This window comes from Camellia sinensis, chromosome 6 (genome assembly GCF_055761805.1).
Source record: "Camellia sinensis isolate YWXY chromosome 6, ASM5576180v1, whole genome shotgun sequence".
Classification (NCBI taxonomy): domain Eukaryota; kingdom Viridiplantae; phylum Streptophyta; class Magnoliopsida; order Ericales; family Theaceae; genus Camellia; species Camellia sinensis.
The window spans coordinates 116,105,870-116,177,958 of NC_138966.1; the positions used below are offsets into that span (position 1 = coordinate 116,105,870).

Sequence of the window (72,089 nt, forward strand, 5' to 3'; positions counted from 1 at the left end):
AAAATTTTTAACTCAGGCTAAAATAGTAAAAAAAGTCAAAAAGTCAACCCACTTCTCAAACGGAGACAAGCCTCGTTTGGGAACAGGCTAATTTAGTAACTTTTTGGCTATTTGGCTAAAAAGGTAGGTAAAAAAAACTTGTATGTTTGGGATGACTTTTTGGCTAATTACGAAAAGATGTGCAAAAAGTAGAGAGAAAAGAGAATCTTTGACTTTTTGGTATGAGTTGTTGGCTTTTTGGCTAATTTAGTAACTTTTTGGCTAATTGGCTAAAATAGCCTCTTGCCAAACGAGGCCTTATTGTAAATTAAAAAGTAAGATCTAAGGTCATGTTTGATTCACAACACTAATAGTGAAGTATTAATAATCCTATCAAATTAGTGTGGTATTCACTATCCAATTGGATTAATATCCATTGGATTAATAATCCCACCCCTACCCCATTACTAATAATCCTACAAATTTGTTGGATTAATTATCCATTGGATTATTAATCCTAAATAAAAATGTTAAAACAAACATGGGATAATTGGGCTCACGGATTAATAATCCCAATCCAATGCTCCAATCCACCAAATCAAACATGCCCTAAAAGTACTAATTCGCAAGTTCATAGATAATTAATTTATTTAAACTATATCTCCTCATAAATATACATGGGTAGAAACTAAATCAAATAATTTAACACCATAAAATAAAAATAAAAATAAAAATAAAAATAATGTATAAACAAACGGGACCAAACATGGTAATTAATTTTTGAAGAAATTAAAATTCAGTGATAACAGTAAAAAAAAAATACAGAATCATGAAAAAATATAACATTTTAATTATTAAAATGTATAAATTTTATCATTGATTTGTATTGTTTATTAACAGGTGATGAGTGTAGTCCCCAAAGTCTGGAAGAGACTCATGGTCACATTCCTCTGCACCTTCGTCACTTACTTCCTCTACAACGCGGTCGCAGTACTACTCATCATTCTCTGGGCATTCACAGTCGGAGACACCGATGCCGCTGCAGCAGTATTGATCATCATTTTCATCTTATACGCAATTGGGTTCATCTACTTAACCATTATTTGGCAACTTGCTAGCGTCGTCTCGGTCCTAGAAGACTCATACGGGTTCAAAGCCATGATCAAGAGCAAGAACCTAATCAAAGGGAAGATGTGGATCGCCATTGTTATCTTCTTCAAGCTCAACTTCGCTATGGTGGCGATACAGATACTGTTTGAGATACTAGTCGTGCATGGTGGCGAGTCAGTGAGCGTAGCGGGTAGAGTCGGGTTTGGGATACTGTGTCTGTTGTTGCTGTTGAAATTGTTTTTGTTTGGATTGGTCATTCAGACTGTGATCTACTTCGTTTGCAAGTCTTATCACCATGAGAATATCGACAAGTCGACGTTGTCGGATCATCTTGAGGTATATTTGGGAGAGTATGTTCCTTTGAAAGCAAAGGATGTTCAGCTTGAGCAAGTTCATGTTTGATTGAGGTTATGGGTGGTGTTTTGTTGTAATGGTTGGTCTTGATCATTATAAATTAACGATCACAGTTGTTATGCCAGACTATATATATATACTTAACTTCCAAGAACTATATATAGTTTTTTATTTTTATTTTTAAATTGGAGTAATATTTGGGTTTTTTTTTTTTAATAATTTTTTTATTCTGTTGGTATCTGGGTATGGTTCGGGCCCAAATTGGACGTTCATGGGTTGTTCACCCCATTAGTTTGAATGAATAGTTTTTTTGATCAGCTAAAGGAAAATTTTATTGATGGAAGAGAATATAAATAATCTAGAAATACGTTAGTAAAGAGAGAGGGGAGGAGGGAGGAGGAAGTGCAAAGAGCATTACAGAACCCTATCAAATGCTGACCGATGAGGGAACCCTATCATATGTTAGCACAAGCCTCGGACATTGGTGAGGAACCAACAATACAAACAAAGACTAAAACAAAGAACACAAAAGGAGCCAAACAGATAAATCCCCTGAAGCCGAATGTAGCCCTTGTTGTCAAACCTAAGAAAATAGACCATTTTACTGCCAAATCCATAATCATAGTGAACCTCAAGCAGATAGCCTAATCTGATGGAGATTGGAGACAATATCATGAATTGAATAATCTACTTCCATGTTCCATTTGGCCCAAAATGCAATATGCACTTTCACCTTTTCACATAAATCTTCAAAATTAGGTTGGCCCCCCTTGGAAAGACACTCATTTCTCAGTTTTCAAACAGACCATAGCATGATTGAGGGAACTATCTTCCACATTTTGAATACCCAAGTCTTCAACTTGCCACCTGACCACCAATGAAGCAGGCCCTCTACTGATCCAGGAATTGTCCAGAATTGATCCCACCAATTAACCATTTGTGACCAAAGCTTCTAGACCAATGGACAAAACAATAGCACATGATCTAGAGATTCCACCACAGATTTGCAAAAAACACACAGATTGTTGGTTCTAGCATCTAACCCTAATCCTTTGTAGGAAGGTTGAAGTTTAAACTCTACTTTTCCAAGCCAACCAACAAAAAAATTGCACTTTTGGGGGAGCTAAACTATCCCATAACCCTTTAGGTACCTTCAGACATGGCCTTTTTGCTGCAACCCACCACTTTTGCACAGAAGACACAGAGAACTGCCCTAAACTATTAGCTAGCCAAGAGCAAGAATCTTCAAGATCATAACTAATTGTAGGAGATGCCACCAACATATCATTCAATCTCAGTAGCTCCTCTTCTTCCCAAGCTAAAAGTTGTCTTTTAAAATTAAGCCGCCACAGCTATGAGCTACTTTTCTTGGCACTAATCTGCTGCAAAGACTCCTCTTTCTCAATGGCTAAGCTGTATAATATGGGGAATTCTTCCCTCAAACATCTGTTGTTGAACCAAGCATCAAACCAGAATTGAATTCTTTTCCCATTTCCAACATTTATTTTAAAATGGCCACCATAGAACTCACCCAAGTTCTAGTTTACTAAAGTAAGTTGCAAAATATCCTGCCATACCATGGAGACCCCACCTAAATGATTCACAGATGGAATCCAACCCCCACCAGCCTTACCATGCCTTGAGTACACCACAGATTTCCACAGTGCTTTATCTTTACTGCCATACCTCCACCACCATTTTAATAACAAGCAATCATTCACTTCATTTAAATCTCTCACCCCCAAACCTCCTTGACTTTTGCTTTTGGTGACCTCCCTCTATTTGACCAAGTGCACTTTCCTTTTATTTTCAGACCCTCCCCACAAAAATGATGATTGAAGCTTAACAATAGCCCCTTAACAACACCCTTAGGCATTTTAAAGATAGAAAGGAAATAGATTAGCAGATTAGAGAGAGCTAATTTAATCAAAGTCAGTCTCCTAGCATAAGACAACAACTTCCTCTTCCAACAAGACAGCTTCTTCTTTACCTTATCCACAACTGGAAACCATGTGCTTTTCCTTCTAGGATTGGCCTCTAAAGGCAGTCCTAAGAAATTAAATGGCAATTTCTTGGTCAGACAGTTCAAGATTTTAGTAAAATCCTTAGTTTGATCATCTTGGAAACCTACCTCACAAACAATACTTTTATGATAGTTAATTTTAACGCAGACATCACCTCAAAGCACCATAACACTCTTAATGTTCAGAATTTCCTTCTTATCACCTTCACAAAATATGTTAGTGTCAACTGCAAATTGGAGATGTGAGTTCTTAACTCATTAGGGCCAACTGTAGCACCTGTAAACAGACCCTTATCTTTAGCCTTATCCAGTCAAAGATTAAGACCTTCTGTTGCAATAATGAACAAAATCGGAGAGAGAGAATCCCTTTGCCTTAACCCCTTTTGTCATTAGAACTCTTCAGTGGGTGAACCATGAACCAGTACAAACACCATTGTTGTAGAAAGGCAAGTCTTCATCCACCTAATCCATTTTTCACCAAATCCAGAATTTCTCATCATTGACAGCAAGAATTCCCAATTTATGGAGTTGTAGGCTTTCTCAAAATCCAATTTCAGGATAACTCCTTTCTTCTTTAATCTTTTTCACCCATCTACAACTTCATTTGCTATTAGCACCCCATCTAGGATATGCCTGCCACTCACAAAGGCTGACTGTACCTCATTGATCACTGATAGAAGAACCTGCTTTAGTATTCTGGATAGCACCTTGGCCAGGATTTTATAGACAGAACTAACCAGGTTAATTGGTCTATAGTCCCCCAACCCTGCAGGATTATCCTTCTTAGGTATAAGAACAATGAAAGAATTGTTAACCCCTCTTAAAAGCTTGCCATTTGAGTGAAATTCATGCATCAATTGAACTATCTCCCCTTTCATTATTCTCCAACATTTTTTAATGTAAGCTAGGTTAAAGCCATTTGGTCCAGAGGCCTTATTCCCATCACAGTCTTAAATTACTGCCCAAATCTCATCGTCAGAAAACACTGCTTTCAAGTTCACTGTTGCCTCAGAGCAAATGGTAGAAAAAAGGACCTAAAATCTTTGGCCTAGAACTCCAATTTTTTGAAAATTGCTTTCTGAAATGCATGACTACTTCTTGCTTCACCTGATCTGGTTCCTTAAAGCTCACACCCTCCACTAGGACTGAATCTAGCAAGTTCTTTCTCAACCTTTTCGTTGCCATAATATGAAAGACCCTAGTATTTTTGTCACAATTTCGAGCCCACACCAGTTTGGATTTTTTATGTCACAACCTCTCTTTATTTCTGCTGAGCTTCCACACTGTAACATGCCCGGGGGGTGCCCATGTGTGTTAAACAGTTCGGACCCTTAATCTCTTTGATCTAGTCTCACGAGTGCAATGTGAAACATAGATGAGAGTCTAGATTTGACAACTTTATAGAAAATCTATTTTATTACAAAATTATTGCCACAAATAGACTGCGTCATCAGATCTCAGAGTCGCCACCTAATATTTTGAGAAATTAGGAAACTCATGACTTGTGCCAAGGCCATTGTTCATCATAACCAAAATTGTTTCGGTTTGGAACCTTAGGTATGAAAAGGGAAGGTCATTAATTGAGCACTCTCGCTCACTCGATCAAAAGATCGGCCTTTACTAACCACGATATGAATTTTATTTTCTTTATATTTTCATGTTCTAATTATTTAAAAAATCCTAAATTTTACTATGTGAAGTATACAAGTATAGACTATGTCACCTACTTTGGAACAACTTGATTTCATGTAGTTTTGAAGGAGTTTTGAAGATGTACAACCCAAATAAATTAAGTTTATAAACATGAAAATCAACATCAATCCAAATTAAGCGGCACAACCTCCATCCACTGACATTCATATAGTTATATCACATAAGCAAATAGCCTCTTGGTAGAATGCTAAACATAGTAAGAAAAATACACACAAATGGGATGCTAAAGTATAAAAACTTACATGTTTGACATCTGCGAACAAGTTACAAAACAAAGCTAGTAAAACATGCATGAGCTTATATACAAAATCCTAATTAGCTTGCTTGGTTAGGCTTTTCAAAAAACACTTTTCAGAAAATTGTACTTTCTTGTTTTTCGTGTTTTTTTTTATTGAATTTTTTTAATATTTTAAGCAATTTTTTTTTTTTACTTTTTAGACATAGCTAACATAAATATACCTAAAAAGTAAAAAACTTGTGAAAAAAACCTTTTAAAAATTCGCTAAATACCAAAATACAAAAAAAAAAAAATCAAAAATTCAGTACATTTTTTGTACTTTTATGTATTTTTTAATTTTTTAAAATATTTTTTCACAATTTTTTTACTTTTTAGATACATCTAAGTAAGGTGCATCTAAAAAAGTAAAAAAAAAATGTTTAAAATTTTAAAAATATTCACTAAAAACAAAAAAACACGAAAATAAAAAAACTCAGTTTTCAAAAAACTTTAACCTAAAAAACTCAAACCAAACACACTGAATGCAATTCACTTATGAGATGCAACTAAAGATTCAGCTTCTAAGATATGACATGTGAATCATCTCAAGAATATTAGGTAGCGCACATAATCATATAGGAATTGATTAAATCCACAAATACAAACTTAGCCGAATCAAAATGCATGAAACATAGATGCAAAGCATGGACATAATGAATATATATATATATATATATATATAAAGAAGACAAGTACAAGAACGAGATAGAAAGAAGTGGGGCAGAGAATTATTACAACACTTGAAAGAATAATTACAAACCAAATTAGAGAGGGATGAGGAGAATATTACAACAAAATAAAAAACCTCACAAAACATTGAAAATAAAATAAATAAAAGAAAAAGTTTCACGTGCCTTGGAAACCACCTTAAGTTGGTTAACATCGGAATACAATGCCGTCTTGTCTAAAAGAAGCTAACCGGCCAGCCAAATAGGCCGTTTGGCCAACTAGGCCTAGCAAAACTTATCTTATTGCAAAACCAAGAAAAAGAACAAATAAGAAATATGTAGGTGGCTCAACTAACCACTACCAGTTAGATTAAAACAAATATAAAATAGAAAGTGTAAAATTACAACACAACTAACATGACCCTAAAACAAGAAAACAAATATAAGATAGAACATGCAAAATTACAACAAAACTAATATGAACCTAAAATAAGGAAACAAATATAAGATAGAACATGCAAGATTACAACAAAATTAATATGAAACTAAAATAAGAAAACAAATATAAGATAGAACATACAAGATTATAACAAAACTAACATGAACCTAAAATAAGAAAACAAATATAAGATAGAATATACAAGATTACAACAAAAGTAATATGAAACTAAAATAAGAAAACAAATATAAGATAGACCATAATATGAAACTAACATAAGAAAATAAATATAAGATAAAACATGCAAGAAAAATGAAAGAATTGAAAATTCATCATGCAAAGAAAGATTGAATTTCTTGATTTTCAAACTTCCTCTTGATCACCCTCAAGGTTGTGAAGTATGATCTTAATCCTCAATTCAATAGCTTGGAATTTGAGCTTAAAATGGCAGTTTTGAACAAGTGTATGATCACTTTTTTCTTGGTAAGAATACTCTCTCTTTGAATAAAGCGTTGAGTGGTTTTGACAAGGAAAGATAAGATGTAAGAGGTATGTAACTTCACTAGTTTGGCAAGATAACTCTCTTGTTTTTAAGACTTTCTTTTCTTTCAAATTCTAACACAATTTTAGCATTCTCTCCCTACACTTCTCTTCTTCAAAATTCTTCTCCAAATTCAAGACTAGAGCTCTCATTATATAGCCAATGCAAGTGGGCAATGGTGGAGGACAAAATGGAGGATAAAGTGGAGCATTTTTGGAAAGATAATGGAGGTGAATGATGAATGGTGATGGTGGTGTGTGATTTATAAAAATAGATGATGAGTTGAGATAGTGGGATATGATTATGAAAGATGGTGAGTGGAGATGGTGGGATGTGGTTATGAAAGTAGGTGGTGAGTGGGAATGGTGGGGTGTAATTATGAAAGTGGATAGTGAGTGGGGATAGTGTGGTGTGATTATGAAAGTAGATGGTGAGTGGGGATAGTGTGGTGTGATTATGAAAGTAGATGGTGAGTGGGGATGGTGGGATGTAATTATGAAAGTGGATGATGAGTGTAAATTGGTGGGGTGTGATTATGAAAGTGGATAGTGAGTGGAGATGGTGGGGTATGATTATGAAAGTGGATGATGAGAGAGGATTGATTTGTAGGAAATTTGGTAGTGGAGATTGGTGAATTTTGGATAAAAAATAATTTGGCCAAAAGTGTGTGAATGTTGGGATTAAAGCTCAAATTTCATCTCTCTTATTGAGAATTCTGTGAGAAACACATTCTGATTGTCATCATCGGGTAATCAAAAGAAAGTGCTCGAGTCTTAGGGCCGGTCAAAATGAGATGTCTACACACACTCGGCTTCTAACCTCTTTTCTTCTTTTTATTTCTAGATCATCCAGGGGCCCAGACACCGCCTTCAGATCTCACTCATATAGCTTCTCTTCTGCTGACGTTAGGTTATTGTCAATATTGCCAAATACCTCCTTGTTCCACTTCCTTAGATGATTCCTTAAATTGTATAATTTTCTTATAAGCCTATACCTTGCCCACCCTGGCACTTGTGTGTCTTCCCAAATCTTTGTGACTTCAGACATGAAGTTAGGATGTGATGTCCAAGAATTTATAAACTTGAATGGTTTAGGTCCCCAATCCCTATCATTTTCCTTCAGTAAAATTGGACAGTGATCTGAAATTGTTTTAGGTAAGCCCCATTGTTTAAAAGAAAACTTTTCCAACCATTGTGAGTCCAACAGAAATCTATCTATCCTACTTCACCTATCCCCCTCCAATGCATTACACCAAGTGTACTTTCTACCTAACATAGGCACATTAGTCAACTCCAATTGTTCAACAAGCTCATTAAAATCCTTCATCCCCCTCTCTCTTCTTGAACACCCTTTCCTCTCACACAAATGCCTGATTTCATTAAAATCCCCTCTCACGCACCATGGATTTGGATAATGGGGATATAAATTAACCAGAGAATCTCAGAGTTGTTTCTTTCCCAGAACCTCATTTGGAGCATAGATATTAACAATAATACACCAAAAAGAATTAAAGGAGGTACCTGATAGTAATATAAAAATTTTGCTGTAGCAACAATCTTTTAGCACAAAGATTTGTGGCCTCCAATACACAAAAGACCACCTACACTTTCTCTGAGTCCACCATCATAAATTCTATCTCTTCATAAGGTCAAATGGATTTCACAAATTATTCGTCTATTGAGCTTCTTTTTGTTTCTTGTAGCAGTAGAATATCAACATTCCTTTCCCTCACCAAATTTTTTATTTTCCCTCATTTTTTTTGGCCTTCTTAGCCCTCTAACATTCCATGATAAAATCTTCATAACAGACTCATAGTTTACACCAAAAACCCTATTGGCAATCAGTTAAGCTCTGGCTGCCCCTTCTTCGCCTGCAATTCTTGTCAAAACATTCTCTTCTAGCTCAACTTTCTTGCTTACTACCTCCTATTCTTTTCCTTGGTAGTTCAGTCCTAATAGTTTGCCAACTTTCACTGTTGATTATGCTTCCTTAAGTAAATTTCTGCTTCTGTTTATTATATTGCTTTGGGATACTAACAAGGAAGTAGCTACTGCCGCTGCTGTCACTCTAAAAATGGCTCCTCTTTGGAAGCCAAGTCTGCCAACCATGCTTTTTTGTTTGATATGGCCTCCAACTAAATTGATGGCCCTCCTTTGACCATTAGCTTTTTTCTAATAGTTGCAGTCTTTTTTTACTGCTGCTTCCTTACCCTTAATGCCTTTACTAGCCCTCTTATCCTCATTCTATTGGGTTGTTTAGGCTAGAGTTGGCCTGAGTTGGGTTTGGGCCACACAATCACTCAAATTCGAAACCACCCCCATGTTTAGTCTACTGGGCTCATGCCCAACTTGCACACCTTCAAGTAATACTTCCAGATTTATATTGGGTCTTTCACCCTCTGACCCACTTAAACCTCTTAAGAACCTTGTAGTGCATATAGCCCCATCCACCTTTTGAATTTCACTCATCATTACATTTTTTTAGCAGACTTCCTGTTGCAGATCCTCCTCATTGGAACATGCACCTGCATTACCTTTCCCCATGCTACCCCTTCTGTTATTTTCGGCTATTGCATGCTTGCCATTATTTCTCCTATCCATCTCATCTAATTTGTCTGTCACTGTTTCCAATACCCTACTCTATTAAGTCGTGTCCGATGAGAGGTGAATTTATTATGGATGGCGTTCGTATCCAAGGTATTAATTTTGAGGTACGTAAATATGTACCTCGTTTGAATTGTCAAACTAAGTACACATTTCTATCATCGCAACAACATTTTACTAATAAGGGTAATCTAAATACGAGAAGCCTGTGAAAACATAATCATTAATTATTGCACTTGCTTTTTAATTTATACATGAAACTATATATTTTGAACAGGGGGTGTGTAGACACCGCATTTTTTATCGACCTTAAGACTCAGACATCATCGATTGAGCGCTCGGTAATCACGCATGTTTGTGCTCGTTTCGAGTTCCCGGAGTTTTTGGCTGAATGTCTTGCCTCCGGGCCTCTGAACTTTTTGGTGTTTTGGCTCGGTTTGTGGACCAAGCCTTTTTTACCTTGTCTGGAGGAGAGAGAGAGGTCCGTAGACCGCTTTTTGTGGTTGTAGACCACTATTCCCTCTGGTAGGCCAGTTTTCGATTTCCGGAGCCTTCGGCCGCGCGCCTTGTCTTGCGTCCTTTTTTGGTTTGGTTTTGAACCGAACCTTGTTTTACCTTCCCTGGAAGGAGAAGGAGGTCTGTAGACCACCTCTTTGTGGTCGTAGATCACTTTTCGCTCTTGGAGACTAGTTTCCGATTTTCGGAGTCTTCAGCCGCGCGCCTTGTCTCGGGACCGCTTAACGTTCTCCGCTTGGCTTGATTTTTGAACCATGCCTTGTTGACCTTGCCTAGAGGGACACTGTGGTCTCATAGACCACTTCTTATAGTCGTAGACTACTTTTCCCTCGTAGACTGCTTTTGGTGCCTGTAGACTAGTTTTCGAGGCTTCCGGTTGCGCGCCTCGACCCCCGGACTCTTGTCTTGCATCCTTTTTGGTTTGTTTTTGGCACAAACCTTGTTTTCCTTGTTTGGAGGGTGGAATAAGGGTGGGAGATCAGTTTCTCTCCTCGTAAACCACTTTTCTTCCCCGCCAGCCAGTTTTCTGGTCAGCCAACTGATTTTCTTGGTCTTTGGACCACCAATAGTGGTCGGCCACCACACCACCACTTTTCTTTAAGTGTGCAGACCACTCCTCCCCTATGGCCGACCACTTTTTATCTTGGGAGACCACTTGTGGTGGTCGACCGACCACTACAAGTAGCTGGCCGACCACTTCAAGTGGTCGGCAGCTTTCTATCACTTTTTTGGAGATCTTTTCTTGCCAGCTGTGACAGTTGGAAGGCACAGAAGTCATCCTCCATACACGTGTATGGAGGGATGGCTTAGAGCCTTTAGTGTGTTCAACAAGCTTCTTGCTTGATTTTCTATAAGAGGGAGGCCCTCCCTTTGTCACGGCCCAAACCCGCCCCTATGGGTTTAGCATCGCAACCGACTAGTAATCCGTGATTACCGAAGGCCTGCTTAACAGTAATGACAGTAATACAGAGTAAAAGGGCTGGCGGAAGCCAAAATAGGAAATAAAAGATGTCCAATGAGCTGTCACAGTCTGAATGTAAAAAGACTTTTTATAAACATGCCACATTGATAACCCAAACATAGGTACATACGACATATACACAAACATCCATGTCAGGGACCAAATCCCTAACTATAACGCTACAGTCAAGACTTAAACATTTATTACAGAACAGAAACAAAAGGGTAAAACTAAGACACCCCAAAATAGCCTTAGCATGGACAGACTCGGAACCTCGAGGTGAGGTACGGTGGTTGACTTGACAAAACGGGAGCTTAACTTGACGCTCCTAGCATCGATTCGGTGCTTGGACACCTACATATAAATATAAACAGTGAGCTAAAGCCCAGTGAATAACAAATGCGTAAAGGGATAAGAATGAATGTCCTTTCAGTAATTAAAACAGTCAATTGCATCAGCAAATAAGTCATTTAGAACCATAGTAGTCATATGTGGTACATCCCATAGTAAAATAGTACAGTAGGTCTTAACGGGCCGAACAGTCAGTTGATGGCCATCATAACAGTAAACAGTAGTAGTTCCAAGCGTGGGAACCGACAGAGATCTCTGTGACAGTAGCAGTAATAGTACAGTAACAGTAAATTGCTATGGATGCCACGAATACAGTTTACAAATAGGACAAATATTCATTCATTAAATAATAACGTTTCAGTAAGCAGAACAGTTGATCATTCAGAAAATAATCATAATTGAACGTATCTTTACAACATTGTTACTCACAGAGCACTGGGCTATGAACAAGCTAACGAGCGTTCTCGGATGCTAACCCTACAGTTGCAGAACAAACACACACTTAGGATTAATAACTTAGCCCCTATTTATACTCGGTGTGGTTCTATAACATTATCCTCATTAAGATGCCTTAATTATGGCCTAGGAATGCCTAGGATGAAATGAGGATGCAAAGATGTACTTTAAAACACTTTTTAAAATTTGCTGAAAACAGGGGTCTCGCTCGAGCGAGCTTATCAAAACAGAGGGGTCGCTCGAGCGCAAACTCCTTCGCTCAACCAGTCTGTAAAAATGCAAAAGTACTGATTGTTGAAAATCTCCGCTCGATGCTCGCTCGAGCGTGAGATACATCCTTCGCTCGAGCGTAGGTCTCGTCGCTCGAGCGTGCGTCTGTGTGCACCAAAAACCTGAGAGTTTGCAATTCACGCTCGAGCCAATATTCCGTTGCTTGAGCGGACTTTTGAATACACAGGTGCTCGCTCGAGCGAGGAAGCCAAATTTTGAATTTTCCAGATTTGCTTTCAAAGCTCAAACCAAGCATTCAACACATCAAAACTCAACCTTTGGGGTCAATTTTCTGGAAAACACTTGAAAACCAACAATATAACATGTCTTTGAAGATCAATTTGTAAAATCAAGCCCAAAAGTAAGTCAATTTGAACACAAATTGAAATGTAAATATGAAGAACAATGCAAAATCATACATGCATGAGTTCCCATGAACTCTAATGCCCCAAAACATGATCAAATGCAAGTTTTAGCTCAAGAACATGGTGAATTCATGGACTATAACAAAAACATGAACATTCATGTGGAAATTCTCATGAAAACAACCTTAAAATTCAAGAATATGTACATGCATGCAACTATAGCTACTCAAACAACACTTTGAGCCAATTCTAGACTCTAATCACCAATTTTACCATGGACCATGCAAGTAACAACTTAAATACATAAACCAAAGGATGAACATCCTACCTAGGTCTTGAATCTCAAGTGTGCTAGCTCAATTTTGCAAATTCCCTTCAATTCCTCAAATTTCAAGCAAAACTTGTTGAATTCAACCTTGTTCTCCTACTCTTCCTCTCTCATATGGTTTGGTCTAAGAAAATGACTGAATAATGGTGCATCAAATGATATGAATCACACTTCAAACAATGCCTCTAAAGTGGCCCACTAAATGGCAATATTGAAAATAAAACCAACTAATGTAATTTAACATTATTTAATCTAATTTAATCATTCCAAATCAATTTTTAATTAAACCTACCATCAAATCACATAAATCCTAATTAGCATAGAATACTAATCAATTTCTGATTTGGTCGTCGATAAGGCCTTCAATTCGCAATTCGAAATTAAAAACACGAACAGATCAATCCTAATTAGCATAGAATACTAATCAATTTCTGATTTGGTCGCCGATAAGGCCTTCAATTCGCAATTCGAAATTAAAAACACGAACAGATCAATCTACGACAAACAGATAGAAATGTAATTAAGGTAATACACTTATGCAATCAATTCAGAATTTTGCCATAATCAATTACTTGTCATGCTAAAACGTAGATTAGCACTAATTAGAGGTGAGGGTTGTCACACCCTCCCTTCTCTGGGTTCAAAAAAAAGAGTTGAGAGATATACATACATCTTTGTATCTATCTTGCATCTTCTCTTTATTTTTGTGCTTGAAAGTGTAGTTTTTCTATACTATTGCACACAAACACACACTCAAACACCATCCTTTTGTTGTTGTGGCCCTTTGAGGTTGGTTTTGGAGTTCTTGGGCTGGTTTGAGCTCAGAAAAGCTGCTGGAGTTGTAGTTTTGAAGTAGTTCTACAAGGGTGAGTCAACTAGCCCTTTAACCCTTTGTTTTGATTAAGCTTTTGGACCTATTTTCATGCTTATTTTGGCTTGACTTTCTACTACAAAAAGTTTTGATTTTGCATGCTTGTAATGTTTGTTTAAGGCCTTGTTGGTGTTGGGGGTGGTCTACTCCCTCTTGTGCCTTGTTTGGCCTTATTTTTGTGCTATCCTTTCAAGCTATTGGGACCACCTCCTTTTGGCCTTCTCACCACTGAAACTTAGAGGAATTTTAGTGGTGGAAATGGTGTTTTGAGGTCCCAAATAGGAGAGGGTCATCCCCTCTCCTTGTGTCTTGTATGCTTGCCTTATTTGCCTCATGTTTGAGCATGTTTGTTAAGCTTATGTTGGCTTCATCTTAGCATGTATTTGGGGTTAGTTTGACATGGCATACCACTGTTTTGACTTGGTTTTGTCATCCCATGTATGCTTTATACACTTGTAGTGTAAATTTTGCAAACTAGTCTTGCATGCCTCATGAAGTAGCATGTCTTTCTAGCATGTTTTGAGTCCATATCAGTAGGTTTTTGGTGTTTTTTTTAACATGTCTTAGATCTTTTTTGGGTTGGTTTGATGGCCCCATGCATGCTCCATGCACTTGTAGTGCAATTCCATTCAATAGTCTAATGTGTATCATGCTTTTGATCATCATTCTAGCATGATTTTGGCTCAACTCTAAGAAGATTTTGTCCGTATTTTAGCATGTTTAAGCTCTGATTTGTGATGTTTTGGCCATGCATGCATTGCTTTGTATAGCCATGGTTCAATCTTGTTCACTAGCTTTGTGTATTGAGTTCATTAGCATACATTGCTTGGACTATTTTCATGATTTGACATCATTTCATATGTGATTTTAGAGCATATTTCATTTCCATGCACTCACATCTTTCACTCTTTTAATGCATTGGAGAGTTTGTGCTTTATGCCTTAAGGACGAGCCATTGTGTATGCCTTCATGCCTAAGCTTGCAAGCTATCATTTCAGTGTGTTTTTGGGGTTATTTTGCCATGATATAACTTTGATTTTTGTTGGCAAAGCCATCCCATGCTTGGTCTTGGTAGGTGTAGTATAACCCTCCCTTTTGGCCTTGCATATTCCATGCTTCATGCTCACCATGCTAGCTTATTTTGGTTTCCTTCCATGCATGTTTTAGACTCATTTTGGCATGTTCTAGGACTGTTTTAGGTTTCCTTAGCCATATGCTTCATGTTTTGCATAGCTATAGTATAAATGCCTATGCTAGTTTCAAGCTTTGAGCTTCATAGCATGCTTCATTTGTGACATGTGCATGATTTGGCATCACTTAACATGTTATTTCAGAGCATATAGCACTGCCATGCTCCTACTTCTTTCACCCTTTGAGTGCCTCTAAGGGTTGTGCATTGTTGCCTTATTTATGGCCTAGTGTGTATGCATGCATGCCTAGGCAATTGAGCTCTCATCATAGCATGTTTTGGTCTTTGTTTTGACCTATTTGAGCTCTGTCCATAGTTGGTTCATGCATTTGTGCCATGTATTGCATGTCCCTTGTATAGTCCTCTTTGCTAGCTTTAATGCTTAAAGACCCTAGCATGCCATGCTTGTATTGTTTGAATGATTTGGCATCATTTCATACCTAATTTTAGAGCATGTAGTGTTGTTACACTTCCACATCTGTCACTCTTTTCTCATGTTTGAGAGTTGTGATCTTATGTCTAGTTGAAGAGCCATAGCATGTGCATACATTTACCTTGCATTTCATGCCATCTTTTTAGCATTATGGCCACTGTTTTGGCATGACTGAGGTCCGTCCATATTCGGTTTAAGTCCATTGAGCATGTTGTTTGAATCATGTTACATTGCATTGTGTATGTTGTGTTGTCATTGCATTGTGTATGCTATGTTGTTATTTGCATTGTGTATGCCATGTTACATTGCATTGTGTATGCATGTCATTAGCATTGGTAAGATAGCATGTTTTTTGCATGCTTCTTGTTCGCTTTGTGTTTAACATGCTTGTTGTTGCATTGCATGTGTTTGGATTAGGTGTTAGTCCAAACACGAGAAACGAAGGACGTTTCATACTTGAAGTGATGAAACGTTCCTCAATTCTCGGCCGTCGACGCTCTTGATCACGCATGATAGAGTTCAAGGCATTTATGTGCTATGTGTGCATTCATTTCACATTGATTCGTGCAATCTTTGCTTCTCAGCCATCATGCATTGAGATGCGTGATTGGTGGTCCGAGGATCAAGAACTACACCCCCTTGAGGTCATGAAATGATAGGGAGGGTGGTTGTGCACACATATATTGCTGTAGAGAAGTGGTTTGGAAATACTCCTCTGATTCTGGGGGACGCTGATGATCCTCTTCTAGTCACCTGAGAAGAAATGAATACTCCGGTGGAGGGTGCCAGAATTAGCACTCCGACGGGCAAGTTAGTCTTTACACTCAAATTGATCTGTATTCTAGTTTAAACACATTAGTTCTCACATACCTCTTTAAGACTGAAGATCTTGTATTTATAGTATTCTCTTGGGGCCTGGCCCACTCTTAGTCCTTCCCATGTACTTTTACACGGCCCTTGTTTTACTGGCAGGAATGCCGGCTCTTTTATTCGGCCCCTCAATTGGACAGGGTCAATGCCAAATATAAGTTATGTTCTGGACCAGATTGGTCCACTCTTGTTGATCCAAAATTATTCGGCTCCCACAATTGCCCTACAAACACCCCACTAGCACCAGTTAGTCGGCATATTTGGCTTCTAGTCTGGAGGTTAGAAATCCGGCGGTTATTCCTTTTCCCGATGCGTATCAGAACGCACACATGTTTCTTGGTCATTATAGCGCTTGCCCGCATTTTCGCACGCTGCCTTCATTTAATGCGATTTGAAATTGTCTCTTCGAATGTATGCTCTGAATACTCGAAGATATCTGGCTCGCCTTCCAGTGGGACTCCTGCATTCTACGGCTTCTGCAACCCCTTGTTTCTCGATCTTTCATTCGCCTCCTGTAAGTTTTCTTCTCCTACATTTTTGATCCCCCCTCTTTATCTGCTTTTGGTTTTCCGTAATCCTTGGGTTAGCAAGAATGGCGAAACATTTGAAGGAGCTCCTTTCTGCGGATCGAATCTCCGGCTTTCGATGCCACTTCTCCATCCCTGACGACGTCCATCTGTCACTTTTGGCAGACAACACTACTGATATGGTGAGGGAAGACGAGAACACAATCGTATTTCCTCTCCTATCAATTGCTGAGGGCAGCGTCTGTTGTCCTCTTCACCCACTTTTGAGGGCCGTTCTTCGGTACTGGGGTCTCATTCCTTCCCAGCCCAATGTGAACTTCTTCCGCATCATAATAGGCACTGTAGAGATAAATCAACGTCTTAGAGTTAATTTAGGTACTCCCGCCATTCGGCACTGTTATGTCCTAGCCAAGTCTACTGGCCGTCTGGGACGCTACTTCCTTAGAGCCAAGGATACTGACCACCACTCAGTGAGCGTGTCGATGATGTGATAGTCGTTGTCCGTGGTAATTGGGAATTCGACGAAGGGGAAGATTGCCTAGATCCTGTGCCCAGGTAAAAAGGAGAACCAGGTGGCCGACCAAATCACTGTTTCTTTTACTTACATATGCATGTATTCAGTACTTTAGCTCACCTAATCATTCTATTTACACAGGCAGCGACTTGAAGAGAGTGTTGATTTCAGACGACGAAGTTATGCTCGCAGAAATTAAAACCGCGCTACAGTTCGTCGGCCGTCCAAACCTTCAAAAACAAGGGAGGGCTGCCCACGTTCTCCTGCGGTACGAGCCAACTTACACGACGTTCTTGGTGGCAGATAATATTCCCATCGCGCGAGGTGATAACTAACTGACGGCCCTCATCTTCCCCCGCTTCAAAAACTTAAGGCAGATTGGCCTCAAATCGTCTGATTCTAAGCACGTAGAAGGACAAGTAGCCGAACCGATCGCCGAGCACCTGGAAGAGTTGGCCGCGAAAGTTGACGAAGCCATCAATTCGGCCTTTGAGCAAGCTGGATTGAACTATTCTGACCCTCCGTCTACATCTGGCTGAGGGGACGCCGAAGATATCTTTACGAACTTGGGAGACCTTTCCGGTCATTTCTCTGAGGATATGGCCGGGGATAATCTTACGTAGATGGCACCAAAAAGGAATGCCGAACGTATGGCCGCCCGACAAAAGGCCGTAGCCATCCGTTCCGGACTTGTCCTGACTGAATCTGTTGCTCTCGTTGTCGTACAAGAAACGGCTCACGTTGTCGTGGCCGAGATGGAAAAGGAGGTCGAGCGCCCGATTACGGAAGTTCGGCTGATTTCAGAGGATCGGGGCAAAAAACAAGGTGCTGAAGGTGAGGACGGCTCCGAAGGGGGCCCCTTTGAAAAACGACCACACTTGGAGGAGTCGGCTGTGGTTGTTCCTTTCGTTATTGAGCCAAAGATAAAAAATATGCCGATCTCCTCCGAAGCGTCGGCTTTGAAAGATGCAACTGTGACACTAAGCCTGGCTGCCTCGGTCTCCTTGTCGGCTAACAAGGTGACCTTTCGTGTCGAGTCGGATTTGGCGACAATAGCATTAGCCGCCCAGTTGGTTTTTCTGGTACGTGACTAACTCTTTGGTTTGGTTTGCATTTGATGTTTCTTGGCACATGACGATCCTTTGTTTTGCAGACGGTTGGAAGGATCGCAGAATTGGGCCGCCGCCAGCATGACGCTGTTGAAAGGATTGGCCGTTTGCAATCTGAAGTCAAGGGTCAAGGGAATAGGACGGAGTTCGAGGTAATGAGAGCCGCGATGGAAAGCACGCGGGCCGAGGCTGAGAAAGAAAAGGCCAACACTACTGATCAACTCAGGTCTGACACCGAGGAGAGGGCAAACGCAAGCGAGGAATCGCTCAAGTTAGCTAAGGAGGCGCTTGCCAAGCTGGAGGCCGAGTTTGGAGAGTTGAAGAAGGCTAAGAAGAAAGCCGACTCTGAGTCTTCGGCAGCGTTCGAGGCTGGGAAGAGCTCCGCCTTTAAGAACTATGTAGAAGAAGTCCCCAAATTCGAGAATCGAGGGTTCAAGCACGGCTGGCTCATAGCCCTTGCTGCCGCTGGAGTTACATCGGCCACGCCAATTCCATACGAGCAAGTGGACGTTGAGCCGCTTGAGTCTGACTCTGAGACTTGATTTAGGAGACATTCTAGTTTTGTTAGATTTTTCTCGATTTCAATGTCTGTTTTTGTTTAGTAGATTTTCATCTGTGTTGGATTTCCATATGTAAAATGTCCACTGTTAGCACCCAATTTATGAATGAAAATTTCATATGCTTTCAAGATATTTCTCGTATTGTTTGTTGTATGAGTAGACAATTAGGAGAATCAGTGGTTAGGACAAAATTCCAAGACTACGTGAGATGGCAGACTTACAAGCTGACTGAGTTTAGCGATCTGATTAAAATAATGAATTCCTAAATCTTACTGAATCGACTCGTGGAACGGCTGGGGCACTTAAGACGACTACATTGATGAATCTGCCCTTGTCCCAGTGAGTTCACGATCGTAGAACGCCAAATAACACGTCTCATAAGAATCTTGTGTTGATAGATCGATTCAGGGAACGGCTGGGGCACTTAAGCCTAGTAGATTGATGAATCTGCCCTTGCCCCAATGGGTTCGCGATCGTAGAACGCCAGATAACATGTCCCATAAGAATCTTGTGTTGATAGATCGATTCGGGGAACGGCTGGGGCACTTAAGCCGAGTAGATTGATGAATCTGCCCTTGCTCCAGCGGGTTCGTGATCGTAGAACGCCAGATAACACGTCCCATAAGAACCTTGTGTTGAGGCATCGACTCGTGGAACGGCTAGGTCACTTAAGCCAACTAGATTGATGAATCTGCCCTTGCCCCAATGGGTTCACGATCATAGAACGCCGAATAACAAGTCCCATAAGAATCTTGTGTTGAGGCATCAATTCGGGGAACAGCTGGGGCATTTAAGCTGACTAGATTGATGAATCTGTCATTGCCCCAGCGGGTTCACGATCGTAGAACGCCGAATAACAAGTCCCATAAGAATCTTGTGTTGAGGCATCGATTCGGGGAACGGCTGGGGCACTTAAGTCGACTAGATTGATGAATCTGCCTTTGCCCCAGCGGGTTCGCCATCATAGAACGCCGAATAGATGCGATTGGGGCATATGATTCGTTCGGCATCGGGTAGTTGATGCTTCAACATTAAGGGGATTGCCTCGGAGGTGCTGCCCCTGTAGGGAATAAATGGGCGTGTACTTCGTGAACGAGGGTCTTATTTATGTGCTCAGTCAGCATTTCAGTTCAGCTCTTTGAGGAAGATTGAACAAGCGCAAATGTCAAATAAACTTTTCTTCAACAATAGAGGCGAAGCGAAGACTCTAGCTGAGCTGGAAGGAGCCATGAGTCGAAGTGGTGAACCTTCACGCACGGGCAGCAAGACTTCGAGGGATCGGGAGAGGCACCAATCTCCTCGTCGTCAGAGTAGGTCGCCTAGGAGGGACAAACAGCCACAGCGTAAGTCTCCTCAGCTCGGTTCTGGCAGGCAACCTGACGCGACTACTCGCCCATTGAGTTTTGCAGACTTCGTGGGTAATAGACCAATGACAGAGGTGGACTCGATCATTCGAGATCCGAATGTGGCAGTCGAGTTTGCTCGACAGATTTTCTCGCCCGAAGTTCAGCAGTCGATGGTAGGTCGATAGGATTTCGAAGTGTTTTGTGAAGGCGTTCACGGGGCGGTGAGGGGACTGTACATGGCTTATGAGATTAGCATGCGTCTCTGCGCCGCTCTCTACGACATAGAACAGAGAGATGAATGCATTCGGAAGTTAGAAGTTCGCGTCGAGAAAGCCAAGCGCGAGCTAAGGAAAATCAAGTCTGCCGGACCCCAATCAACCAGCCACCCCAATTCGGTTGTTGAAGAGAGGGTTACTCAGAGGCTGATTAGCGATGCGATCGCCAATTGTAATACGACTAGCATGTTCGCGATCGAGACTGCGAGGGGTACGGCCTATGAAAAAGGCTTCCATGACGGCCGAAAGGTCGGAATTCAGAAGACCAAGGAGAAACTCGCCGAAGAAGTTTGCCGATGTGAAAATAGTGGATTTAGGCACGGTTGGATCAAGGCGCTTCGGCAAGTTGAGAGTCTCTAGTCGGGAGGGTTGGATTTGGCGTTTCTGTTGTATCAACAGAATGATTTTTCCTTCTTCGTATTCGAAATTGAGAAAAGCGATGACGAAGAAGCTGCCGAACCCAAGAAATCCTTGTAATGCTTGCGTAGATTGAAAGTGAAATTATGTATTTATTCGCTGAATTTAATAAAATGCTTAGTTCTCAATCTGTAGCACACTTGTTATTTATATTAGTACTCATTTTATTCCGAACATTCTTGTTTGAGTACTTGCTTCGTTGAAAGTTTTATTCGGCACACGCGTATTTTCTGCGGAGGCCTTTTCGGCTTGAAGGCGTCATGCGCTGATGGGGCTCCGAATCCGGAGGCTTTTTCGGCCCAAAGGCGTCATGCGCCGATGGGGCTCCGAATCCGGTGACTAATTGGCCAATCGTGATATCCACGAAGGGCGCTCCGAATTCGGAGGTTTTTTCGGCCTAAAGACGTCATGCGCCGATGAGGCTCCGAAATCGGAGACTTTAATTGGCCAATCGTGATATCCACGAAGGGCGCTCCGAATTCGGAGGCTTTTTTTGGCCAATCGTGATATCTACGAAGGGCCCTTCGAATCCGGAGGCTTTTTCGGCCCAAAGACGTCATGCGCCTATGAGGCTCCGAATCCGGAGACTTTATTTGGCCAATCGTGATATGCACGAAGGGCGCTCCAAATCCGGAGGCTTTTTCGACCCAAAGACGTCATATGCCGATGGGGCTCCGAATCTGGAGGCTTTTTTTTTGCCAATCGTGATATCCACGAAGGGCGCTCCGAATCCGGAGGCTTTTTCGGCCACAGATGTCATGCGCCAATGGGGCTCCGAATTCGGAGACTTTATTTGGCCAATCGTGATATCCACGAAGGGCACTCCGAATCCGGAGGCTTTTGCGGAATGCCTTTGAACAGTATTCTGTGGTGAATGAATAGGAATCTTCCTGTTACAGAAAAAGAGATGTACATAGCATCATGTCCCACAAGTCGGGCTAATGATAAAATTTGCGTAAATGCGTGGAATTCCAAGGTCGTGGCAGACTCCTTCCTGACATGTCTTTGAGCCGATATGCCCCTACTCCTGCGATCGAATCAATCTGATAGGGGCCATCCTAGTTAGGACCCAATTTTCTATCAGCCGATTTCTTAGCAGCTGGCAGTACCTTCTTCAGGACCAACTCTCTTCGTGTGTAGCGGCGCAACCGAACACGTTGATTATATGACTTAGCCAGTTGCTACTGATATCGCGCCATGGATGGGAGGGCACGGTCTCTTCGTTTTTCAATTAGGACCAAATCCAAGGCCAGCATCATGTCGTTTTGGCCTATATCGAAAATTGTCGATTTTAAGGTTGGGAGGCCGATCTCCAGGGGTATGATGGCCTGGGTTCCAAAGCATAGAGCAAATGGAGTTTTCCCAGTAGACCGCCTCGGCGTAGTTCGATGAGCCCACAACACACTCGGCAGTTCTTCGGTCCATTTGCCTTTAGCTTTCTCCAGCCTCTTCTTGATGCCATCCAAGATAGATTTGTTAGAGGCTTCGGCCTGACCATTGCTTTGTGGATAAGCCAGCGTAGAGAAATAAGGCCGTGTACCATACTTGCTGCACAGCTCTCGGTAGACACCACAATCGAATTAGGTGCCGTTAATTGAGATAAGTGCTCTTGGAATACCGAACCGTGTTTCTCCAAATGAATCGCTTCACATCGGTATCTCGGACGTGGGTTAATGCCTCTGCTTCTACCCATTTTGTAAAATAATCTATCGCAACAATCAAAAATCGCTTGTTACCCGGGGCACAAGGTAGTGGTCCGACGATGTCAAGTCCCCATTGGGTGAACGACCATGGATTGGTTATGGATCTCAGCTCTTTAGCAGACAGGTGGGTCAAAGGAGAGAACTTCTGGCAGTGTTCACACTTTTTCACGTAGCATTTGGCATCTGCTCTCATTGTCGGCCAGTAATACCCCTGTGTCACAGCTCGATGGGCCAAGGACCGCCCGCCAGAATGGACGCCACAGTTGCCTTCGTGTATTTCATTCAGAAGCTCCTCGACTTTGTCCGGGTGCACGCATTCAAGATATGGACTAGAGAGAGATTTTTTATAAAGCCTTCCTTACGGGTCCAAGTAGTATCGCAGGGTTTTGTTTCGCAGCTTGTGCGCTTCTTTCTTGTCCTCTGGGAGCTGTTCGGAAGACAGAAATGCGGCAATGGGATCCATCCAACTTGGTCCAAATTCTATAACATTGACCTGGACTTCCTCCGAAGGGCCAATGCTCAGCTCTGGGATGAATCCTACTTCGATGGTTCGTTTAATCTCTGAGTTGATGGCAGAGGCTAGGCAAGCAAGGGCATCTGCGTGCGTGTTCTGATCATATGTTATCTGGTTCAATTCATGATGGTCAAATTTTTCCAGCAAAGAGTTGGCCATTTTCATGTAAGCCGCCATACGGTCATTTCTTGCCACGTACTCCCCCTTTAGCTGATTGATCACTAGTTTTGAGTCACAAAATACAAGTAAACGCCGAGCACCTAGAAGATGTGCATTCCGCAAACTGGCTAGAAGAGCTTCATATTCGGCTTCGTTGTTTGACGCTTCAAAGCCGAGCTTGACGGCCTGCTCAATTATTGCGCCGTTGGGGGCCATGATCACAACTCCTGCTCCACTGCCCCGCTAATTGGATGATCCATCACAGTACAACTGCCAAATGTCTCCGACATAAATTCTCCAGTTCGGCTCTGGTCGACTCTCATCAGACTTGAAATCGACAAGACCCCCAGTGAATTCGGCAACAAAGTCGGCAAGCACCTGTCCTTTGATTGAGGTTCTGGATAGAAACTGAATGTCGTACTGGCCGAGTTCAAGAGCCCACTTTGAAACACATCCTGATCCTTCTGCACTTCGTAGTACTGATTAGAGGGGATAATCTGTTAGCACTCCAATGCTATGGCCCTGGAAGTAATGCATTAGTTTTCTTGCTGCCATGACTAGAGCTAGGATGAGTTTTTCCAGAGGAAGGTAGCGTGTTTCGGCGTCAACCATTGCTTTACTTACGTAATACACTGGCTGCTGCTCCCCCAGCTCTTCCTTTATTAGTACGGCACTGACGGCCCTATCGAAGACTGCCAGAAACAAAATGAGCGGGTCACCAGCAGCAGGTGTTGTCAAGAGTGGTATTGAGTGGAGGTAGGTCTTGAGCCTGTTGAAAGTGGCTTCGCATTCATCAAACCATTCAAAAGCCTTGCCCTGCCGTAGTGTATGAAAGAATTGTCGGCAGCGATTTGTGGACCGACTAATGAACTTGTTGAGTGCGGTGGCCATCCCCATCAACTTTTGAACCTCTTTTACCGAACGGGGGGAGCCGAGTTCCAAGATTGCCGTGATTTGCCTCGGGTTGGCCTCGATTCCTCGGTGGTTGACAATGTTGCTCAAGAACTTGCCAAAGCCGATCCCAAATGCACATTTGGAAGCATTCAGCTTCATTTTGTATTTGCGTAAAATGCCGAATGTCTTCTCTAGATCTGCTATATGATTCTGTTCTTCCTTGGACTTGACCACCATGTCGTCAATGTATACTTCCATAGTGTGACCGAGTTGCTCTTTGAACATGGCGGTGACCAATCTTTAGTAGGTTGCCCCTGCATTCTTTAGCCCAAAGGGCATAACCTTGTAGCAGCAGGTTCCTCTTCGGGTGAGGAATGCAGTTTTGTCCTGGTCTTCTGGATGCATGGCGATCTGATGGTAGCCTCTGTAAGCATTGAGGAAGCTCATGCGCTGATGGCGTGCCGTCGCATTTACAAGTTGGTCGATTCTGGGTAGGGAAAAACAATCTTTGGGACAGGCTTTGTTTCGATTCGTGAAATTCACACACACACGCCAAGTCCCGCTTTTCTTTTTCACCACCACTGTATTGGAGAGCCACGTAGGGTAGTTCACTTCTCTGATTGCCCCAGCGGCAAGTAGCCTGTCAACCTCCTCAACAACGGCGGCAGTGTGCTCTGCAGCTAACCACCAACTTGTCTGAACGGACGGCTTGCAATTTGGATCGACATTCAACTGATGCTGTGAAACTGATGGATCTATACCTGGCATCTTGTACGGAGTCCATGCAAAGACATCAAGGTTGCTAAGCAGGAAAGAGATCAGCTACTGTCTGTCGGCCTGATTCAGGGAGGCGTCGACTATGAAGAACTTGTCTGGGCTTCCATCAATTTCAACTCGGTCTAAGCCTTCCGTGGCCTTTTCATTTGGGAGCCGCCCAACATCGTTGAGGCTCTCTTGATTCGGCACCTCAATGGAATTCACCTACAGTTCCTTTGGCGCTTTTGCAGCAAGGAGGTAACATGCTTGTGTCGATTGCTGGGAGCTGCGGATTTGCTCAATACCGTGTTCTGTCGGGAAGCGTAGCAACTGATGGCAGGTGCTTGGCACGGCCTGCATAGTATGCAACCAAGATCGCCCCATGATGAGATTATACGGTGACAGCAGCTTGACGACCAAGAATTCTACATCCACTGTTCGGGAGCCTGCTCGAACGGGTAGTCTGATTTTCCCCAACAGGTACTCTGGATTGGCATTGAAGCCGAATAGTGGATAAGGGGCCGGAGAGAGATCCAATTCGGGGAAGCCGAGTTTGTGAAATGTCTTATAGTTCATAATCTCCGATGTGCTCCCCGGATCAATGAGTATGCGCTCAACTGTGAACCGGTTTACACGTAACTCGATTACTAAGGGATCAATGTGGGGCAGTGTTACTCCGGCCAAATCTGAATCATCAAAAGTAATGCCCTCGGCTTCATGGGGCCGTTTAGTTGGAGTGAGTTGGTCTTGAGGCTCAGACTTCGACTGGATCGCATGCACCGCTGATGACATTGGCAGGCTGTATATCACGTGGATTACGCCGAGGGGAGGTGAGTCCTGTCTCAAGGCTATTGCTTTGGTTGGGTTGCCTTTTCAGACATACTGTTACAGCCGACTATCTTGAATTAATTCCTTCAGGAGGTCTTTCAGTGCATAACAACTATCGGTATCATGGCCATGATCCTTGTGATACTCACACCGTTTATCCTGTCTTCTCGTGTCGGGAGGTCCTATCATTTTTTACGGCCATTTGAAGAACGAAAGGTGTTGGATTTTGGACATAACCGCACTGATCAGCTCAGTCAACTCTGTATATTTTTTATCGGTGCGCCTCGTGCGCCTGCTGTTAACTTGTAGCTGTTCATTTTCTCGGTGGGAGCATTGATCGTTTGAGCGGCGAGAGTCTCGTCTCTTATCTCGTTTCGCTCGATGTTGTGGTTCAGGGCTTTGAGGTGCTACAGATTTTAACGGTCGAGCAATTTCAGCAGGAGTCGTTTTGTTGGTCGCATTGCTGGCTTTAACTCTCACTTTACAGTATTCTTCAACTTTCTTCATCAACGACCAAACTATTTTGGGGGGCCGTCTGGTCAAGGAACTACAGAGGGCACTATCGGGATGCAACCCCATCTTAAAGGTGGTGATGGCCATGGAATCATTGCAAGCATCGTCCACCAGATTGAAACATTCCCAATACCGCGCTGAGTTGGCACGAAGGGTTTCCCCCGGTTGAATCTATATTGCCCAGAGGGAATCGGCTTGCTTTGGCTGGACCTCATTAGTGATAAACCTTGCCCTAAAGGATTTTTGGAGTTGGTGGAAGCTTTTAATCGAAGTCGACTCCAGTTTGTAATACCACCTAATTGCTAGTGGTCCCAAGCTGCTCGGAAATATTCTGCACATCAAAGCCTCGTCATCCGCATGCAAGGTCATGGCTTGCTTGTAATGGCGGATGTGATCGGTGGGGTCTAATTTTCCGTCGTACAAAGTGAATGACGGTGCTTTGAATTTCTTGGGTAGCACTGCCTTTGTAATCCGTCGTACAAAAGGATCATATTGATCTTCATCCGAACTGGTTCTTCTTCACTTATGCCTTATATGGGGACTCTCTTTAGAAGAGCTGGAAGTTTCAGGTCGTCCCTTCTTCTTGGGCTCCGGGGATAATGAGTCGGAGTTGCTATCGGTGTTTTGTTGTCGGGCTTGAGATCGTCGACCATTTGTTCTCACAGGTCGTTCCGGGCCTTGGTGTGTAGCTTGTTTGGATTTTGCCAACTCCAAGGCCAAATCTTGACGGAGACGTTTGTTTTTTGCGATCATGTTCTCCAACCTTTGTTCGTTTTGCTTTGCCTGTTCCATGATCGCTTGCATTGCTTCATGCTTTGGAGTCAAAGGTGAGGCGAAGTTCAGAGCGCGTCTTACGGGGATGGTTTCCGGTCCAAGCATGTTTGTTGGAGTGAGGTCGTCTCTCTACGTGGTTTTATCAGTGACTATCGGAGGGTCTTCTGTTACGCCCGCTATGGATATGTTTGAGTATTCCCACAGACGGCGCCAATTGTGGAGAAGTGGTTTGGAAATACTCCTCTGATCCTGGGGGACGTTGATGATCCTCTTCTTGTCACCTGAGAAGAAATGAACACTCCGGTCAAGGGTGCCGAAATTAGCACTCCGACGGGCAAGTTAGTCTTTACACTCAAATTGATCTGTATTCTAGTTTAAACACATTAGTTCTCACATACCTCTTTAGGACTCAAGATCTTGTATTTATAGTATTCTCTTGGGGCCTAGCCCACTCCTAGTCCTTGCATGTACTTCTACACGGCCCTTGTTTTACTGGCAGGAATGCCGGCTCTTTTATTCGGCCCCTCAATTGGATAAGGTCAATGCCGAATAAAAGTTATGTTCTAGACCGGATTGGTCCGCTCCTGTTGATCCAAAATTATTCGGCTCCCATAATTGCAAATACATTGCCATGCCCTTTTTTGTTCTCTATTGCAGCAAACTAGAAGTGTGGCAGCAAAACTGGTCGGCCGACCAGAAAAACTAGCTAGCCGACCACTTTTTCTGGTCTACAGTAATGGTAGGTGGTCGGTAGGTGGTTGGAAACATCAACAACTGGTCGGCAATGCTCCTACAGGTTCCCAAGGTGGAGTAGACACTATCTGGAGCTTTGTGCAAGGTTCTGAGAACAAATAAAAACAGAGGCAAGTTGGGGCATCGCGATCGATTTCCGAACGAAGCGACCGAGCATGCATACACTTCTCGCCTCGAGGCTCCTGTTTCATTGCTTTTCTTAGATAGCTAGCTTATGCTTTGTTTTGTACTCAATTAGTTAATGCGCTTAACTATTCAATTTGTGTTGTAATAACTAGTTAGTTAACTTGTTAGTTAATTAGCTTGTTTTGTAATAGTTAATTAACTAGAATTAGTTAATTAACTTCGTTTTGTAATAATTAGTTTAATCAGCTTAGATTAGCTAGTTAGCTCATTATTCGGACCCTTCGTCGAGAGGACACAACTGTTGTAATAAGCGTGCGTGTGTGTGATGCATGTCTTCCAATCCCCATTTCTTTCTCCCTTTTACTTATCTGTTTACGATGGTTAGTTTTAGGGCATGTTTCAATTAGTATCCTTATGCTTTGCATGCGTGCACCCATTCATTCGTATTGCATGCACTGGGCTCGGCGCATCATACTAACTGCATTGTATTTCAATTCCAATTTGAATACATGTATCAAGTTGCATTTCACATGACATCTTAGAATAGCCGAACCTATTTTAGTTGCATTTTTGCATGTGTTGCATTAGCCATCTTAACATGAACTAGGATCATACATGATTTCTAACTAGTTCTCTGTTTTGGCTCGGAGTACACTTGAGTGTTTACACTTTAGCATACTGCATGAGATGTGTATGTTGCCATGTTAGCATACTTGCCATGAGGCTAACTGCTTAAGTGATTAACTGCTTGAATGCCTGTGGGTGGAGGTTGGATTGCTTGAATTGGAACAATTCATGGAACTGTGTTTAAGCCCACTCGAGGGTGGCAAAATTCACGACTTAGCCTACTTGTGAGTAGCACCTCTAAACCATTTTCAAACATGCAAACATGAAATGTTTTGTTCCAACGTAGGCGATCTAGTCTATACTTGTGCACTGTGCGTATCATATAGTAATTTTAGGTTAATAACCGGAATAAGAACGCATGTGTTTTCAAAAACAAAATATCATGTTAGTAAAGGCCGATCTTTTGATCGGATGAGCGGGGGTGCTCATTGTATGACCTTCCCCTCTCGTACCCAAGTTCCCGAGCCGAGGCAACTTTGGTGATGACGGACACGTGGCCTTCGACACGAGTCAGGGTTTTCTAAATTTCTCAAAATAAAATATTTAGGTGGCGACTCTGTATCTGGAAAAGTAGTCCATGTTTGGCACTTCTTTATTAAAATCGATTTTCCAAAACGATTTGCCGGATTTGGACTCTTTGGTGATTTATTAGTCTCACATTGCACTTTGTGAGATTAGATTCAGAACCGTGACGCGAGTTCGAACTGTAGTAGCTAAGAACAAACAATTCGCGCCCTCGCGCGCGGAGGCGGGAGTTCTCAAGCGGTCTATAGGGTGCATGTTTAATGTATATCATGAATCCATAATTCCTCTGTGGTTATTGTACTTAAAGAAGTACAAATACAATTATGTTGAGGTTGTGAAAGCAAAGAGGTCATAATTGTTGTAAGAAAAAAAAAGAAAAAGAAAAAGAAACTCTTTTAAGTGTAACATTGCATATTATATAGTTAATATTAAAAAAAATATAGAATTTGCTTTTAATTTCCAAGATTCTTTAATAATTAATTTTTCCATGTTCAATCCCTTACCCACTAATATGTTAGGGTAGGTTAACCACTTGCAAATTAAGTTACAAATTAATAACAAAATGATTAATGTTATAGTAGGTCAGCTGCTAATGTCATATGGTTGCCAAAGTTAATAATTGCACCTGGTTATATTTTGTTTTTTTGTTTTTTTTTTTTTATCAACAAAAAAAAAAAAAAAAAAAAAAAAGAAGAAAGAAAGATGCTATATAGTGTCATCACCACATTCGTGGGCTCTGGCTGTAATAACCCCAACCTCTGATTAACGTTAATTCATAATTAAATAAGCCTAATCAGTAATTAAGGTGAAATCCTGGATTAATTACATGTGTATGTTGCATTAGTGTGCTTATATCAGTTTATTGTAGAAATACCTATTTCTATTTTTGTTTCGTTCTACGAATTGAATGCCTTATCGGCATCTAATTACGAAATTGACTTGATTTATGTGTTATTTAGGATTTTTCGAAAATTATGGTAGGTTTAATTAAAATTTGGTTCGGAACGATTAAATTAGAATAATTTAATGTCCAATTGATTAGTTGATCAACAATTTAATTAAACCATTAGCCAAGCCTATATAAGGCTCTCATATGTGTCTACACTCATTCTTTTCTTCATCTTAACACATTTTTGAACTCACACACAAACCAAATGAGAGAGAGAGAGAGAGAGAGAGAGAGCTCAAATTAAGAAAATTGCTAGAGAACTTAGAGGATTTAGCTTGGAACTCCCAACAATTGATCATTTAAAGCATCATTGACAAGCCTATGTAAGAATTCAACCTTTAGATTGTACAATTATGATGTGTAAGACATGAACTCTAGAGAATTATGATGGATAATGCAAGAATTAAGCTAGAAATGAAGATAATTGAACCATGTCATGCATGCATGCATATATCATAACATTTAGAGTTTGAATTTCACTCAAGTCATACATGCATGTGTCCTTCTTGACATGGTTTTTAGAATTCATCACATTTCTTACCGTTTGACCTTAATTGATCATGTTTTGAAGAGTCTAAGTTCATATAAATTCATGCATGTTATCTTCAAGTTATGTTTTTTGAGCTTCAAACTTGGTTTTGTATAATTGACTTATCCTTGGGCCGTTATTTTGTGAATTGATTTTGAATTCAAGTTGTTTTGCATGTTAAAACTAGTTTCCTTCAATTTTTGGCCCAAAGGATCATGAAGTTTAGTTTAGAATTGGAGTTTTGAGCTTGGGAGCAAATCTGAAAATTCTAGAATTCTGTTCTTATGCTCGAGCGAAGGAACCTACGCTCGAGCGACCACTCTGAGTGTGTGCACTTCCGCTTAAGCGACCTAAAGTTGGTTCGAGCGTGAAATGCATGCTCCCAGAAGTTTACCATTTTTGTAGACTGCTCGAGTGACAAGGGTTGCGCTTGAGCGAGGACCTGAGTCTCACGCTCAAGTGACCGTCGAGCATAAAAATCACACAACCAGTACTTTTGCAGAAGTTTACAGACCTCTCAAGTAGCAGAAGTTGCGCTCAAGCGACCACTCATATTTTGCATGACCGCTTGAACGAAGGAAGTTGCGCTCGAGCGGGACCCCTGTTTTCAACAATTTTTATTAATTGTTTCCAAGTACATTTTAGCATTCTCATTGTATCCTAGGCATTCCTAAGCCAAGGTTAAGGCATAATAATGAGGATAAGAAGTAGAAGCACACCAAGATAAGAAATGATTAAATTAATGATTCCGAGTGTCTAATTCAGTATGTGTTCCTTCTATAACTATGTAGGTCACGCGCCACAAGACATCTGATTTGCCTACTCTTTCTGTTTTCTTTGGAGCCAACTATGAGTAATAATTTAGTAAAGCTATGTTCAACTCTAATTATTTTCTGTATGATGAAACAAGAACTATTCTTTGAAATGTTACGTTCTATACAATAACTGATTGTCCAAATTCTGACAAGTATTCGGGGCTCAAGTAAGTTATCTATACCTGGTCCGGGGGTTCCTTTATGGAACTAACGAGTTATCAGTACCCAACCAGAGGTTCCTTCATGGAACTAACAAGTAATCTGTACCCGGCCTGGAGGTTCGTTTATGGAATTGACAAGTTATCTGTACCCGGCCGGAGGTTCCTTTATGGAACTAACACGTATGATCTTCAATGCCCCGTATGTGATATCTTAGCGCTAGTGGATGTGAGATCAAATATGTATTTTGATTTCTATCATTGACTTGAACAAGAATATAAATATAAATCTGTTTTTGATAGGGGTGTTCGCAGATCGATTTTGTGCGGTTTGCGGTTCGATTTTGACCCGCCCGCATGTATGCGGTTTGGGAAAAAGTCAAACCACAACCGCCCGTGGTTTGCGATTTGTGCTGATCAGGTTTGCGGATGTGTGGGCGGTTGCGGGCGGTTTGCGGTTTGGATTATTTCCTTTAAAATTTAATTTTTGAGTTTTTTTTTTTCCCATTTTATAAATATTTATTTGGGTCATTTTCTTCCAATTTTCTAAAATGCTCCAACATTAATAATTAATGAATTAAAGCTTATAAAATTAAAAACACAACAAAATCAATTCCTAACCCAAACAAATCATTCAACATGCTCCAACATTAATTGTGTACTTGGCCCTCTGGGATTCATTTTAGTAAAGAAAAATGAATATCATTTAAAAATAAATAAATAAATATGAACTTCCTTCAAGCAGTATTCTCACTGATTTATTTATTGAAAAAAATATTTTTTATAACCACCATGGGGAAACCATTAGACAGTTCTACAAATTGGAGATTGACACTAATTCACTAATTTCAATTTCAACAAATTAAAGATGAACAGGGAAAGAGAAACAACAAGAAATAACTCATGTAAAGGATTATTTGAATTTGTAGGATGTTAAGAAAAAATTTACCTCCACAATGATAGGGTAAGTACACCTAAGGAACCCCAGAAAAGCAGTTCTTAAAGAATACTGAATACTGGCCATACGACCTCCCTTCACTGTCTCAAAGTTTGGTTCAAAATCAAGCAATGCAGAAAGAACAAAATTATAGCGGAGTGGCCTCTTTCCTTGCTATGGTTGCAAGACTGAAAATACACATCAATATTAGATACATAAAATATCTAATAGGGAGAACAGTGAGACAATACAAGCAGGACAACATGAATTTAAGATCTCAATGACAACAAAAAATAAATAATAGAATAAGATCAAACAGCCAAGACAACAATAAATGCACAGTAACATGGCCTTGCTTCACAAAATGTACATGAAATAAAACCCAAACCACATTCGAAAAAATGTTAGCAGATTGGGGAGAGAGAGTGAGATCTGAAAAATGAGAGAGAGATGAGAAGATGATGGTCGATTGATGCGAGCTGTGCAGTTGAAAAACGAGAGAGGGTGAGACAGATTTGATTGCCTAAAAAAAAACACAGATCGGGGAGAGAGAGCGAGACAGAGACAGAGATACAAATCATAGATCGAGGAGAGAGAGCGAGATAGAGAGAGCCATACCTCAGAGTTGCCGGGGAGAGAGAGTCGATTGTGATAGTCGATCGTCGCGTGCGAGCTGCGCAAATGCAAAACGAGAGAGAGATGAGAAGATGAAGAGAGCTCTCTCTCAGTCTCAGTGAGTCAGTGAGATAAGAGAGTGAGATTAGGGTTTTGTTCTCAATTGGTTTTGTTTGGGTTGGGGCAAAAAAATATCATCTATGGATATTTCAGATGAACGGTCCAGTTTTTTTCCAAAAAAAAAAAAAAAAGAAAAAGTGCAGGCGATTGTGGCGGGTGTGGGTCAAACCCGCAACCCGCCTGTAACCTGAAAAATTGAATTATTTCAAACCGCACCCTACCCTGTTGTATTTACGAAACCGCCCATTCGTATGCGGGTAGGGTCAGGTAGGGCGGGTTGAGCGGGTCGGATAACCTTATACCTAGCCTTAGTTTCTGATATGAACTCTGACTTTTGAATATGTTATGGACATTATTCATCAAACCTTTTACTCTGTTATTATTCACTGAGCTTTCGCTCGTCGTTTATATTATGTATGTAGGTGAGCAGATACGTGACTAGGCCTAAGTTGCTTCCTGACGAGTTTTGGAGTCAGCCAGCAATCGTGCCTCCCATGAAGGTTCCCTTTTGAGATCTGATCAAGGTTTTGAGTCTTTAGGACTTTTGTATTTTTTGATGTTTATGTTTTGTTTGAACATGTTTTGGAAGTTCTGTATATGCGGCTTGGGTGACGTAAGACCAATGTATTTATGATGTCACATATATATAAGTTTGTTAAAAAGATTTTTTGTTTCATATACGTTAACACAACTATATGGACAATGTATATTTTTATAATTGCTTCTTCAGCCCCTTATTATATGTCATTCTGTTAAGAATCCTTTGGTAATCCAAGGATTACTAGCCGGTTACGACGCTAAACTTATAGGGGCGGGTTTGGGTCGTGACGGAGTGGTATCAAAGCACGTGTTCTACCGTACACACGAGTCCATATGAGCTTAGGATGTCCTAGTAAGAAATAGGAGCATTCCATCTGCATGTGTGGGTGTGTGTGTTCTTTAAATATGAAGACTGAATTTGACCATGACCCATGAAATTGAAATGAGTGATCTGAATATTGAAAACAAGGACTATTTGCCTATGCTTATGGTGCTTTGTTTACCTATAGCAAATGGAAAATACAAGAAGCAATGGAACAACTGAGTCATCTGAGGCTCGAATGAGCCGAATAGAATAAATGCTTGCAGCTCTGACAGAAGCACTAATACAGCAATAGAGGCAACAACCTATACCCCCTCTGCCTTCACCAGCACAAAATGAGCCAGATAACAATGATGTAATCAACTTGACTTAGAAATTTATGAAGATGAAGCCGCTAACTTTCTTGCGTGGCATTGAACCCTTAAAAGCAGAAACCTAGTTGCTCGAAATGGAGAAACTATTTGAAGTATTTCCTTACTCTGAAACACAAAAAGTTCTTTTGGCCACCTACACATTAAAAGATGAAGCCCGAAGATGGTGTTTATTGATCCGAACTAACAATAGGAACAGATGTGGGCATAGTTTAATGAGATTTTCTACAACAAGTATTTTCCCTAATGCTTCAGAGATTGAAAACTGTTAAAATTTCAAGTACTCAAACAAGGCAGGATGTCAGTGGCCGAATATGAGGCCAAGTTTACCGAGTTAGCCTGTTTCGCCCCACACATGGTGGGCACCGATTACAAGAAGGCACGAAAATTTGAAGGCGGTTTGGACTTAAAGTGTTCGACCGCGTTGGCGTCTTGAAATTGCCAACATATGTAGAAGTCCTTGATGGAGCATTGATGGCGGAAACCATTTTGGTAGCAAAGAAACCAGTTCCAACTCCAACAACTGAATGAAAGGGTAAACGGCCCAGATTCAATTTTAAGAAGGGCCGATCATTTCTAAAGAGGTAGAATACGAGATTCTCTAGTAGCTCTAACCAGAGTAGTGGCTCCACTTTAAACTGTCCCGATTGTAGAAGGAAACATAAAGGCCTATGTTACCGTGCCTCTGGTGCGTGTTTTCGGTGTGGCAAGACTGGCCACATGATTTGAGATTGTCCGTTAAGGTTTGAGAATGCTAACCGCCTTGCCGCAAGTTCAGCCAGATCTGCTCTTACAACGAGAACCAATGCAAGAGCTAATATCAGGGGTAATACCGAGATTGAAACACTAAGACAAAGGAGAGTGTTTGCATTAGTGCTTGGAGATGTGCAAAACACCGAATCTGTGGTGTCAGGTATAATCTCTATCTGTGCTCAGAATGCCTATGTGTTAATAGATTCTGGCTTCACTCATTCATTTGTATCACATGTTTTTTCTCAGAAATTAACTAGACTAGTAGAGCCTATGAATTGTTTACTATCTGTGTCTACACCATCTAGAGGTTCTATGATATGTGCTTATGTATATCCAGCCTGTGATGTTGTGATTGGTGACATGACATTGTATGTTGATTTATTACCCTTAAAGATTGATCATTTTGACTGCATATTGGGTATGGACTAGTTAACGAAGTACTGTGCAACTATTGACTGTGTGAATAAGTCTGTTATATTTCGTCCACATAGCATACTTGAGTTTATTTTTACTGGAACTGGAGTGGTCCCTCCACCGTACTTTATTTCATTTATGAAAACCAAGAGATTGTTAAGAAAAGTTTGTTGGGGCTACTTATGTTGTGTGTTGACTGTATCTTCAGATAGTGTTAATGTGGATACAATTCCTGTGGTCTGTGAATTTCCTGATGTATTTCCTAATGACTTACCTAGAGAGTTAATTGATAGGGAAATCGAGTTTACTATTGATATTGTACCTAGGACACAACCGATTTCTAAAACTCCATACAAAATGTCCACTTCTGAACTGAAAGAATTGAAAGTCCAACTCCAAGAACTCTTACACAAGAAATTCATTTGTCCAAGCACGTCACCTTGGGGTGCTCCAGTTTTGTTTATAAACAAGAAGGATGGGTCTTTGAGGTTATGTATAGACTATCGTGAATTGAATAAAGCAGTCGTGAAGAACAAATGCCCACTACTCTGAATAGATGACCTATTTGGCCAACTCCAGGGAGCCCAAGTGTTTTCTAAAATTGACCTTAGATCCGGGTATCACCAGTTAAAGGTCAAGGAAGAAGACATAGAGAAATTTGCATTCAGAACTAGATATGGGCACTATGAATTTTTGGTAATGCTATTTGGGGTAACTAATGCACCTGCGGCGTTCATAGATTTAATGAATAGGGTGTTCAAACAATTTCTGGATGAATTTATTGTTGTCTTTATTGATGATATACTGATTTACTCCAAAAGCAGGGAAGGGCATGAGAACCATTTGCGAACTACTTTACAGATTTTGAGAGAAAAGAAGCTGTATGCAAAATTATCCAAATGTGAATTCTGGCTTGACATTGTGGGATTTTTGGGACATGTAATCAACAAGGATAGTATCTCTGTCGACCCACAGAAAATTGAAGCTATTGTGGACTGACCTAGACTGACAAACGTGTCGGAAGTTAGAAGTTTTATGGGACTTACAGGTTACTACAGAAGATTTATGAAAGACTTTTCAAAACTTGTTATGCCATTGACCCAGTTGACCCAGAAAAATGTATCATTTGATTGAAACAATCAAAGAGAGTTTGTCTTCCAAGAGTTGAAGACTAGGTTAGTAATTGCACCAATTTTGACCTTGTCTAATGGTACCGATGGGTTTTAGATCTACAGTGATGCCTCCTATAAAGGCTTAGATTGTGTGTTAACGCAGAATAGAAAGGTAATTGCTTATGCCTCTTGACAACTCCGTCCTCATGAAAAGAACTATTCGACTCATGACCTTGAATTGGCAGCCGTGTTGTTTGCTTTAAAAATTTGGCACCATTATCTGTATAGAGTAACTTGTGAAGTATATACAAATCATAAAAGCCTAAAATATTTCTTCACCCAAAAGGAGCTGAACATGAGATAGAGAAGATGGCTGAAATTAATCAAGGACTATGATTTGCAAATTCTATATCATCTTGGAAAGGCAAATATTGTTGCAGATGCATTGAGCCGAAAAGCTATTGGGAACCGGTCGGAGAGAGTTATTGTGTGACTTGGAAAAGAATGAGATTGAAATTGTATTGCACGAACAAGGCGAGATCTTGGATGCCATTTCTACCCAACCTACAATCATTGAAGAAATTAAAGAGAAACAACATGAAGATAAGTTTTTGAAGAAAATTTTTGATGAAATTGACTCAAAGCTGAGGTCAAGATTTGTGATTGATAATGAAGTACTGAAATTTTAGAATAGACTTTGTGTACCAGATTGTTGTGAGTTGAGGAAACGTGTTATGACTGAAGCCCACAATTCGAAATTTGCTATGCATCTGGGAAATACAAAAGTGTACCATGACTTGAAACAGAACTTCTGATGGTCTGGAATGAAGAAAAGTATTGCTAACTTTGTGGCTAGATGTTTGCACTACCAACAAGTTAAAGCTAAACATCAACGACCTGCTGGATTGTTTCAGTCGCTTCCAATACCGGAATGGAAATGAGAGCATATTACCATGGATTTTATTATTGGACTGCCTCGCTCCTCCCATTGTATGGATTCTATTTGAGTTATTGTTGACTGTTTAACTAAGTCTGCCCATTTTCTGCCTTTTAATCTATATACAATGCGGACAAATTAGCCAACGTTTATATGAATGAGATTGTGAGGCTATATGGTGCACCAGTATCCATTGTATCTGACAGAGATTCAAAGTTCACATCAAGGTTTTGGCAAAGTTGCAACAAGCTTTGGGGACTGAACTGAAGCTAAGCAGTGCTTATCACCCACAGACAGACAACCAAACAAAATTAACCAATCAAACTTTGGAAGATATGTTACAAATGTGTGTGTTGGACTTCCAAAGGAATTGGGAGACTTACCTTCCTTTGGCCAAGTTTGTATACAATAATAGCTATCATTCAAGTATTGGAATGGCTCCCTATGAAGCTTTGTATGGTAGAAAGTGCCGTTTACCAATATGTTGGGCCGAGGTAGATAATAGACCTTTGTTAGAACCAGAACTTGTGCAAGAAACAACTAAGAAGGTGAAACTGATTCACCAACGTCTGAAAACTGCACAGAGTCATCAAAAGAGTTATGCTTATATCCGGAGAAGGGATAGGGCATACAAAGTCGGAGACCACTTATTTATAAAAATAACTCAAATGAAGGGTCAGACGCGATTTGGGGTGAAAGGAAAGCTAGCACCAAGATACGTTGACCCGTATGAAGTTTTAGAGAAAATCAACTTAGTAGCATACCGAGTAGCCTTACCTCCGGTGATGGAACATATGCACAACGTTTTTCATGTTTTAATGCTTCAGGATTACTTATGAGATCCACTTCGTGTCATTGAACCGACACATGTACTTTTAAAAGACAATTACATGTATGAAGAAAGACTAATACAAATTGTAAACCGTTGAATTAAAAGACTAAGGAACAAGGAAATACCGTTGATAAAAGTTGATTGGCAGAACCACGGAGGGACGTATGCAACCTGGGAGACAGAAGAGGATATGATGAAGAGATATTGAGATTTGTTTCCGTTAAACCCAACGTTCTTCCAAAATAAAGGTACTTCGAGTTTAGAGGACCAAACTCTTTAAGGGGGGAAGACTGTAACAATCTCGACCTCTGATTAACGTTAATTCATAATTAAATAAGCCTAATTAATAATTAAAGTGAAATCCTGGATTAATTGCATGTGTATGTTGCATTAATGCGTTTATATCTATTTATCATAGAAATACCTGTTTCTATTTCTGTTTCGTTCTACGAATTGAAGGCCTTATCAGCATCTGATTACGAAATTGACTTGATTTATGCGTTATTTAAGATTTTTGGAAAATTATGATAGGTTTAATTGAAATTCGGTTCGGAACGATTAAATTAGAATAATTTAATGGCCAATTGATTAGTTGATAAACAATTTAATTAAACCATTAGCCAAGCCTATATAAGGCTCTCATATGTGTCTGCACTCATTCTTTTCTTTATCTTAACACATTTTTGAACTCACACACAAACCAAATGTGAGAGAGAGAGAGAGAGAGAGGAGAAGTTTGAGCTCAAATTAAGAAGATTGCTAGAGAACTTAGAGAATTTGGCTTGGAACTCCTAACAATTGATCATGTAGAGCATTATTGACAACCTAAGGTAAGAATTCAACCTTTAGATTGTACAATTATGAATTGTAAGACACGAATTGTAGAGAATTACGATGGATAATGCAAGAATTAAGCTAGAAATGAAGAGAATTGAACCATGTCATGCATGCATGCATATATCATAGCATTTTGAGTTTGAATTTCACTAAGTCATACATGCATGTGTCCTTCTTGACTTGGTTTTGAGAATTCATCACATTTCTTACCATTTGACCTTAATTGATCATGTTTTGGAGAGTCTAAGTTCATATAAATTCATGCATGTTATCTTCAAGTTATGTTCTTTGAGCTTCAAGCTTGGTTTTGTATAATTGACTTATCCTTGGGCCTTGATTTTGTGAATTGATTTTCAATTCAAGTTGTTTTGCATGTTCACACTAGTTTCCTTCAATTTTTGGCCCAAAGGATCATGACTTTTAGTTTAGAATTGGAGTTTTGAGCTTGGGAGCAAATCTAGAAATTTCAAAATTCTACTCCTATGCTCGAGTGAAGGAACCTATGCTCGAGCGACCACTCTGAGTGTGTGCACTTTTGCTCGAGTGACCTAAAGTTGGCTCGAGCATGAAATGCACGCTCCCAGAAGTTTACCATTTTTGCAGACCGCTCGAGTGACAAGAATTGCGCTTAAGCGAAGACCTGAGTCTCATGCTCAAGCGACCGTCGAGCGTCTATCGAACATGAAAATCACACAACCAATACTTTTGCAGAAGTTTACAAACCGCTTGAGCGGCAGAAGTTGCGCTTGAGCGACCACTCATATTTTGCATGACCGCTCGAGTGGGACCCTTGTTTTTAGTAATTTTTGTTAAGTGTTTCCAAGTACATTTTAGCATTCTCATTGCATCCTAGGCATTCCTAGGCCAAGGTTAAGGCATAATAATGAGGATAAAAAGTAAAAGCACACCAAGATAAGAAATGATTAAATTAATGATTCCAAGTGTATAATTCAGTATGTGTTCCTTATGTGACTGTGTAGGTCACGCGCCACAAGACATCTGATTTGCCTACTCTGTCTGTTTGCTTTGAAGCCAACTGTGAGTAATAACTTAGTAAAGCTATGTTCAACTCTAATTATTTTCTGTATGATGAAACAAGATCTATTTTATGAAATGTTATGTTCTATACAATGAATGATTGTCCAAATTCTGACAAATATTCGGAGCTCAAGTAAGTTATCTGTACCCGGTCCGGAGGTTCCTTTATGGAACTAATGAGTTATCAGTACCCGGCCGGAGGTTCCTTCATGGAATTGACAAGTTATCCGTACCCAATTCGAAGGTTCGTTTATGGAACTGACAAGTTACCCGTACCCGACTAGAGGTTCTTTATGGAACTGACAAGTATGATCTTCGATGCCCCGTATGTGATCTGTTAGCGCTAATGGATGTAAATCAAATATGTATTCTGATTTCTGTCATTAACTTGAACAAGAATATGAATATAAATCTATTTCTAATATGAACTCTAACTTTTGAATATGTTATGGACATTATTCATCAAACCCTTTACTCTGTTATTATTCACTGGGCTTTCGCTCACCGTTTATATTATGTATGTAGGTGAGTAGGTGCGTGACTAGGCCTAAGTTGCTGCCTGGTGAGTTTTGGAGTCAGCCAGCCATCGTGCCTCCCGTAGAGGTTTCTTTTTGAGATCTGATCAAGTTTTTGAGTCTTTGGGACTTTTGTACTTTCTGATGTTTATGTTTTGTTTGAACATGTTTTGGAAGTTCTGTATATGTGGCTTGGGTGACGTAAGACTAATGTATTTATGACATCACATACATATAAGTTTATTAAAAAGATTTCTGTTTCATATACGTTAACACAGCTTTATGGACAATGTATATTTTTATAATTGCTTCCACAGCCCCTTATTATATGTCATTTTGTTAAGAGACCTTTGGTAATCCAAGGATTACCAGCCAGTTACGACGCTAAACCTATAGAGGTCGTGACACTTGCCTTGGATGGTCGGTTGTCGACCAGATTTAACTCAACCTATAAGAAGAGACTTATAATTGATGTACCAATGGAGCTTAGTCACACGTCACAGAAGATTCCATAATCGATCAGAGTACAGTGCGAGGTCTCAAAGAGAACCAACTAAAAATTCTATCATTTTTTACACTCCCAAAATTTGAACCTGTAAAGAGAATTGCGTTCTTTACCAGGCCACCACCCCTATGGTCTGGTCATGTTTTGTTTGGGTCTATGAATTTACCTTTGGGTGACATCACTCTAGTTCCACAGTATGATTGGTGTAGCAACATCTCCACACTCTCAATGCACCCAAAAATTATTTAGTGCTCTTGGGATGTCACGTGATAGTGTTCTCACTATTCACAATATACCATATCCATTGTTATTTCTCAATTACTCAATACAAAATTGTGGACCCGACCTCCGCTACCAATAACAAACAACACTCTTAAACCACCACATGACCGTACCCTAAGACTACCAAATAACTTTTCTAATGCACCACATGAATCAAAATGTTTAAAAAAAAATAGAGGATAAAATAGCAAATAGTGGAAGGTGGCGGATTGTTTACAAATTAGTAAAAACAATTTAAAAATTACAACAATAATAGAAGAATAAAAAAAATTAAAAAAGCATGGAATCTTTAGCTATTGCCTTTTTTTTTCTTTTTCTTTTTTTTTTTCATTTCTTATTTCAAAAGTCCTCTTTTCTCCGCCATCGTCCAATACCTTTGTGAGTTCCTTGGCTCTTCCTTAGTATTACTACAACAAATTACGCTTCTGGCGACTAAAAAAGTCATATTTTAGTCGCCAAAACGTTTTGCCGACTAAATTTTTTGGACGAGAAATGTATTGACGACTAAAACATATTTAGTCACTGAAAGTTTTCAATGGGCGACTAATTTTTTAGTCGCCAAAAAGTTCTCAATTGGTGACTAAAAATTATTTAGTCACTGAAAGTCTTCAATTGGCAACTAATTTTTTAGTCGCCAAAAGTTCATACACTACAACAAATTACATTTTTGACGACTAAAAAAGTCATTTTTTAGTCACCAAAGATTTCTTTTAGTCGCCGAAAGTCACCAATTGGCGATTAAAAATTTAGTAGCCTAAAATTTTCAATAAATTTGCCTTTTTGTTTTAGCGACTAAAATATTTAGTCAGCAAAATCATGGTACTCCTTTTTAGCTACTAATTTTTTAGTCGCCAATAAACTTTTTTTTTTTTTTTTGCTTCTAACTGTTTAGTCGTCAACAAGTTCCCTTTTTATTTTTTGGCTACTAAATGTTTAGTCACCAAAAGCTCTATTTATTATTTTTTTTAAATGCACAAATTAAATATTTTTCATTAATTTATAAATTATATGTATTCTATTATCAATGCAATCTGTAACCTGTATATATACAGAATAATACATCTATCAATTAATCTAAATCCATTATCAATAATACCCATTTCATTATCAACTATCCAAAAACTTTAATTTGTAGCATCACATTCTAAATATCATATAAATTCATACAAACCAAGTATAATCCATCTAAATTAAATATTATATACAAAAACACTGGATTTCCAAAACAGAGGATTGTACAAAAATAAATGTCTTTCATATGTAGAACAAATGCTCTTCGTACACAAAAATAAATATCCACAATAACCCACACAAAAGCAATCTGTAAAAAAATGAAAAAAATAAACATAAGCACTTATTCAATAAAACTGACATTTCAAATTATAACAATTATAAAATTAATAATTTTGATATATTATACTCTACAAATTATAACAATTATAAAATTAATAGTTCTAACTTTGTACCTATTAATATAATTTTTCTATACGCGTACAAATGCAAAAACTCCACTTTCTTACATGCCTACCTATTCCTAAAATCATCAAAGACAAAGATAATAGTTAACCGTTAACTGACCAGATTTTGTAGCAACTCTTTTCGATTTGCTAGAGAAAGCTTCTCCACCTCTGGCAACCAGGTGCAAATACAATGTCAACATTTTATTTGCAGGAATTAACACAAATAATACAACAAGAAATGACTGTAGGAAAGTTGTAAACCGTGAACCCTCCATGTTTCCTTGCTTAGCTGATGGCTCAGGGTTTGTTTTCGCTTTCTTCTTTTTGTGCCTGGTAGCAGAAAACAAGTTAGTAAGCCAATGAAATATAGGGCTATATACAGGACTGACAACCTAATTTCATAAGTATCCACAAAAAAAGTTAAAATAGAGAAGCGAGAAAACGATAAGAAAAAAAGAAATCACTAAAACTACGAAAAAACTTCAAGACAAGTAATAAAATTTTATCCAATAATAAAGATGAAAAAATTTATATATGATGCAACGACAACAATGCATTCAGGAAAGTCAAATTTCTCATCAAAACACTTCAAGAAATGAAAGTAGGTAAAAATTCAAATGAAACATAAAAAGCATAAAGGAAAAGGACCAAACTATCTTCATTGCGTTGCAGGCGTTCCAAACTCAACAATGTCTGAAATGCAAATATACCTCTCTTGCCCAATGTAAACAAATCAAATGCATATAATAAATAAAAGAAAATGAAATCATATTCCACAATTATCACCACCTATAGAAATTTGTGGTATCACATATCTGGCCAATCTAAAAGCTTTTGTAGATACTGTCTTACACCAGAGTCAGCAGCACTAGCACCAGCACCAGCACCAGAAATTTGTGTCTTACTACCATCTCTACAAATATTCTTCCCATGCTAACCAACAACACCATACCTAGAAAGGAATACTTAAAAATAGAATAAAAAAGCAGACTGAGATAGGTTTCCTTCAAAAAATTTCACCTTCCTTATTTCTAGTCCTGCGACATGAGATAACACGGAGCTTCTAGAAGCAAAACAAAACTATAGACAACCTAATTACAACCACCTAATATTCATGGACAAAAGTGAGTATTACATGCAACTTACTTATTTTCTCCTATTTTAAAGCAAAGTTACCGACTATTTTATAAAATTAATGAGCAATGTGAAAACTAGTAAACATTTCTAAAACTATCGCAACTGCACAGTAAACCCCTAACTAAGTAGTTTTTGTTCAGCTACATCAATCTATTCTCTGCCATTTTTCAAATCTAAGGTCCATTTCAGTTATATCTCAAGACATTACATCACATAAACCCAAGAGCACTGAAAACATAAATTTCATGAAAAAGGTGAAAAATATAATGAGTGTTAAGTCTCAAGGAAAAATCAATCTTACAGAGACATATATTATAGTTCCTTTAGTATGAAACAAGGCAATTATCTTTCTTTTAAAAAACTAAATTAAAAGATTATAATATGGTCCAATAATTCAAAGTCCTATAATCACATTACTCTTTTTAGAAATTAGAAAGTACTTCCTAGGTTTCTCTGGGGGCAAATCTTGCTAATCTAAGCCTTTCTTTTTAAAACTTGATCATAGACTTTCAGTTGAGCCCAATGAATTTCTTACATAGCCCTCTTTGAAATAACCAAAGCCTAAAGGACATGGTTTCTTAAAAGAGCCTTGTTGGCCAACAGTTATTCCATAATCTCATTTTCTCAGATTACCATTAGCAACACAATATAAAAAGTAAGGTTAATTACATCAAGACATCTCAACTATTAGAGAACATCTCAACTATTAGAGAATATCTACTTACCTCCCACATCTATGAACTATACATTTTGACCAGAGATTTGATGAAAGAATAGAACAAGAATTTTAAACACACAATAGTTTAATAGTGGATAAAGAACACTTCACTTTTATACGGAATCATACAATTTTACACTAAATAAATGCTACTTTAACAAAGAGAATAAAAAATTTCACTAACATTGTAGGGTTATTAAAGCCAGAAATCTGCAAGGTTTTATAATCTCCAAGCAAGCTTGAGATCAATTTTGTAGGAATTTCCAATTCACCTTTTGAGATCAAGAAGTATGACCAAAGCCAAAATTTAATCAATATCTCAATCAAAACAAGACAATCAATAGCTTAATCAATGCAGAGGCAATCCTACAGAGCTATGGCATGAACCTTCAAATTCAAACTTTATCAAAAATTAAAATAAAATATAACCAGACCAAAAACGAAAATCAAATGCAAAAGCAAGTCAAATCTAAACTGAAAATCAAATTGAAAAAAAGTGTTGAGAACATAATAACCACACAAGAATCGACCTGTTTAACGACTAGGGTTCCGACGGTGGTGCCTTTCGTCGCTACCACCGCTGTCCGGCGAACGAAACACCAGCGATCGGTGGACAGAACCGAACATATCTTGCATTTTTGATTGAAGAAATGCAAGTTTTACTAGGGTTTATAACTGAGTGAATAGAGTTTGTATAGAGTAAGAGCGTTTTGGGGGTTAATTTTGGTTCCACAGTAGAGACAGAGAGAGATTGGGGATTGAGAGAAAGAAAACAGAGACGGTGGTGGTGGACTGCTTGATTTGTTTTTCAAGCATATATAATGGTGGAAAGAAACTAGCGGCCTCACCACCCTTTGTGAGGGAGGAGCCGCTGATCGAGCTTTCGTGGGTGACGGATCTCAGGCGACGGTGACCAACAAGGAGGTGAATCAGTGCTTCGATTGCCGGCGAACGCCAGGAGGAGTAGCGGAGGAGTAGCGGAGGAGAGCTGTTCCGTGGCTGGTGGAGCAGTGGTGAGAAAGAAAGGGGAGATGAGCAGCAAAGAGGGAGAGGGAGGACATTGAGGAGAGAGAGAGAGGTGTTGGTTTGTTTTATGCTGGGTTTGGTTGGGGGATTTGGGAAGGAATTTGGAAAGGAAAATGGAAAAGGTAGGTGAAATGTGAATAAATTATGCCTACAGCATTAGGGTTTGGTATGGAAACAAAATATATATACTGTTATTGGTCATTTTACATCATTGGCGACTAAACATTTTAGTCGCTAATTAATTTTATAAATCCCTCCAAAATTTGAAATGTCTGTCTCCTTCCAAATATTTTAGTTCTTTGGCGACTAAAATTTTTTTTAGTCGTTGAAAATAAATTTTTGTTTTTTATTCGACGACTAAATAATTTTAGTAGTCAAAACTAATCATACAGCAACTAAAATATTTTTTAATCGCTGAAAATAAATTTTTCACGACCAAACTTTTGGTCGCCAAAGATAAAATGTAAATTTTTGTTTTTCATTTGGCGACTAAACTATTTTAGTAGCGAAAACTAATTATACAGCGACTAAAAGTCACCAATTGTAGCATTTTTAGCGACTACATTTTTCTTTAGTTGCCAAAAATCAATATATCCCAACTAAAAAAAATTAGTAGCTAAATATTGTACTTTTGCCGACTAATAGAATTTTTGATCGCTAATTCCATAACTTTTGACGACTAAATTTTTTTTAGTCGCCAAATTTACTCGCCAAAAGTACAATTTATTGTAGTGTATCCCAACCACTTCCCCACTCATTCCTGTCGCGCTATCCTTTTCCCACGACTTCCGCTTCTTCTCTGTTCATTGTTGTAACACTTGTCACTCTCCCATCCACCTTCACTACCCTCAACTCATCCTCACTCAACTCAACACTCTACCAAAACTCTAGCCATCAGAACCACCCAAGCCCTTCTAACTACTCTCTGTTGCCATTTTACACCTCATTTTATTACAAGTCTCATACCAAACACCAAAATGTTCTTAATAAAATCACATAACTACTAGTTTTTATATGATACATCCATTTGTGATAGTGTACAACTAACACCACAAAACATTATAATTTTTCTTTCCAGAGTAGGTACCATATATTACCCTTATTTGCATATTTACATATTAAAAAAAAATTATATATAGACACTAACTTTTTCGGGATTTTTTTTTTCTTTCTTAAAACATAAAAAATGAGATACCTAGAAGGTCCATAAATGAGATCGATGAGCTATGCACATCTTTAATATGATTTTTGGAAGCTATCTAGTGCTTATGACTTCAATTAAAAGATATCATTTGATCTGAAAACTCACAACTCAATCACAAATTGTTGAACAATTATCTAGTCCAAATTCATATCCTAGGCTAGACTAGGTCGAATAAGACTTGAATTAGACTTGGACTTAGTGGTTAAAGTTTAAACCTTAGCTCGTGTGAGATGAACCTACTTGTTAACTTGGCAAAACATAGAAAAAAATACTACTAAAAATGTCTAAAACACATCCATCTACCTTGCGAGCCCTTTTGCGTCGAGCTTATTTGTGCGAGATTGGAACCTAAATTTTTTAATCCTTGCTCGACTCGGATTGATAAAGAAAAACCTGACAATGAGGATTAATTTCGTAGTTTAACCTGACCTAGTTCAGCCCATTTACCCAGTTCAGCCCAACCATGTCAACCTTTAATTCCCGATTACACAAACGTGTAGTAAAAAATGTACTTTAATTTTCATCACAACCAACCCTTGGTAGATCAACAGTAACTAATACAAGTGATAATTAATATCATAGTCGTAAATCAACAGTAAAATCAATACATGCTTAACTTATAGCATGGTCCTAGTAACACCGAATCCTAACTCAGCTTGCTTGAATTGAATGTGTAAAACAAGCGGTGTAGACTAGAGCACTCTACAAAGCTTTCTTCATTCTTCAGCAATCTCCCCACTACTTTCCCTTTCTTTTTTTTCTCTCTTTGTTAAAAAAACCAATTAAATTCAACTTTAATTGAATAAATTATATATTTATATATATATATATATATTCTTATCCCAGCTCTGCACCCTCAGATCTAAAGGCATCACATGAAATTCTTTGGTAACACAATCTCCTCTCTGTCTCTCTCTAGATTTGATTTCTATTGAATTTGGACTCATGTGTGCTTGAGTTTGAGTGATTTTTAGGGTTTTGGAATTTGATGCTCGGTGGTTGTCACGAACCAAACCCGCTCCTATAGGTTTAGCATCATAATCAGCCAATAATTTTAAGATTACCGAAGACCTTTTAAACAGATACATAATATTAGGGGCTAACGGAAGCAAAATACAAACTTCCATCGTCTATTGAGCTGTGCAGACTTATATGAGACATAAAATATTTAAACTTTTTATATACATATATTAGCACATCATTTCTATGTCATCATATATATAGATAAGACAAAATGGACTTAGCATTATATACAGAATAAACAAAAACTTAAACTTTAATCACATAGACCTGACCACTTGACATATTCAGAATCTCCATGGGAGGAGCCTAGGTTGACTGACAAAAACAGAGTCCAGGCAAATGCCTCTAAGCCTGGTCACGAACTTGATCACCTACATACATATACATAAACAGTAAGCTGGAGCCTAGTGAATAACAACAGTGTAAAGGGGTAGTGAATGATGTCCTTTCAGTAATTTAAAACAATCAATTTCATCAGTGAATCAATTTCTCAAATCTGTATCTCATAATATGCCAAATCATATTAAAATCATAGCAGTCTTACGTGGTACATCCAATAGCAAAATAGTACAGTAGGTCATAAAGACTGAACAGTCAGAATTGATAGTCATGCCATCAATACAGTATATAGAAGTTCCAAGAATTGGAACTGACAGAGATTTCTGTAACATTAGTAGTAAACAGCAACAGTAACAGATGCTAAGGATGCCACAAATACAATTCATAAAACAGGACAATCATTCAGTGAGTTAGAAAGTATTATTTCAGAAACAAAACATTTTATAATTCAGAAAATACTTATAATTCAAACATATCTTTACAAAGTTGTTACTCACAGATAGCTCTAGAAGCAGATTAGATAGAGTAGACAGACGATAGCGCGGGACCTACACAAGCACATAACATATACACATTGAAACACAATATCACTTCCTTGATCAAACTTGACTTTTCTTGTCTTTTTACTGTTTAAGTAATCCGAAATTTTGCTACGCTTATTCTTTCATCATTCAAATGAATCGGATTCTCATTTCACATATTCTTTCATTATCAAATCCTTCTTTTCCAAATAGATTGATTTCTTACTTGGCTTCTTAATCAATTACTGCTAAATCAATGATTTCAAAATTTTTCTTCTTTTGTTTTATAAAACATAAAATTAAAATTATAAAGCTCTTAGAAAAAATATTTGCATGTATGAAATTTAATTCAAAATCGAACCAATTTTTGATTCTGAACTTCTAAATTTATCCAAATTTAGATGTAATTCATTTTCTTTATATCAAACCCAATTTTAAAACATGAATCAAGCTTTCAAATTATAATTCCAAAACTTGGGTTCATACATGACTTGCCTAAAAATATAGAAACTCTTAAATAATCAAGAAAACATGATCAATTTTAAACTATTTATATCAAAACTCCTTTAATTTAAAATTTTGAGTTTTTATTGATAAATCCTATTTAGGAGTATTCTAGCCCAAGAAGTCCATGAAAGAAATTTATAACTCACTTTGTGACGACCCCACCATGTTTAATGATTAGCACTTAATTAATTAAGAAGATTTGAATTTTAATTGTCAATTATTCTAATTTAATCTGGAATTTATGAAAATTACGGAGACTAATTCGTATATGATTCTATTGAGGATCTATTTTGGAATTAGAAATTGAAAGCCTAAATGGCTTAAGAAATTACAAATGGTGAATTGAATTATTTTAATTTTGAGTATCGGGCCATATGGGAGTTTAATTAAATATTTGATTCAGATTTATAAAATTGAGATTTGATTAATTGGGTCCGAATTGGAGTTAATTAAGTTATGAGGATTGAGAATTAAGATTATTATGAATTAAATTTATTTATGAGGTGTTCAATTGAATAGGTACTTTATTGACGAAAATTTTGAAGTCTAATATGAAATTGAAGGCCTTAATGATTTAAGAAACCAAAATTGAGGATGGAAATAACTTTAATTTGATATTTGGAGTCATTTGGGAGTTTGATTAAATATTTGATTAAGAAAGATAAATTTAAATATAATTAATTGGGCTATAATGGAAGTCAAATTAGACTGATTAAATTATGTGAGATTTGTAATTAGTTATGATTAATTTAATTATGTACAAACCAAGATTTATGAAGACTAACTGTTACTGAATTAAGTTAATCTTAATCACAAACTGAATTATGGAATAATTTAAAATTGAGGGTGTAAATGGGTATGGGTATATTGAGCAAATCTGTGTATGTGTGTGTATGTAAGTGTTGAGGTGGACTTCAAAGAAGTGTGCACGGGTGCTTGTGTAGTTTAAGAGGTGTAGGATATGTTTGTGTATGCAACAATGCTAGAGGGCCACAATTTTTGTGGCCACAATGGCTCAAAACTGCCAAAACGACGTTGTTTTGGCATGTTTTGCACCCAAAACGACGTCGTTTTGACAGTTTTGAGCCATTGTAGCCATAAAAATTGTGGCCCTCAAATATTTTCCTTGTGCATGTGTGCTGGTGGCAAGCTCATGAATATTCATATTTGGCCCGAAACATTTTCTAAAGAGAGAAAGAGAGAGGGAGAGAGACGAAGCACCGAAAGGAAGCGAGATAGAGAAGGAAAAGAGAGAGTACCGAAAGAGAGAGAGAGATTTCAAGATGTAGGCTCAACTTTTTGCTGGAGCAAATTTAGAAAGAGAACTCAACTTTAAGAGTGAGTTTGAGAGCTCAAGGGAGTAGAGAGAGAAACCCATTTTGTGATGGAAATTGAAGAAATAACAAGGGGAATTAGAGGAAATCAGCACATTATATTAAGGTAAGAGATTTATGCTTGATTCGTGAACAAACTTCATATACTATTTGAAATTAAGGAAGTTCTGGAATCAATTTTATGGAATTTGTAAGGATATGGGTTTGAATAAGAAAATTAAGCTAGGTTCATGGTTATAAAAATAAAATTAAAAATTAATTATTTTGGGTTTGATTTTGAATATCTTGCATGAAATTGAGTCTTATTTTTACATGTATGTAATTTGGAGAAATTAAAGAATTAATTCATGAACATGGTTAAGGTTAATAAATATGGAAATTGTAAGAATTCTTCAAATTGAGCTTGGGTTTGGAAACCTTGATATATATGAGATGTATATTTGCATGCACCATGAGTTTTGAAAGGACTTGAGCCTTGCAAGTTTATTATACATTTGATTTTGAAGAAAAGTTTGGAAACCATGAGTTCATGAAAATATGGGTTTTGATTTTGATTATTAACCCATGCATGTAATGTAATTTAAGAGTTTTATTTAATTTAAGCAAATTTTAGGATATTTATTAAATTAGTTATTTTTATTTGAATTACACACATGCAATATTTGCTAGAAAAATTGACATGAAAATGAAGAATTGGAGCTAAGCTTAAGTTTATGAAAGTTAATTTAGAAATTAATTATTTTGGCTTTGATTTTGGAATTTGTAATTAAATTAAGCTCCATAAATTACATTCAACTAAGATTTATTGAAGATTGATCATGATTCATAATTATTTTCATGTTTTGATGAAATTTTGCATGAGTGTTGAACATGAAATTGGGTTTTAAAAGCTTAATTTATGTTTTTGAATTTGTGGGTTTCAAATTGGGGTTGTTATGAAGAAAATGAATGAAATTTAAATTTGGACAAATATAGAAATAAATTATAATTTATATATGAGAATAAAAAATTAGTTTGATTTTAATTTAAATTTCATACATGCAAATATTTTTGAAATGACTTTATAGATTCGATTTTAAGTTTCATTAAACAAAGAAAGAATTGAAAGATGATTTGTAAATATGAAACCCAAGGTTTAAATTTGAATTAAAATCATGGAATTAACTTTAAATATATGTAATTGGAAATGTTTTTGCATATTTGAGTGAGTCATGTATGAATTTGGAGTCTTGGTAATGTGTTTTGAAGTTTAAACAACATTCTAGAAAACCTAGAATTTGTCATCATCGCTCAAGCGAAAAAGTTGTCGCTGGAGTATAGAATGCAAGCAACCAGTATTTTTGCTGACCAAGGGGTCCGCTCGAGCGACCAATGTTGCGCTCTGGCGAAGAGTCCTGTTCCAGAAAACTTTGAAAAGCTATTTCATATTTCGATTTTCGTTCTTTTTCACTTCCAAGCATTCTAGACATGGCTTATGGCTCATTGAAGATTAATAAGTTAACAATCAATATAAGTTAGTTAATTAAAGAATGAATCATTGATCTAGTAATTGTAATTGTTTTAGAAGCCAAGTAAGAAATCGGTCTATTAAAAAATGACTTAGTACTAAAAGAATATGTGAAATAAGAACCCGGTTCATTTGAATAAGAAAGAATAAGCATAGTAGAACTTTGGACTACTTAGACAGAAAAAGACAAGAAAAGTCAAGTTTGATCAAGGAATTGATATTGTATTTCAATGTGTATATGTTATTTGCTTCTGCAGCTATTTGTGAGCAATAATTTAGTAAAGCTATGTTCAACTTTACTTATTTTCTGTATATGAAATAAGATCTGTTCTATGAAATGTTATGTTTGTACTATGAATGATTGTCTAATTTTGACAAGTATTCGTGGCAACAATTCTGTGGTACAAGTATGTTATCTGTTCCCGGTTCGGAGGTTCCTTTATGGAATTGACAAGCTATCTGTACCCAGCTGAAGGTTCTTTTATGGAATTGACAAGTTACACGTTCCCAGTCCGGAGGTTCCTTTATGTAACTGACAAGTTATCTATACCCGGCTGGAGTTTCTTTTATGGAATTGACAAGTTTTTTGTTCCCAGTCCGAAGGTTCCTTTAAGGAATTGGCAGGTTAACTGTACCCGGCCGGAGGTTCCTTTATGGACCTGCCAAGTATGAACTTTGATGTTTTGTATGTGATTTGTAGCGCTAATGGATTTACTATGTAAGATTAAGCATGAACTCTAATTTTTGTATATGATTTGAAAAGAATATGAATATGAATCTATTTCTGATTGAAATCTGAATATGCATAAGACTCTGTTTCTGATAAGAATATGTTTTTTATATAAACTCTAATTTCTGACTTTGTGGTAGACATCGTTCATTAAAACCCTTTACTTTGTTATTATTCATTGGGCTCCAGCTCACTGTATTATTTATGTATATAGGTGATTAGGGGTGTGACTAGGCTTAGAGGCGTCTGCCTGGAATCTGTTTTTGTCAGCCAACGTATGTGCCTCCCGTGGAGGTTCCGGATTTGTCAAGTGGTTATGGCTATGTGATTAAGTTCAAGTTTTGTTTTCTTGTTTGGTTAAACAAGTCTTTGTTATTTTGTAAATAGGGCCAAGTCTCTTTTTGTCTAATCTGTGTATATATGATGATGTAGGGATGATGTGTAGATATGTATATAAAAAGTTTAAAATTTTTCTATCTCATATAAGTCTACATAGCTTAATGGATGTTGTATATTTGTTATTTGCTTCCGCTAGCCCCTAATATTATGTTAATCTATCTCAGAAGCCTTTGGTAATCCTAGGATTACTGGCCGGTTACGATACTAAACCTATAGGAGCGAGTTTGGGTCGTGATAAAGTGGTATCAGAGCACAAGTTAATATCTCACACGCGTGTCCATTAAGCATTAGAATGTCTAGAACGAATTTAGGTTTCATACATATAGTAAGTAAGTATGAAGTTGTGCATTCAGAAATATGTATATATGCTTGTGTAATACGTTTAAGTATTGAAACTAAGAATTAAGAGTTACTATGGCATTGTGATAATTATAAGGAAATCAGGATGTGTTTATTACATATAGTAACAAGGCTAAAGCTAAGAATTATTGTGGAACTTCTAATGTTATAAGGAAATCGGAATTTTGGCTTGAACATTGGTGAGTACACGTATGTTGATTTGAGGAAACATGGTATTATGAGGACATTAGAATCTTTAATGGAAGCCATGAATGCTATACGGGTTATATATCAAATTAGACTATGGGAATATTTTGGAAATTGAGGAATTTGATGATCAATGAAATACATGGAACTGTGGTAATTGATGATAAGAAAATTATTTAATATGTGAGGTGGTATAATCTGTTGGGAAACCTATCATGTGAAATGTTAAACTGTAGAGTCTCATGCCTTTGTTGAATAACCTTGAAAGTCTTATTGGAATCACGTTTGGCCAGCGTAGCTTCGAATTGAAAATTCTTGGTAAATTCCATGGGAATGAATAGGTTACCCTACCAGTGTCTTTATATGCCTATATGTGTGTGGTTACTCGTATGTGATATGTGTTTTGTGTTATATTCTAAGTCACTTGATATTAACCCAAGTGTTATCAACCATCATTTTGTGTTTAACCCTTCTCCTTTATCATTTGGAAAACATGGTGAAAAGTAAACACGAAATAGAAGTTGAGACTTTGGCAGAACAATTAGGCAAAGTAGAGGAAGTATTTAAGGGAGTAATGAATGCTATGCAACAATGCTATGACAAACCACAAGACCAAAAGAAAAAGTTAAGTGTGAAGTCAAAGAAGGAACCAAAAGAAAAGTTTAAGAAATTTGTGATAGGAGAGTCAAGCAATTCTAAGCAAGGTAGTAAGTTTCATTTATTATGTTCAACATGTCACAAGCGACATAGGGAGTTGTGTCGTCGACTTACAGGAGCATGTTTCAAGTGTGGGAAGATGGGGTATCTAGTAAAAGACTGTTCTAAAGCCCAGGAGAAAACTCAAATGATTTAATTGATTAAAGGTTAGTAGGAATGCTTTAAATGCATGAATAGAAATTTGAAGTTAAAATTTTATATATATGTGATTTTATTTGAATTGGTCCTAATCCATATTTGATGAAATTAGAACCCATCTATTTGAAACTCAACGTGAGAATGTGAAGATTATTAGATGATCCCAGAAACTTAAGCTAATGAAAATTTTCCTACTTAGTACCCAAATAAGTATGACTCAATTTACTGACATCATATCGTATTTGAACCTTCTAATAACATTTAAAAGGATGGTATTTATGTTACTCCAACATAGCAATATGCCTACATGAATGATTGATAAAGTTAGAAACCATTACTTGGATATTTGAGACTTGACTCAAAATTGTCAGACTTAGAAGTATGAGATCAACATTTAAAATGATTTGGAAAACAGGTCAAATAAGATCACATTGATAACATCAGAAGAGAAGAACTTGTGGTTTACTTAAGTTATAAAGTCAAAAATATAGACCTTTTACACACGCACACACACACACACACACACAAAAAGAAAAGAGAAAAAGATCTAGTAATTTCGTATCTGAATAATGGTTAAAATGAATGATGGTATGATCTTATAGACACATAATTGAATTTTGATTTTGAATCCTAACTTAGATAGCCTAACTTATTGTAAAGAAACTGAACTCTAGTGTTAAACGAAAAAAGGATATTGTAATGAGAAATAAGAAAATGAATTTCAATAGAATGACAATTGTATATTTCTTAACGGACCTTTGGAAACATAAGAATTTCAGTTGGCTAATTGTAATAGTTTGAGAAAGTTTTTTTTTTTTTTAAAAAGAAAAAAAAAATCGCCCTAAGGTACCATGTGATAATTGATCAAAGTCAATGAATATATCTATATAGGTATAAGAATTGAAATAAGTATGAAGACAAAGTAATTTGAATTACTTATATAAGTGTAACCTGAAGTAAATAAGGAAGCTAACGAGACCATGAAAAACGTAGACTTGTTGTGAAATCAAATCACCACATTGAAATGATAATATGAGAAAGATTGCCAAAACGATAATCTTAATTTAACAAAAGTATGTGTAACTCGACTTTTCGTACCCCTTTTCGGAAGATGAATATGCCCTACAATTCAGACTCTACCCGTGGTTCTGAATATGATTTTACAAGTGCAATGTGAAATAGTAAAAACACAAAAAAAGTCCAAATCTAGCAATTCTATTTTGGAAAATCATTGTTTTGAATGTGATGAGTCAGTGAATAATGGTGGAACGGGTCGGGCTGATCCACGCTCCTCAAGCCTATGTCCGAATGACCAAGCCTACCTGAAGACCTGCACAAGAGTTCAACGGGGAACGAGGAGTCCCCCAGCGAACCCTCCGACAAGCAAGTTAGAGAGAGAAGTGGAATACAGAGATGGAGTGATGATAGAAAAGCTTAACCTTCTTCTTGTCTTCAACGTTTGCTTATATCCTTTGGTAATTATTTCGTTATCCCTTCCGACCTATCACCTTGGCCGAAAGTCTATACTGTAGCTTACCTTGTTTAGGGTGAGGGCGTGCTATCCCGATGGAGAGGTGTTGTCGTAATAAATGCAGTGCGGGGCTGCATTAATGGCGATGTGCAGTGGCAATAACTTTGCAGCTATTTGTCTACTGATGTGGCTTGCTCTTTACCTGCCACGTGTCTGAATATCATTGGTCATTCATGCCATGTTGACTTCCAGATGGTGCTGGGCTTTATCAGTTGGGTTATGTATTGGGCCCTAAGTGGTAGGCTTGGGTTGTTCATAGTGGGTTATGGCCTTTATGGGCCTACCCACGTCAATAGTCTCCCATTCCCAAGTGCAGCTTTAGTCCAACGAAGGGAATAATGAGGAAGATGGGGGTTGAAGGTCGAGGGAAAGGAACGACTGACAAGAAGTAGCCGAGTAGAAGGACCGACCGTGAAGAGGGCCGATCACGAGAGGTAATCGAGTGGAGGGATCGACCATGAGGAGGGCCGACTGTGAAGGGTAGCTGAGTGGAGGGACCGACCATGAGGAGGGCCGACCGCGAGGGGTAACTAAGTGGAGGGACCGACCATGAGGAAGGTCGACCGCGTGGGGTAACCAAGTGGAAGGACCGATCATGAGGAGGGCCGACCGTGAAGGGTGAGGTGGCGGGGTGCGGGGCTCGAGAGACGGTACGTCACGTGATGACTTGAAGTAGAAAAGACAGGGTAGGGGAAGGGGGCAGTGAATCGTGGTTGTGCACGTGGCAGCATCTCGTGGTGGGGGAGGTTAGGCGTTGGGCCAGAAGTGAAACGATAGGTCATTATAGGGTGTTTAAAGGACAGTTTTGGCGGTGTTTTGAAAAAATTTCAAATTGTCGAAATTTAATATGGACCCTTGGAATACGGGCAAACCTTGGGCCTTTGGGATTATTAGCTTTACCTATCTTTGTGCAAAACATCAAAACATTCCAAGTGTAAACTCCTTCGTTGCTAACGATACGCCCCTGCAACACTTCTTGAATTTTCTTGTGCCCGCATCCGAAGCTATTCGAAGATATACGAGAGAGATGACACAAGAGGAAGCAACCACCACAAGGGTTGATCCCCTAGGGGATGATGACGCGGTTGACCTAGCGGAACAATATAGGAGGGAGAGGCAAGTGGAGAAGTCATGGGAGCCGGCGGGTTTACCTCGTCCGTTGACAATGATAGCAGCTTCGAAGCCAATTAGCCAGGCTGAGCCACATCACTGGCATACAAAGGCCGACAAGTCAACTGTTACGGCGGAGAAGTTGGAGGGCATGCGGAAAAAATACCAGGTACCTGAAGAAATAGAGTTAATGTTACCGACAGTAATGGAGAGTTTGCCCTCTACGAGGAGGCATTGAAGGGAGGGTTGAGGTTGCCGCTTCCACAGGTGGTAGTGGATGTCCTCAACCGACTGGAAGTGGCGCCAAGCCAACTAATGCCCAACGCATGGAAGATCGTACTGGCCTGTGCAAGTGCGTGGCTAAAGGCGAACGAGGGAGCGGCCATGATGGTGGACGAGTTTTTTGCCTGCTATAAGGCCTCGGGCCAGCAAGAAACTTGGGTCACTTTGCAGGCGGTGGTAGGAAGGGGTTTGGTGGCGGGGTTACCATCATCAATTAAGGGATGGAGGCCGCGGTGGTTCTACGTATCCACGAACGGCGGAGTTGGAGTACACACGGTGTGGAGAGTACCCACCAAGTCTATGGAGCCAAAGCTGGAGACGGCAGCGGAGGAGAGGGTGAAGAAGGTGAAGGTATGGAAGGAGAAGGAGGGCGTCAGATGGGACGACCTCGTTCAGCCGTCAGCTTTGTTTGCCGTGGGATTGGGCCCTCAGCCGACCGATGAGGATCTGGCATCAGCAAAGCTTGAGGCGAAAAGGAAAGCGCAAGAGGTGGAGGACCGGACCATTTTTGCCAAAGCCACTAAGTTCAAAGAAGCGCAGTTAGGCCCACCACCGAAACTGGTCGCGAGGGAAAGAATTCGACCGCGCCCCAAGGCGCTGGGGGAAAAATACTTGGGCAGTTTTGAGCCACGATCGTTCCCCGTTGATCCAGTGAAGGAAAAGGCAAACAAGGAGGGGGAGGTCTTGAAGAAAAAGAAGAAGATGAGGGTTGCCCCTGAGGGGGCCTCAGATGCACCTGGGTCGAAGAAGGCCAGGATGGGTGGTGAGGGTACTCCGATGGCGGAGGAGAGAGAGGAGAAAGGGGTGGAGGCTACTCTAGAAATGGTGGTTTCCCCAGAGGCACAGGGGGAGAAGAGTCAAAGGGTCCCAGAGGAAGAAGGGCACATAAGCGCCCTCGATCCCAAGATGTAATTGGAGAGTGGGTCAGTTGTCCCTAAGGAAGTGATGGAGCAGCAGCCCAAGGGGGGCCCTACGCCCCAAGGAGAAGGGGCCAGACTGACGGCTATTATCTACCACGTTCGTGCCGTGTCTGGGTGGCTGGAGGGAGAAAAAGGCCCAGCCAAGGCGACTGCAAATCGTCTTGTGGGGATTGTGGACGGCGCAGCCGTGCGCCCGGTGGCTAGGTTCAATGAGGCTGAGCTACTGATGGGGTTGTGCTCTGCCCAAATGGAGGTAACCACCTTAACAGGGGCTCTGCTGAGAAAGGCGGCGGCTGCGAAGGTCAAGTTGAAGGAGGCTAAGGCCCAACTTGTAAGTTTCAAGAAAAAGAGTGCTGGCTGGAAGAAGGCTACGCGAAGCGCGTGTGCCAGGGGTTGGCAGGAGGCTGAGAAGGCGAAAAAGATAGAAGTGTTAGCGATCGTACAGGGCAATGTTGCCGACCGTGCCCATGTTGAGCTGCTTGCGGTCAAGTTGGAGCTGGAGGACGAACGCCGCAAGGTAGTGTTGCTCGAGTTCCAGCTAGCTGGCGAGCAGAAGAAGTTGGGGGATGCTAAAAATGCCTACATAGTCGCCACCGAACAGTTTGAAGAAGCTATGATCAACAATGAAGAACTGCGTGCCCAGCAGATCAAAGAGAAAGATAAAGCAGACGTGAAGATTGCTGGGCTGCAGAAGGAGCTGGAGGATGAGCGTGCTAGGGTAATGGAGGAGAAGGCAAGATTGCAAAAGGAGTTGGAGGAAGAAAAAACCAAGGCAGCCTCTGAAAGGGCAGCATACCCTAATCTGTGCGTTGCAGTACTAGAGCAATTCAAGGGGTCTGCTGACTTTCAAATGGCAGTCGATGCCGCGGTCGCCAGTAACTTGGCAAGGGAGGTGTTTGGGGGGGGCCCGTCGGGAATAACCGCTGGGGGCAGGAGTGAAGCAGAGGTGATCGAGAGCTTCCAGTGGTCGGACTTCTACAAACACGAAATGGCTAAGTTCTAGGACAGCAGGTGGAAAATGTTCAAGCGTAAAGCAGAAGAGTTGTTCCCAAACATGGACTTCAGCAGTGTTAGAATCGACGAAGACGACGTGGCCCAGACCCCCCTAGATGAGGGCATTGAATAGGAGGATCTTATTTCAAGTGAAGAAGAGGAGTGAGTGGAGCGGAGAGAATATGTACTTAAAGTTTTTGTTATTGTTGTTTTTTTTTTTTTGAATGGCTGTAATAAACTTATGTACAAGTTTGTGAATAAATAAGATGTTGAGTTGTGTTTTTCATGCTACTGTTTTTGTTTGTGCATCTGAAATGAATGAGAATGGTATAAGGTTTGTGTATAAATCATTGTGAAGTGCAAAATGTGAGGAAAACTCAATGTAGAGTGATTGTAAGGAAAACTCAATGTAAAGTAGGGTTTGACTTGTAAGAAAAACTGAATGTAGAGTGAAGTTGAATTTGTAATAAAAACTCCATGCAGAGTGAAGTTGAAAATGTAATGAAAACTCCATGCAGAGTGAAGTTGAAAATGTAATAAAATTATAAGTTTGTGTTTGTCACACTGCTGTCTTTATTTTGGTGAGTCTGAAGTGAATGGAGGTGGTTTATTCGAGTTAGGCTTGATTTGTAAGGAAAGAGGCTGACATGCAAAAGTTGATAAGTAAGAAAATAATCTGACTTGTAAAGGAAACATGTAAGAATGTCAAAGATGTGAAGTTTCACTTATGCCCAAAAATGGGGTTGTAAATCATGTTGCAAAAGTGTTGGTAAATAAAAGATGAGTTTGGAATTTGATTAAGTGAAGGGTGGTGTAAAAACATGGACCTGGAATTTTGACTAAGTGTGCCTACTAATGCCACAAGCATGAAGTTTGCATGAATGGCCTTGATCGAGCTTTGTATGTGTGCTTAGCTAGGGTTAAGCTATGACTAACAGACTCTGCAAGTAATTCAGTAGCTTGAAGTAACTCAGTCTGGCTGAGGCTGTGTAGGCTCGGTCTGGCCGAGGCCTTTACGCTCAGTCTAGTTGAGACTTGTCATGCTCAGTTTGGCTGAGGCTGGTCATGCTCAGTCTGGCTGAGGCTTTGTATGCTCGGTCTGGTTGAGGCTGGTCATGCTCAGTCTGGCTGAGGTTGGTCATGCTCAGTCTGGCTGAGGCTTGTCATGCTCAGTCTGGCTAAGGCTTTGTATGCTCGGTCTGGCTAAGGCTGGTCAGGCTCAGTCTGACTGAGGCTTTGTATGCTCGGTCTGGCTGAGGCTTGTCATGCTCAGTCTGGCTAAGGCTTTGTATGCTTGGTCTGGCCGAGGCTTTTATGCTCAGTCTGGCTGAGGCTTTGTATGCTCGGTCTGGGCGAGGCTTTTATGCTCAATCTGGCTGAGGCTGGTCATGCTCAGTCTGGCTGAGGCTTCGTATGCTCGGTCTAGCCGAGGCTTTTATGCTCGGTCTGGCTGAAGCTGGTCCTGCTCGGTCTGGCTGAGGCTTGTTATGCTCAGTCTGGCTGAGGCTTTGTATGCTCGGTCTGGCTGAGGCTTTGTATGCTCGGTCTGGCCGAGGCTTTTATGCTCAGTCTGGCTGAGGCTTTGTATGCTCGGTCTGGCCGAGACTTTTATGCTCAGTCTGGCTGAGGCTGCAATCAAAGCGTTATTTAAAAGATCACACATATATTTGGAATGTAAGCTTGCTGTCATATAAAGTGTAGCCCATTGGAACATAAGCTTACACCATATGGGGGGAAAATGAGAATATTCAAGTGTGCAGATGGTCAAAAGAACATACAGCAATTGGACAATAAGAATACAACTTTTATTGAAAATAACGCTTCAAATGCTCAGCGTTCCAAGGATGGGGGAGGTCGCGACCTTCCATGTCCTGAAGTCGGTAAGTGCCTGGTCATGGTCTGGCTTTCACAACGTAAGGTCTCTCCCACTTGGCTGCCAGTTTGCCCTCAGTCGGATTTTTGGTGGCAAGAGTTACTTCTCGCAAAACAAGGTCCCTCACGGCGAATTCCCTCGGTCTGACTCTACGGTTGTAGTGTGTTCTCATTTTCTGTTGGTATGAGGCCTGTCTGACAGCGGTGGTTTCTCAAAGTTCTTCAATTAGGTCTAGGTTTGCCCGACGCAGTTCTTCGGTCAGTTCTAGATTAGGATGTAGAACCCTTGGGGTGGGAAGACCAACTTCCACTGGGATGACCGCCTCAGAGCCATATGTTAATCGAAAGGGGGTCTCCCCAGTGGGAGTTCAAGTAGTAGTGCGGTAGGCCCAAATTACATTCGGTAATTCCTCAGCCTAGAGTCCCTTAGCAGCTTCCAGTTTAGTTTTGATGATCTTCAAAAGAGAATGGTTGGTGACCTCAACTTGGCCATTGGCTTGGGAATAGCCTGGAGAGGAGAAGCATGCCTTAATTTGGAGCTCTGCACAAAATTTCCTGAACTTGGTATTGTCAAATTGTTTACCGTTGTCGAAGACGATGGCTTGAGGAATGCCAAATCTGCAGATGATCGATTGCCAGATGAATCTGGTGATGTTCCGCTCGGTAATTGTGGCAAGGGGTTCTGCTTCCACCCATTTAGTGAAGTAATCGATGGCGACAATGGCGAATTTGGTTTGGCCCCGGCCCGTGGGCAATAGGCCGATCAGGTTGATTCCCCACTTGGCGAACGAGTAGGGACTGCAGAGTGTGATAGGGGATGTTGGCAAAGCGTTGGCACTTATCACATTTGAGCACAAAGTCTGTCGCATCTTGATTGAGAGTGGGCCAGAAATAACCTGTGCGAAGTATTTTGTGGGCTAGGGACCTGCCACCCGAATGATTGCCACATACGCCTTCATGGATTTCTCTCATCATGTAAGTCGCCTGAGCAGGATTGAGGCATCTGAGGTATGGTCGTGAAAAGCCCCTTTTGTACAAGAGACCATCGACAAGAATGTAGTTGGACGACCGGGCTCTGACTTTGGCGGTCTGCTGTTTGTCGTTTGGAAGTCCCCCTGTTGTTAGATACAGGAAGATGTCTGCCGCCCAAGGGATGGGTTCATTTTGGAGGAACTGGACTTCTTGCTGGTTGGGGGAAATGGCAGGGTGGGCTAGGTAGTCGACGCGGACACCATGGCTGAGGTCGGACTGGTCTGCAGAAGCCAACTGAGCTATCTCATCTGCCTTAGAGTTTTTTGCCCAAGGGATGTGCTTGATGTGGAAGGTATTGAAGAGGCAAACAAGGGGGAGTGTGATATCCCTGTAAGCCCTCATTGTGTCCTCCTTGGCATTGAATTCCCTCGTAATTTGTCCGACAATGAGTTGGGAGTCGCTGAACGGGATGTGGCTGATACCAATATCCCGGGCTAGGTGGAGACCTGCTATCAATGCCTCATATTCGGTCTCATTGTTACTAGCCTCAAACAAGAAACAGAGAGCCATTTGAAATAACCACCCTCAGGGGTGGTGAGGATGAGACCAGCCCCACTGCCTTCCTTGCGGGATGATCCGTCGACGTTGAGAGTCCAAGAGTGAGGGTCTTTTCGGTCGGTAGGGGTTGATGGGGGTGGAGGGGTCGTGGTTGGGGTAGGATTAGTGAATTTCAGGATGAAATCGGTGATAGCCTGCCCCTTGATCGCTGTTCGAGGCCGATAGGAGATGTCAAACTGGCTGAGTTCCACTGACCACTGCATGAGTCTGCCGAAGAGTTCTGGTTGCTACATTACCTTCTTCAAGGGTTGGTCGGTGAGGGCCATTATGGAATGGGCTTGGAAGTAAGGACAGAGTCGTCTGGAGGCCCAAGGCCAAGGACAATTTTTCTAACAGTGGGTATCTCTGCTCCGCTCCCCTGAGAGCCCGACTGATGTAGTAGACCGGCCGTTGGACAGAGTCGTCTTCCCTAATAAGGGCTGCACTGACTGCGGTGCTTGATACGGCTAAATAGAGGAAGAGGGGTTCGCCCGTGATTGCCTGTGAAAGGAGGGGGGATGGCCATGCACTGTTTCAACTGCTGAAAAGCCTCTTCGGATTCGATCGTCCATTCAAAAGTTTTCCGGAGAACTTTGAAGAATGGGAGGCACTTATCCGTTGCGCGGGAAATGAAGTGGTTGAGGGCGGCAACTCGGCCAGTGAGTCGTTGAACCATCTTAACCGTTCTGGGTGACTGCATTTCAATCAAGGCCTTGATCTTTTCAAGGTTGGCTTCAATGCCCCACTGACTGACCATGAAACCCAAATATTTCCCAGATCCTACGCCGAAGGCGCACTTCTCCGGTTGAGCTTCATTTGGTACTTTCGTACTCTCGCAGGTCGGTCAGATGATTAGCGGAGAGTTTGCTCTTGACTAGCATGTCGTCGGTATATACTTTCATATTCTGACCTATCTGATGATGGAAGACAGCATTGACCAACCGTTGGTAGGTGGCCCCAACATTTTTCAATCCAAACGGCATCACACGGTAATGGTAGGTACCTCGGTCGATAATGAAGAAGGTGTGTTCTCGATCAGATGGGTGCATCAGAATTTGGTTGCACCTAGAGAAGGCATCCATGAAGCTGAGCATTTAATGACCAGCCGCGGCGTCAACCAGCAGATCTATGCGAGGGAGAGGATAGCTATCTTTGGGGCAAGCTCGGTTGAGGTCGGAGTAGTCCACACAGAGCCACCATTTACCGTTGTTCTTATGGACCAGGACGACGTTGGACAACCATCTAGGGTAGTCCACGTTTTTGATGAATTGTGCCTGAATAAGCTTGTTGACCTCTGCGGCAATGAGAGTGTTGCGCTCCGGATAAAAGATACGCTGCTTCTGGCGGTAAGGTCGAAAATGGGGTTCAATGCTGAGGCGGTGGATTATGAATGAGGGGTTAATACCCGGCATGTCTGAGTGGGTCCAGGCAAATACATCGTTGTGCTCGATCAGGAGGGCAGTAAGGTCAGCCTTTGCTTGGAGGGATAGTTGGCTGCCGATTTTGGCAATTTTCGTCAGGTTGGCGGGGTCGATGGGAACCTCAATGAGCTCCTCCACAGGCTCCCGTCTAACCAGCTCGTCCTCATCTCGGACGTCCAGTCCTTCAATGATCATCTCCTCCTTCAACTTGACTTCTTTGAGTGAGGCGACATAATACTCCCTGGCAACTGTCTACTCTCCCCCCACTGTCCCAACCCCCAGATCGGTGGGGAACTTAACGGCAAGGTGGTAAGTTGATATGATGGCTTGAAAAGCATTGAGGGCGGTGCGGCCAAGGATGATGTTGTAGGCGAAGGGGCAGTTGACAACAAGGAAGGTGAGCAACTTTGTAGTCTGCCACGGGTACTCGCCGATTGTGATAGGAAGATCGATGGAGCCGATGGAAGTCACCCGGTCACCAGTGAAACCAACCAAAGGGGTTTGGAGATAGACTTTCCTCCCCAATCTTGAGATGGCGAAAGCAGTTGAGGAAGATGATGTCTGAAGAACTGCCGTTGTCGATGAGAACTCGTCTGACCTTGTAGTTGGAGAGGAGGGCAGAAATGACGAGAGGGACATCACGAGGGTAACGGATGCCTGTGCAGTCGGCGTCCGTGAAGGTGATAGGCTCGGTCCACTGCTTGGGCTGTTTGGAGGGTTGGTCCACCGTGGCAACTGGTTTGTCTAAGCCCTGCCTTATCTTTTTGAGTTCTGCTTTCTGAGCCGAGTGGGATGGTCCCCCACAAGCAAGGCCACCTGAAATAACTCTGATTTCTCCAATAGGTGGGGGGGATTACCTTGTGGCCGAGGCTGCGGTAGAGGTCGATCATGGCCTTGGTTAGGTTAGGCTGGCTACCGGGGAGGGGTGTGCCAACGGTTGTTTCTGAGGGGCTCAATCCTTTGCCTTTGCTGAGGATGGGCATCCGTGAATTGGCTAAGACGTCCCTGACGTATTAAGGTCTCAACCTGGTCTTTGAGGTTGACGCACTCGTCGGTATTATGGTTGTGGTCTTGGTGGAAACGGCAATATTTGGACTGGTCTTTCTGATTGGAAGGGATTCGTGATGGTTGGGGCCATTTGAGGGGGTAGTCTCGCTGAATCTAATTGAGGACTTGTTCCATGGGGGAATTGAGGGGTGTGTACCGTTCGAACCGACCAGGCGGTTGGACTGGTGCCGTCCGGTCGGCTCTGAGGGGTCGGTCGGTATAGTGGGGTGTTTGGTTATTATATGGGGTGTTTCTGGTTTCTGAGTTTTTTCGCTTTTCTCGGGGGGTCGGGTTTTTTGCTGTAGGGTCTTGGCGAGCGGCTAGGAAATCTTCTGCGCTCATGTATTTTTGGGCTTTGGAGAGTAAGGCTGCTGTGGAGGTGGGGCGGTTTTTAGAGAGGGAGAAGAGGAAATCAAACGACCGTAGTCCGGCCATGAAAGCCGTAAGGATGACCTTATCATCGTTTTCCGCCACCTGCAAGGCTTCAGTGTTGAAGCGGGTAACGAAACTACACAGGGACTCCCCCTCGGTCTGGTGGATGTTGAGAAGTTGGGTTGCCGGACAACGTTGGCACTGGGCTCCAATAAAATGACTGAGGAAGGAGTCACTGAGATGCTGGAAAGTGGAGACGAAGTCTGCTGGTAACTGGCTAAACCACAGCCGAGGTAACCCCTTCAGTGTCAAGGGGAAAGCTCGACACATGATCTTGTTAGGGAATGCATGGAGGATCATGAGGGTTCGGTAGGTCTCCAGATGGTCGAGTGGGTCTGTCGTACCGTCAAAAGAGTCGATGGTGGACATTTTGAACTTGGGGGTAGAGGTTTGTCCCGGATGGAGGTGACAAATGGTGAGTTTGCTGTGGTAGAGGGTTTATGTTGGATGTTCTGCATGACCCCTTGGAGTTGGAGCTTCATAGCTCGGAGTTCTGCATCCCACAGAGGGACGTTATCACCACCGAAAGGCAACGGGGGTTGGATGCTACTGGCTTCCCCTTCAGGGGTTGGTGCCAGGACCGATGGATGCGGGGGTCGGGGTGGTGGATTTATATTAGGAGGGGGAGGTTGCAAGCCTTCCAAGTTGGGTGGATAGGGCTGCAGGATTGTATGGCTCGGGGCTCGTTTTTGGCTGGACGGGATATCTGGAGGTGGTGGAGGAGGCATAGGAAGGTTTCTTTGGAGTAGGGCATTTATCAGGGCTTGGTTTTGCTCGGCCATGCGGTTAATACTGTTGGTAAGCTCGATGAAATACTGTGGTGGGTTGTTTGGATTGGGGGGGCCGGCTTGGTGGTCTTTAGCATTTTGGTGAGAAGCCATGGATCTAGTAGTGACCATACACTTTGATGGGTAGCAGGAAAGGGTTATTGTAACAGGATCTCCGGCAACAATGAGCCCAACTGGCGCGCGGAGCAAAGCTTTCCCACAGACGACGCCAACTGATGAGTCAGTGAATGATGGTGGAATGGGTCGGGCTGATCCACGCTCCTCAAGCCTATGTTCGAATGACCAAGCCTACCTAAAGACATGCACAAGAGTTCAATGGGGAACGGGGAGTCCCCCAGCAAACACTCCGACGAGCAAGTTAGAGAGAGAAGTGGAATACAGAGATGGAGTGATGATAGAAAAGTTTAACTTTCTTCTTGTCTTCAACGTTTGCTTATATCCTTTGGTAATCATTTCATTGTCCTTTCCGACCTATCACCTTAGCCGAAAGTCCATACTATAGCTTACCTTGTTCAGGGTGAGGGCGTGCTGTCTCGACGTAAAGGTGTTGTCGTAATAAATGCAGTGAGGAGCTGCATTAATGGCGATGTGCAGTGGCAATAACTTTGCAGATCTTTGTCTGCTGATGTGGCTTGCCCTTTACCTGCCACGTGTCTGAATATCATTGGTCTTTCATGCCATGTTGACTTCCAGATGGTGTTGGGCTTTATCAGTTGGGTTATGTATTGGGCCCTAAGTGGTAGGCTTGGGTTGTTCATATTGGGTTATGGCCTCTATGAGCCTACCCACGTCAGAATGAAATGCTAAAAATGGACTGCTTTGCCAGATTTTAGAGTCGCCACCTAAATATTTTGTTTTGGGAAATTTAGGAAACCCGAGACTCGTGCCAAAGGCCATTAGTCCGTCATCACCAAAGTGTCTCGGCTCGGGAACTTAGGTACGAGAGGGGAAGGTCATGAATTGAGTACCCCACTCGCCCAATCAAAGATCGGCATCTACTAATCATGATGTGAATTTTATGTACATTATATGCTCTTGTTCCGATTATTAGCTAGCATTACTATGTGATGCACACATACACAAGTATAGACTAACTTTGCAAGAATTGGAACATTTGAACATTTCGATTCATGGTTGTTTTGAAAATTGTTTCAAATATGTACCACTTGAAAAAGTGATCGCAAAGGAACATTACTCAAATTAATCCAATTCAAGCAATTAGCCTTCATCCATAGGCATGCAAACAGTTATATCATTTAAGCACTTAGCCTCATAGTATTCATGCTTTAACATGGCAACAATCACATTCATGCTATTATGCTAAAGCAAATAAAAGCTTACTTAGTACTCCAAGCCAAAAGAGAAACTCGTTAGAAAAATGCATGAGTCCTAACTATGCAATATGGCTAATGCAACACATGCGATATGCAATTTACTAGGCTCAGCTACTAATATGACATATGAAACAATTTGATAGCATGCGGTCTAAGCACGTATTCAAAGAAATATTAAACTAGCAATGCCAGTTAGCATGATGAACCAAGTCTTGGTGTATGCAATACAAGTGGATGTAAACATGAAGTATGCTAAAAGAAAACATGATGCCCTAATCTAACTATCATAAGAAAGTAAATAAAAGGGAGAAAGACATGGGGTTGGAAGACATACACATTATTACAACATTGCACCCTCACACAGGAGGGTTCGAATTAACTATTTATTACAAATCCAAATGAATAATAACTGCGAGGTTATCTAATTTATTACAACATTAGTATATATGCAATGATCGCGCGTTGTTCCTCAAAAACCACTCTGTTTGCTTTGTTAGGAACTGTTTTGTTTCACCCTCAGTCACAACTGCCAACCAAAAGTGTACAGTTTTCCATATATTGGGGTCTGGCCAGCCTACAATGAAACTTGGTCGAGCTCAAATAAATCCGACTATGCCTTATTTCTTTGTAGAAGACTGTTTTTTGTGCCTAAGGTGAAAACAGTGCAGACTGGGTGTTCCTAAGCCATGTTTGTCCCTTCTACTCTTCTTTCTCATGGAGATACTTAAGAGATGAGTGAAGTCATTTCCAAAATCATCAATGAACAAATTGATTGCTTGATGATTTAGGGCATGATGTTGGACAAAAATAAATGAATGTAATGAATCAATAACCACCCCTCCCTCCTATCATGGAGTGAACGCAAAGAGGGAGGTAGAGACGCTTCAAGGTTTATCAAAACATCATGAATTGATTTAAGACAACCCTTGACACTATGGACTAGGCATAACGTCTGGACAAACCAAAGCAAGATACGTCATTTTTTTTATGTGGGTTGGTTCATTTTACCAATTTTCTTAGTTCATTCCATTCTTTAGTCCATTTGTCCAAAGTGATAATTAAGTCCACTAAACGAGAAGAAACTTCAAACGAGAGGTGATCCTAAACATGAAAGAGTGACCATGTCGTTGATGATGAACCTCGGTAGAGTTAAGCCATTGAGCACAGGTCTCATTTTCAAGCTTTGAATAACCATCAATCAATTGAAATAACTCTTAAAGAAAATAGAGAGGTTGCAGAAATGAACACATGAATTCATTTATTAGAATGAGACTCTTGATATGAGAATCAATCAAAGAAAAGCTATTAAAGTAAGGTTAACACAACACGACAAGCTAAATAGGAGGACTTACAACACAACAAGCTATACATTCAAAGCATATATTTATTAAATAAATTAGGACAACCCTAAAACAAGCCCTAATATGCTAAAAATAGTGGCTAAAATCAAGAGAAATTAAGTAAAAAGAGTAGAGAAAAAGCTATGGAACAAAATATAAGAAGGGGTGGCTGTAGACGTCCCCGAACGCCCTGGGAGAGGAACGAGTCCCCCCCGTTCCGTTCGATATTGGGCTCACTACAGTTCAGGACTCTAAAATTGTCACGGTTCTTAATTTGAACCAAAGAGTCCAAATTCGGCAAATCGTTTTGAGAAAACAGATTTTGAAAGAAGTGCCAAACATGGACTGCTTTGCCAGATACAGAGTCGCCACCTAAATATTTTATTTTGGGAAATTTAGGAAACCCTGACTCGTTGCCTAAGGCCACGTGTCCGTCATCACCAAAGTTGCCTCGGCTCGGAAACTTGGGTACGATTGGGGAAGGTCACTATGTGAGCACCCCCGCTCGCCCGATCAAAGATCGGCCTCTACTAACCATGATATCAAGTTTTGAAAACAATGTGTGTTCTTATTCTGGTTATTAGCCTAGATTTACTATGTGACGCGCACAGCATACAAGTATAGACTGGATCGTCTGAATTGGAACAAAACATTTCATATTTGTTTATTTTGAAAATGGTTTGATGGTGCTACCCGCAAGTAGGCTAAGACGTGGATTTGCCACCCTCGGGTGGGCTTAGAAAACATGATTTTGCCACTATCTAGTGGGCTTAAAACACACATTTGATGAATTGTTCCAATTCAAATAACCCAACCTTCACCCACAGACATTCAGGCAGATATATCATATAAGCACATAGCCTCATGGTAAGCATGCTATTCATGGCAGTCACTCACACGCATGCAAGGATGTTAAAGCATAAAACTTACCGAGTACTCCAAGCCAAAACAGAAGCTAATTAGAAATCCATGCATGATCCTAATTATACAGAAATGCCTAATGCAACACATGCAAAAATGCAACTATAGCAGGCTCGGCTATTCTAGACATGGCATATGAAATGCTACAGCTAACATGTATTCAACTTGGAATTTGAAAATACGATGCAGTTAGTATGATGCGCCGAGCCCGGTGCATGCAAAACAGATGAATGAATGCAAACATGCTATCATACTGTATGCTAATTGAAACATGCCCTAATCTAACCATCATAAACGGGTAAATAAAAGGGAGAAAGACGTGGGGTTGGAAGACATACATCACACACACGCACACTTATTACAACATTGCCCTCGCGCAGAGGGTCCGAATAAATAGTACAGTCCAAATAATACAGCCCAAATATGTACAAATCCCTAATTAATTTACAAATTAACTAAGAAAAAATAATAAACTGGCATGCAAGCCAGGGACTGTCTTGACTCTTCTCCAGATGATGAATGATGCATATCCGGATCGCCTTTGCGCGGAAATTCACCGTGATGCCCCAATTAGCCTCTGTTTTGCAATGGTTCTTGGAAAGCGCGCCAAGCCCCGGAAGACTGTTGATTCTTCATTTGCTGCAACAGAGAGCAGGAAAGGGGCATGGCAATGTATTTTCACACATGTATGCGTGACTACTCTTCAGGGAGTGTAGTCCTCGATCCTCGTGCCACCAATCACGCATATCGATGCATGATGGCCGAGGAGTCGATTTGCATGACTCAATATGGAATGAATGCACACATAAACACAACAAAACCTAAACTCCATCATGGATAATCCGGAGTGTCGGTGACTGGGAATTGAGACACGTTCCATCACTCGGAGTATGAAATGTACCTCGTTTTCCATGCTCAGGCTAACTCCTATCCCAAGCACAATGCAATATGCATGACATGCATGAATGCAACTAATATACAACCTAGCATGCACAATGCTATGAAATGGCATACACGATGCACGAGATAACATGGCATACACAATGCGCTAACATATGGCCTAGCATACACAATGCTATGAAATGAAATGGCATACACAATGCAATATGGGCTTACACCAAAATAAGTGAACCTCAGCCACACTCACATAGGAGGCCATGAGATGAAAATGAGACACTCGAGATGCGTGCACGCATGCACGCAAACCGAGGACCGACCCTAAGGCAGCAAATGCCACTCTAACAAGACATGACAAGGCATGAAATATGATATGCAAACATGCAAATTTCAGAAGCGAAATATGATGCAAAACAGCCCCGAATCATGGAAACATGGCACCCGATGCATGAAATGGTACCCGAAATGCAAAATTAGGCATACGCAATGACCTATAGCTATATAAAGC

The 72,089-nt window shown here is 40.3% G+C and overlaps 2 protein-coding genes and 1 long non-coding RNA gene across 6 annotated transcripts in view; 1 reads left to right on the top strand and 2 right to left on the bottom strand.

The window, feature by feature from the left end:
- The window catches only part of LOC114285546 (uncharacterized), a 6,564-nt gene extending 4,936 nt beyond the window's left edge, over positions 1-1,628 (top strand). Inside the window, exon 2 of the mRNA XM_028228583.2 lies at positions 880-1,628. Within this exon, the coding sequence (XP_028084384.2) occupies positions 880-1,491 (612 nt within the window). The 3' untranslated portion in view covers positions 1,492-1,628. The remainder of the gene's footprint in view (positions 1-879) is intronic.
- A 9,630-nt stretch (positions 1,629-11,258) lies between these two features.
- Positions 11,259-46,226, bottom strand: LOC114285547 (uncharacterized). 4 transcript variants are annotated; one of them, XR_014332873.1, is made up of 6 exons: positions 45,664-46,221; positions 43,540-43,608; positions 43,397-43,446; positions 33,244-33,298; positions 32,638-32,813; positions 11,259-11,538 (listed from the first exon to the last, which is right to left on the bottom strand). It is a non-coding gene; the product is annotated as an uncharacterized LOC114285547 (long non-coding RNA). The 4 variants fall into 4 exon arrangements; XR_014332874.1 differs by lacking the exon at positions 33,244-33,298 and adding an exon at positions 38,767-38,812; XR_014332872.1 differs by lacking the exon at positions 33,244-33,298 and having other exon boundaries at positions 45,664-46,226.
- A 15,539-nt stretch (positions 46,227-61,765) lies between these two features.
- Positions 61,766-63,374, bottom strand: LOC145793520 (uncharacterized). The gene is made up of 2 exons (XM_082876366.1): positions 62,784-63,374; positions 61,766-61,831 (listed from the first exon to the last, which is right to left on the bottom strand). The coding sequence occupies exons 1-2, from the start codon at positions 63,372-63,374 to the stop codon at positions 61,766-61,768; spliced, it is 657 nt and encodes a 218-aa protein (XP_082732492.1).
- Between the last annotated feature and the right edge of the window lie 8,715 nt (positions 63,375-72,089).

Excerpts from the sequence above, each read along its gene's own strand:
- LOC145793520 (XM_082876366.1), bottom strand. The coding sequence starts at position 63,374 with ATGGCTCTCTGTTTCTTGTTTGAGGCTAGTAACAATGAGACCGAATAT. Across the intron at positions 61,832-62,783 it reads TGAGAGAAATCCATGAAGGC|GACATGGAAGGTCGCGACCT; the intron begins GTATGTGGCAAT and ends TACCGACTTCAG.